General features: G+C 43.0%; 1 protein-coding gene across 1 annotated transcript; it reads right to left on the bottom strand.

Moving 5' to 3' along the window:
- Nucleotides 1-17,424: 17,424 nt before the first annotated feature.
- Nucleotides 17,425-36,542, bottom strand: LEMD2 (LEM domain containing 2). The gene is made up of 9 exons (XM_015419792.1): nt 35,495-36,542; nt 33,979-34,019; nt 31,494-31,569; nt 28,530-28,606; nt 27,830-27,909; nt 22,279-22,424; nt 21,333-21,434; nt 21,137-21,239; nt 17,425-19,770 (listed from the first exon to the last, which is right to left on the bottom strand). Exons 1-9 carry the CDS (start codon nt 36,540-36,542, stop codon nt 19,620-19,622), a joined length of 1,824 nt encoding a protein of 607 aa, XP_015275278.1. The 3' UTR covers nt 17,425-19,619.
- Nucleotides 36,543-65,179: the final 28,637 nt, after the last annotated feature.

The following is a 65,179-nucleotide window of genomic DNA, read 5'->3' on the forward strand; positions in this document are numbered from 1 at the left end:
CCACCCTGGAAAGAAGCCTGTTGCAGTCAGAAGCTGAACAGAAGCCCTAACAAGGTTCATTATTAAGACTGTGGGGTGCACAGTGCTGGAATTATTAATACCAAAGGCTCGGTTTCACCCCACATAGCTGTCACCTCATCAGAGCCTCCTTCATCCCACCAGGCTTCCTGGATATAATTATAGATTAATTTGACAGATGAACACTCCCTAACACAGCCCCCTGGGTGAAACAGTTGCATATCTGGAAGAAAGGTCAAGAGATAACTTTCATTCTCCTGCTACTTCAGAGACTGCTGCGTACTGTGGGCTACAGAATAACTGTACTCCTCGCAAGTGATAAATTAGAACTGTAAAAGTCATGCTTCCTTCTGTCAATCTCACCATAAACTGGTAAAAGAGATGATGATGAGCTTTGAGCCAGCCAGAGTATCATTAGCTCTTTGTGACATCAAATAAGCACCCTGGAATGAAGTCTGAAATGGGCTTCTGGCATTGTGACGATGGGATATAAACTCTCATTTCTTCATTGAGTATTCGCCTGCTCTTTCCACCCCATGAAAGAACAAATGCCTAGATGTTTTGCTACATGAGTGGGGACGACTGTTTCCTGATGTTTCTGCCTGATATGACGATGATGGGTAGTTTGTGACTCTCTCCAAAGGGAAACAGCCAGCTTCAAAATAACTCTTGAAGCAACAAAGCGAAAGTGGAGTTCATGCCCATTCAGTCCAGTGTCCAGGTACAAGGTTTTCTTTGATCTTGAGAGAGAGGCAGAAAGAGAGCTGACATACATGTTTATTGACAGGATGGCACAGCTCAAGGGCCAAACTGAATGAACACAATGAATAGAAGGGTACAGAATAACAAATTCTGATAGTGTCACACTTTCTTTTCACAGAATGCCATGACAAGAGTTTTGGACAAAATGAATAAAGGGTTTTTCAGTGCTATGGAGAACAAGTGGATAGCTTCAAAAAGTTTAGTAAAGAACAACTGACCACTAGTAAAACACACAGAGCAAAACTAGGGTACATTTTTTGGAGCTAGGTTGCCAGCTTTTAAAAACCGTTTCTGCTCCTGTACTGTTAACAGAGCCTGGCACAACTGAACAGGTGAAGCTCTTCCTGTCTTTTATACTCAAAAATATGTTACCCACTGAAATCAGGAGAATCCATCTACTGTTAGAGGCGCAGGAGAAGGATCAGGAGAAATGGTAAAAGTCCTACCTGGGGCAGGGACAATCTTTATGAGTTTCAACCTCTCTTTTTATGCAGCAGCAGTGGTAAGAGACTATAGCAGAGTCTCCTGTGAACTCTGGAATCTCTTTGGAATTATAAAGTTTTTTCTTGGATTATATGAAGTAATAATGATAATAAGGAAGAAAGCAAGTCTGGTATCTTTAATTCATTCATCATTTTATAATCCTCCTCCATCAGATCAAAAGAGAGAGGAGGATTATAAAATGATGAATAAATTAAAGATAGCAGCTAGACAAAAACACTGTGTCGTAATAGGTGATTTTAACTACCCACACATTGATTGGGTCAATATGTGTTCTAGTCAAGAAAAAGAGATTGAGTTTCTAGACACTCTAAATGACTGTGCTATGGAGCAGATGGTCATGGAACCTACCAGGGGAGAGGCGATCCTTGATTTGGTCCTAAGTAACACTCAAGACCTGGTGAGAGATGTAAAAGTGATTGCACCGCTTGGGAACAGTGATCATAATGTTGTTGAGTTCAACATTTGTACAAATAGGGAATTGGCCAAAAAGACTCACACAACCACTTTTAACTTTAAAAGGGGTAATTTTTCTGATATGAGGGGACATGTGGGGAGGAAACTGAAGGGAAAAGTAGAAAGGGTCAAAACCATTGGGGAAGCTTGGAAACTGTTTAAAACTACAATTCTAGAAGCTCAAATAAAATATATTCCGCAGGTTAGGAAAGGCACAAACAGGTATAAGAAAAAGCCTACATGGTTAACAAACAAAGTAATGGAAGCTGTAAAAGGTAAAAAGGATTCCTTTAAGCGGTGGAAAGCTAGTCACAGTGAGGCTGATAAAACAGAACACAGGCTATGGCAAATAAAATGCAAGTCTGTGGTCAGGCAGGCAAAAAGGGAATATGAGGAGCATATAGCAAAAAATGTAAAGACCAACAATAAAACTTTCTTCAAATACATTAGAAACAGGAAACCAGCCAGGGAGGCAGTGGGGCCCTTGGATGACCAAGGGGTAAAAGGAGTACTGAAGGATGATAGGGAAATGGCTGAGAAGCTAAATGCATTTTTTGCCTCCGTCTTCACTGTGGAAGATGAGAGGTGCTTGCCCACTCCAGAGCCGCTGAGTTCGGGAGGGGTGTTGAAAGACCTGAGTCAGATTGAGGTGACGAGAGAGGAGGTCCTAAAACTGATAAACAACTTAAAAACTGATAAATCACCAGGCCCAGATGGCATACATCCAAGAGTTCTGAAAGAACTCAATTGTGAACTTGTGGATCTCCTGACAAAAATATGTAATCTCTCCTTAAAATCAGCCTCCATTCCTGAGGACTGGAAGGTAGCTAATGTCACTCCCATCTTTAAAAAGGGTTCCAGAGGAGATCCGGGAAATTACAGGCCTGTCAGTCTGACGTCGATACCGGGTAAATTGGTGGAAACCATTATTAAGGAAAGAATTAGTAGGCACATAGATGAACAAAACCTATTGAGGCAGACTCAACATGGGTTCTGTAAGGGAAGATCTTGTCTCACTAACCTGTTAATGTTCTTTGAGGGGGTGAACAAACATGTGGACAAGGGGGACCCAATAGATATTGCTTACCTTGACTTCCAGAAAGCTTTTGATAAAGTTCCTCATCAAAGGCTCCTAAGTAAGCTTACAAGCACTTTTCCCTAGGAACATTCTTTCAGAGAATCTCTTGCAACTATGTTATGATACACTGGTGAAAATTATTGAAATTGTTGATACGTACCTGTTGAAATAACAGACCAAGAGTCGCTGCTTTCATCCACATTCGGAAGAAGAATAGTATCGAAACGATAGAACATTCCAGAGATCATCGTTAATTACACCATTTTCAACTGCCTTTGTGCATTTATATATGTAGATTTTTTGTACACATTTTTGTATAAATGTTGTGATCGTTATTTAAATATTCTCTAGCGCAGTTACCTCACAGTTTCTTCTTTTTTCGGTCTACTACTGCATCTGTGCCAAGAAAAGCTGCTTTTTTTCTTCCTGCTCAACATAATACATACATATATACATGCAAGGCTTTCTTTCTGAAAAAAGAGGTGCTGGAACTCTCAAGAAATAAAGTTTTCAATTTGTACACTGAAAACTCATTAACTTTTAAACATTTTAAAAATAATTTTGTTGAAGAGGTTTTGGAACTCCGTTTCTGCATGTTCCCCCAGAAAAAAAGCCCTACATACATACATAATCTCAGAGTATCTGACACTCTCAGCATGGTCCTTCCTAGGCTTGCCAAGTCCCCCCAGGGGGCAGGGAAACCCCCGCCCCAGAGGCCTGTTTCTCTATGGTTTCCCTTGGATGGTCCTGGCCCCGCCCCCAGCGTGCCCGGCGTACTCGCATCACTTCTGGGTGACGTGGATGCAGCGCGTGCATGTGCTACAGACGGCCGGGAGTCCCCCGCTCTGGTAAGTTTCTGACTTGGCAACCCTAGTCCTTCCCCAAGAACTGAGAATGAATACTGAGGCTTGGTTGTGAGTGTCCCATATATGGTGGCAAAATCTACTGAAAACAGCTCCTTTTTGGTATTGGCCTCCATATCTCCTAGTTCCTTTCCAAGGGAAACCTCCATGGCACTGGCCTTTTTAGATGGGCAGTTAAACCTTTAGAAGGGCAGGTTTCACATGTTTTTCATTTTTTGTTCTCCATCCTGGTAGGTAAATTATATATTATTGGCTTTTTAGTATAGGATTGTGTTTTAAACTATTATTAATGTTTTATAGATTAATTTATTGTTTGCAGTAGGAGTGGGGGTGGAACCAAATGGCCGAAAAGCAGCCAATAACTGGAAATAATAAACCAACAAATTAAACAAATATCACATTAAGCACTGGGACTGTTTGCATAGGGCCTGGGTGTAGCCCCTCAGCAAGTCTGCTGCAAACCCCCTTTCCTGTGAGGCAGTACCGATCTCAAATCCCTTGTAGCAGAGCTTCAAAAAAACAAGCAAAAGGAACGTCACACCTAGAGGCTATAAGCAGCCGAAATAAAGTAAGGACTGCTTGGCACAGTTGTGCCAAGTGCTACTCAAACACCTCATTAGATCTGGGCCTAGCTTGTTAACTACTCCTAGCCTGTAGCACAGTGGTAACCTCAGGAAACCTCTGCTTTTGGAGTGACAAGTTGGTTTATTTATAGACCTAACATGCAGTCGCATGAGGTCCTGGTTCAGCTAATGTTATTTGCAGACTTTCTATACTTGAGCTGTGGAGTGGGAAAGCACCCTGAAATTAGCTCTTTTGGGATGGCAGCACACCCTCCTCATTCTTTGTACCTATAAGTCCCTTTTGACAGAATCTGTAGCATTTACTCTGTCTGCCACAAGATAGCTGGAAATTCAGCCCCCAATGGACACGAGCAGCTGATGGGCAGGGATGTGGCTGTCTACCTAATCCATCTTCAGAAAGAACACTGTGCTGAGATATGGCAAGAAAACTGTGAATTCCACCCTTACCCCAAAGATATCTTTCAGGGCTCCATTTCCCTCCTCCTTGGCACGCACCCCAGGCTCCTCAATTAATGTAGGCCCAATGCTGAGTACTTCCACCACCCCCCCCCAATTCTCCAATTTATTTTTTTATTGTTTTCCACCTTCCATTCTTCAGGAAAATTCATATTCATTCCCATAGAAAGGCAGAGACAGATAATAGAGATTCCAGGAACTGCTTGACAAGTTCCACTAAGATTTCATATCAAGTCAGAAAACCTCAAAGTTGAAAATCTTTTCAGTGGCCTAGATAGTAATTGATGGTGCAACCCCTCCCTGGATGTACTTTGCTATTTGTACAGAATCGGCACAGAGCACAGCGTAGCTCTCGCTTCACCTTTTTGGCATCAGAACACGCCACACACCTGGAATGGTAGACCAACTTGCTTCCTGTCCACCCCTCCCCCCAGTTGGATTGTGTAATGCCTCAACATTCTTGCGGCTGTTTGCACCAGGAGGGAGCAAAGCCCCTGTTTCGAAGACAACACTTAACCTAAGATAAACTGGGTACTACTTCTAAGCTACAAAAGGGAAGATGCTGGTCAATGTTAAGGAAAAATTCCAAACAGTTTTTGCAGTTCTGTCCATATAAAGCCTACTATATTTTGAAAGGACTTTCCAGATTCCACAGCAGGTTGATTTCAGCAGATCCCATGTCATGCTGGGCCTCACTAGGCCTGGACAGAACCCTTTAACCATCATTACAATGCTATTGTTGGATGCCACTGCCTAAAAATCCTGGTACAGGCTATGGTATGTGTGGAGACTGTAAGACACCCTACTCATTACTCTGGAAGCAGGACTACAAGAAGCCCCAAACAATGATCCTCTCTGGGTTCCCACTCAGATCCAACCAAACATCCATCACATAAAAACAAATCACATGACTTTTCCAGCTGTGTTGGTCACAGGGGTAATCAGGATCCCCAGAACTTTGTCCCCCTAACCCTCCCCTGCCTGGAGGTAAAGCAGGGAGGTTCCAGATAATATTGTGCTGTCTGCAGTATGCCCTGGGAAGGCACACAGAGCAGCCTTATACTGAATCAGATCATTGGTCCATAGAGGTCAGCATCATCCACTCAGACTGGCATTGGCTCTCCAGGGTTTCAGGCAAAGGTCTTTCACATCACCTACCACCCGGTCCTTTTAACTGGAGATACCAGAGATTGAACCTGGGACCTTCTGCATGCAAAGGAGAGGCTCTTCCACTGAGCCACAGCCCCTCCCTAATAATGGCTTTCCAGATTACTCCTCCCTGCACCAAATAAGAAACATGTGCTGTGCACTGTTGCTGCACATGACAATCTACATGAAGCTTTCACCTTTTCCCCTACAGATCATACTTGGAGAAATACTGTGTACTTGACAAGGAATTATTTAGCTTTATCAGCAGTAGTGACTGTGTTTCATGAGTCTGACATAGAAGGAAAGGTTGTGGTCCATGTTGTATCTTTTACATTGCTAAGGTGTGGCAAAAGATAACCCAGTGCCAAAACGGCTCCTGACATACTGCAGACTTAGATAATGCAGGGGTAGCAGTGATCACACTTGCCTGCAGCCAATTCCTTAGGTCTATTACATAGCAGCCCAGATATCATGGAAAGCCAACCTACGGATTGGTGGAGGTGTAGCCCAAGCTGCTGCTATCCCAGGGTAATTACTGCACTCAGAGCTAGGAATGGGACTTGGTCAGAAATTTGTGTGCTTGCTTTGTTGCCAAGCCAAATGACTGTAATGCTGTATGCATTTTTTAGTGTATGCTTATTTGAAGAGATTAATTTTTTATGTAGAGTACACTGTGGTGCCAAGAGACATGTCCTCTGCAGTCATTATATCATTAAGACATGTAGCACTGAAGATTGCTGAACAAGAGTCTGTGAAACAATGTGGGGTTGTGGCTTTTGCAAAGGCTCTGGGGCAGCCGGCTGAGCAGATTACTACAGCTGAAGTGGCTGCAAAGCACCAGAGGCAATTACTCAGCCACTTGTCAGAAGCTCAGTGCCGCACTAGGAGATCAGGCCTGCTTTTGAGTCAAAGAATGCTAATAAGCACTAATTATGGGTACAAAGATATTATTACTCTTGGCCATCAGCAGTCCAGCACAGTCAGGGGGGGTTCTTGGTCCTTTGAGTGCCTCTTTTGGGATGTTCCTCAGATGGTACTTTGTGCTCTATTGGTGTGCAGCATTTAATATTTTCCCAGCGTATTCTAGCTATATGTGTCACAAAAAATATTATTCTGGCCTTTAGTCAACAGCTTTTCAGAAGGACGGATTGAAATGCATATGAGTTATACAGGTTTAACTACTTATTTCTTATTAGTTTTTTGTGACACCATGTTGTCCATACATAGGGTTGGATCCAGTGATACATGTGCAGAAACACGTTCTTGGTACAGTTCAGCTTGTATAAGCAGTTGTACAATGGCTACAGCAGCACACAGCACTTCAATATAACCTTTAATGAAATAACAACATGCAGATGGAGCAATAGAACATACAACAGATGATTCACACAATCTTATTTAATGTGGATTTGGAATTGTATCAGAAGAAATACCTTGTGCTATGTCTTGTGCATGTGGGATAAACAGTAAGGATGCCATCACTTAGCACAAGCAGACTTCTCCTAGTGCCAGAACTGGTGGAGGTGGAAAGTGCTGCCAAGTTGCAGCCAACTTATGGTGACTGACCCTGTAGGTTTTTTAAGGCAAGGGATGTTCAGAGGTGGTTTGTCACTGTTTGACTCTCTCTAGCAACTCTGGACTTCCTCGCTGGTCTCCCATCCGAGTACTAGCCAGGGCTGACCTTGCTTAGCTTCTGAGATCTAATGAGGCTGGGCTAGCCCGGGGCCATCCAGGTCAGGACTGTTACACATGCAGAGATCTTTTGGTGCTTTTGAACGAATTGCCAAAAGAAAAAAAAAGCAAGGGGCAAGGTTGGCCCTCCATTATTTTTTAGTCCCTCTCGCACCAAAAACCCTGGGCCTCCATTCATAGATCCCCTCTGGGATGTGCCACTGAATTGGAGGGCTTTACCCCAAGGGGTTGCCCACACGCCAGAAATGTTGATTTTAGTGGCAATCCAAACATACACTGGGGTGTCAGGGAAAGTCTGGACTGGGCTCATGGTGATGCTCAGTTGTGTTCTACCTGTGCACGAGAAGTGTCATTGATGTTGTGAAATTATGCAGGCTGAACTACTGCAAACCAATAAGATGCACAAAATTACACTCTACTTCCAGCAGGGCTTACTTCAAACCTTTAAATATATTTAGCTTCAGCCATTTCAATTTCCAATTCCATGAAGCCCTCAGAAATTTCATTCCCTCCTGAACTGATGGTAACATTTGTTTCTAAGGCTTTAATTTGAACAATCCTGGGACATTTGTTTATTAATAATAGCTAAGTCCCACTCAGGAAATCTTACACAAAATATGCTTTGAGGGAAGGGATGACACAAAGCTGCCCTTCTGCCTGGTTTACGTAATCCTGCTTTTCTGGGCTTCTTAAGCGGATCTTCTTGTCCCCATCTGGCCCCACATAGCTACCACATTTTGTTGAAATTCCAATTTTAGTTATATTGCAGAAGACCCACAATTTGGGCAATAAACTCTTATTTTTAAATCCCCATGAGAAAAGGTATTAACCAAAACAACAAATTGACAAATCATACAGCATTTAATGTAATTAAACCCATTATTTTCAGTGGCCTAGTGCATACTTAACTTTGGACTGTTGCCTGGATAGCAAGGCAGGATGCTAAAAAACATCTAACAGGTGCCACTTTTGAACAAGCTGGCAGCTCTAGGCATTGCCCCATCCAGTGACTGAAGGGTGACTTGTAGAAGGAAGAACATAAGGTCCCTCTGCTCACTTTCCCTGCCAGGTCTGACTGGACTGTCTGATGCAGACCAATCCCTTGGCCTTTCTACACATTCATAAGAAGTCTGTGTTTGCTACTGGGTATATACTTCATAGGAAGTCTCAGCTGATGTGATCTGGCCGTAGTTATATATAATCAGATAACATACAGAATGGATTACTGCAGTGTGCTGCCAAGAAGATCATCCATTAGTACTAAGATTGCTCACTGGTATAGCTATAAAGAGAACTTATTCTGCCAGGCTCAAAAAAAACTCCACTGGCTGCCCAATTGTTTCTGGGTACAACTCCACAGTGTCGATCATTCTCTTTGAAGGCATGAATCAGCTAGAATCAGGGGATGTATGTACTCTGGATGTACTTCTCCCCATAAATTAAAGTCTTCCGGAGAGGCCTTTATCTGTGTGCCCCCACTGTCAGATGCGAGGGGATGCATGTGGGTACATGACCTTCTCTGTGCTGGTGCCCTGACTTTGGGGCATCCACCCTACAAACAATTGCCTGGTACTTGCTTCGTTTTAGGCACACTTCTATTTTCCTGGGCTCTGAGTTGTCTCCAGTGTTCCTTCTAAGCTGAGTTGGTGTGAGTTAGCTCAGTTTTTTAGCCTCCGGCTCACACATTTTTGTCTTAGCTCAGGAAGGATGGTTCCAGAGCAAACTAATTTATGCAGTAGCCCAATCGCTCACTCACAACTTAAATGCCAGTAGCTCACAAAGTAGAATTTTTGCTCACAAGACTCCACAGCTTAGAGGAAGCATACTCTCCCCCCACATCCACATTCACAAACCTGTGTAGTAACCTATTAGGATTTTTAAAAAATCACTGCATCTATAGATTGTTGCTAGATACTCCTGGGTGTAGGCAAACTGACTAACATAACAGTGTATCTAGTTGGTCATATGCACCCAAAGAGTCCAATGAAAACTTTGTGCATTACAATGTAGGTGTGTCTTAAGTGTCATCTTGTTGCTTCCAATTTATGGCGCCCCTACGAATTAATGTCCTCCAAAATGTCCTATCATTAACAGCCATGCTCAGGTCTTGCAAACAGAGGGTCCTCGTGGCTTCCTTGATTGACTCAATCCTCTTTTCCTGCTGCCTTCAACTTTTCCTAGCATCATTGCCTCTTCCAGTGACTCTGGTCTTCTCATAGCGCAACCAAAGTATGATGGTCTCACAGTTCAGTCATTTTAGCTTCTAGGGAGAGTTCAGGCTTGATGTGATCTAGAACCCACTTATTTGTCTTTTTGGCAGCCCACAGGATCTGTAAAACTCTCCTCTGACACCACATTTCAAATGAATGTTTTATGAATGCATAACAATAGGGATGCTCAAATGCCTGCCCATTCAGCTCATGTTCTGTACACTGGTCATGAGCTGGAGGTCAATGTTTCATTAATCCATTTAGCTGATCACAAGCACTTCAAGCCTAGTTACTGAATTGCTTTTTACATATTCTAACTGCACAGTACAGTGCAATTGGTATGTTTCACTCATGCATGTTCACACAGCATGACCAGAATACTAGTTTTCCCTCTCACCCCCAAACCAGTCTTTGCTGCATGTGCCTCAGTAGCCACTTATATAAAAATGGGGAGCAAATCAGCCAGTGATTATAATTAAACAAATGCTTTAGAGAAGTCACACTTTTTAAGTCTGTGTTACCAAGACTGGTTACCACACCTACATTTGTACATAACCTTATAGAAGATGTAGTTCCCCTCCCTCTTCATTTAACTACCTGACCACTCATGACCCTGGGGGAGAACTCATTTCACCTACTGTGCATAACCTAAAGCGTCTGCAAGGCAAGGCAACTCGATCATCACAGCTAGTGTGCCGCTGCAATTCTGCTCAATAGCTGTTTTACTTTGGAGAGCAGTGAGGCAGAGCGATCAGAGGCTCAACTCATGAGTGATCATGGCTGTCAGGCACAATGTATGCCTGCCGATGTGGGTTCACCACAAACATCATAGCATCCCTAATTACTACTCAGCTTCCCTTTCACTCAGGATGGATGAGGACTTGCATTCCCGATTCTCTCACACAAAACATGGCTGTGAATGTTTCCTTGATTTTTATGGTCTCCCTTCCACAGGAAGTGTCACAGAATTATATAAAACCCACAACAGAAACTGAGAACTTCATGAAATACACACACACACCCCGGCTAGAAGAATAAGAAAAATAAACAGCATTGCACAGATCACCAGCAAATGTACCTGCACTTTATGTCTGGGCCAATGCACAGCTTTACCTACAGTCTGCTCACCACACCTCAAGCAAATGAGCCCCTCTGTGTTGGGACCATTGTGATTTACTCCAGTCTGTTTCAGAAGCACAGTCCTTCTGGTCAATATATCAGTTCTTTCCTAAAGCAAACAGGTATTTCTGGATCTGTCTGAAGAATCTGTCTTCATTTGCCCTGAGCCTACAGATAATGCAGATACAACTGTCTTCAGTCATTTAAGGAACAATTGCTTTGGAATCACCCACTGCTCCTTATGTAATAAGGAAGGCAAAAGGGCATGATAACAGACACTTCGGTGGGAAAGACTGATAGAATCAGAGAAAAATAATTGGAGTGGGTGTTGCTGACAGCAGGTCATATGACGAGCCAGAGTAATAACTTGCTGTTACTTTCACTACTTAAAAAGTCCTAACAGCAGAATCAAATTCTGTTACCTGTTTAGATTTATTAATTTCCTGTCAGGCAAAGACACACAACTGACTATATACCCTTTTTAGGGGGCTACCAAGGGAAGAGATCAGACAGGTTAGTCTCTTTCCTTTCGCAGCAGAGCCATCCTTTGCAGGTAGGGTCACCTGCCGATGGGATGCCAAGACATTGTAATCATATAGTTTGTCTTTATGGCTAGCAGCAGGCATGAGAACCCAGGTTCATACTTGGCCCTTTGCAATGGCAAAAACTTACAAGAATGATTGAGAGCTCCAAGTCATGTGTGTCTCAGAGCACAATTTATCAAATGGTAAGCAACATATGTCTGCTTCAGAGTGTTGAATGTTCAAAGTAATTCCCGTGTCATGCAGTGTTGCCTAAGCCACATGTATAAACAGGTAATAGCTTATCCACTAATATCTGCCAGCTAATGGAACTAAAAATATTAAAACCACATTCTTTGCCATGCATTGACCCACTGGGTACAGCAGGAGGGCTAGCCAGTTTGTTTTTGCATAGGCTGATTACTGATGTAAAACAGCCCCTGGAGGGCAGCAAATTTCCACAGGCTTCATAGTGGTATTTTTCTTTCAGCCCAGTTTTCATCAGAACAGGTACACTGATTGCAAAATTCTAGGTTTGTCTTACTCAGCAGTTAGAATGTTGATGAACATTCTAAGACATCACAGTAGAAGATACCCTTCTCTGTTAAGTGAGGAGCAATTTGCTAGGGTAGTTGGCAGGCTTATTGGAAGCATGTAACAAAATGATAACAGGTTTAGAATTTTGATCCTTTTATGTAGGAGGATGAATACACCATTAATGTAGGAAATTTCTGGTGCATTCAAGTCTGTATTAATTACAAGTAATGGTATGAAAGACTGCCACCTACCCAAGGATGACACTCATTCTTTCCTGGAAATTAGAGACAGATAATAGCTTTTAAGCATGCTGAAGATGCTATGATACAGCCATTGTTTCCTGTGCTTTTGTCCCACTGTCATCTCAAGTCAGGCACGTTTTACAAATTTTGGAAGTCCTACAAAAACCTAGAAAAAATGTGAACAGAGATGGCAGCGGAATAAGCATGGGCAGTGATGCTGTCAGGGTTCCCAGGCAAACAACTCAACAATGTTCCTTCAGAAGAGTTAGTACTTAGGACATAATGAACTCTTGTGTCAGGAATGGCGGGAGAAAGGCAAACACGTATAGATATACCCCCTTCAAGCGAGAACCCCTGATACAGCCAAACCAATAAGCAAGCACCTGCAGGCGTGGGCAAGCAAGCAGCAGTTACATTCCCAGGGGGAAAAGCGAACCCAGCAGAGCTTAGACCAGTTTGGTGTAATGGTTAAGTGTGTGGACTCTAATCTGGGAGAACCGGGTTTGATTCCCCACTCCTTCACTTGCACCTGCTGATGTGACCTTGGGTCAGTCACAAGCTCTGGCACAGCTGTCCTTGAAAAAGAGCAGCTTGTGTCAGAGTTCTCTTAGCCCCACCCACCTCACAGGGTGTCTGTTGTGGGGAGAGGAAGGGAAAGGAGTTTGTAAGCCGCTCTAAGACTCCAAGTGAAGGGCGGGGTATAAATCCAATCTCCTCTTCTTCTCTAGACTTCAAGGACACCAGACAGATAACAGAGCACAGCTGAGGAGGCGTGGGGGGATGGGAGGAAGGAAACCGAGCGAGCACCCTGCACATGCCAACCCATGGCAGCATTAGCTGACAGATGCTTCCTGTCATACTTCCCTCATTTACCTGAAAAAAGGGGTTTTTTCCTGTATAAATAAAACACAGAACCATAGAATTAAAAAATTTAAAAGCTGGAAGAGGCCTAAAGACCATCCAGTCCAACCCCCACACCATGCAAGGTGACTTAAAGCATCCCTGACAAATAAATGTCTAATCCCTGCTTAAATACCTCCAAGGAGGGAGAACCCACAACATTCCTGGGCAACCAGTTCTATCACTGAACTGCCTTTATTGCTAAAAAGATCACGATGGGTAGCTGTGTCTGTCTGTAGCAGCAGAAAAGAGCAAGAGTCCAGTAGCACCTTAAATACTAACAGAATATGTGGTGGGGTATGAGCTTTCGTGAGTCACTGCTCTCTTCAGCATGTGAGCAGCAACTCACAAAAGCTCATACCCTGCGACATATTTTGTTAGTGTTTAAGGTGCTACTGGGTTCTTGCTCTTTTCTACTATTGCTAAAAATGATTTTCTAATATCTTGCCGATATCTTCCCATCCATAATTTAAACTCAGTATTAAGAGTCCTATCCTCCACTACCATCTGAAACAGCATCGTACCCTCCTCTAAATGACAACCCTTCAAATACTTTAAAAAGAGTATTCATATTCCCCCTAACTCGCCTCTTCTCCTGGCTGATCATTCCCAGTTCCCCGCAGCCTTTCTTCATAAGACTTAGTTTCTAAACCCCTCATCACCCTTGTTGCTCTCCTCTGTACCCACTCTAAAGTTTCTATGTTTTTCCTATAAAAAGGCCCCCAGAACTGGACACAAAGCTCCAAATGAGGTCTGACCATGCAGTATACAGTGGTACTATCACCTCTTGGATCCTAAACACTCTACACCTGTTGATATACCTTAAAATAAAATTTGCCTTTTTTTGCTGCCACTTCACATTGGCTACTCATTCTCAATTCGCAGTCCATCAAAACCCCAAGATCGCATTCACACACGCCTACCACCCTGAGTAGACAGCATTTTTACTTCCCAGATGTAAAACCTTATTTTTAACTCTAATACACACACACACACACACGTGCATACATTTATCTGAGCTTATTGTTGGCTTTATATGCTTGTCACAGGGTTCCTTTAAGTGGGTGGCCTAGAAGAATGAATGAGTCTGGGTTGTACTGATAGAGCAGTAAGGAAAAGGTGGGTGGTGATTTATGTGCTGACATCCTTGGTGCTGATCTGAGCCACCTCATCCTTTTATCTCTGTTGTGCAGACATTTTGAGGCTGGATTTCCAGCATCACTCAAATGAGCTCTGAGGATGTCTCTTCCCTTTTTTGATCTGGAAGTATAGCTGTCACTGGATTTGACAGGAGCAAGCAGAGACAGGACAGGATGTTCTCAGCACCTGTGAGGAATGCACAAGGAAGTTTCTCTACTGCGCTGTAAAAATGGAACATCTGCTTCTTTCCTCATCACACTCTGAAATGGAAGCAAGTCTTTTATGGCCAGCAAACAGTATTAAGTCCCAGTGGTTACAGCTTTATTTTGACTGCATTGGGGTCTGCTGTGTGTGGGGTTTTAAGATGTAGGAAACAAACTCTTGTTAGAACTGCTGCTAAAGCTACTGCCACATAAAAGAACCCAGGCTGCTCCGTCATGATGCATGACTGATAGTTAATACAAGCCTATATTTGAGATTCCTTTGGATAATGGCATACCTTGCAGTGCAGTTTTCACACTATTAAAAAAAACAACTATAAGTGGGCAGAAAAGTACACATTACACTAAAGGAGAGAAGCAAACCCCAAGGGCTGAAAAAGCTATTGTTTTACCATGTAATAGCTTAGTGCTGTATAACCAAGGGATCTCTTTATAATTTGACTTCAGTTTTAAAAATAAACGCATCTACTGAACAAGTTAACAGTGCACACAAGCTCTAAAGGTCAGTTGCCTCTATGTTCATACTCTGGCTAGATTAGTAAAAGAACCTCTTGCATTATAGTTATGGTGTTATACTTGTGCTAGCAACGATCCAGAGACAGAAGCATTTTATTCCACTCCCACGTAACAGGTAAGGATGACACAGAATAGCTTTGGTACAAGATGCATAAAGGGGAAAACAAGGACTTTTCAGATACATATTGAAATGTCCTGTAACCAGGCATGAGTGGGAGGAGAAACTGTGGCCCCGGTCACAGGAGCCCCTTGTAGGCCACCTCTGCAGAGGAGGGCATTTCCAGATGTAGGGCAGCCCCCAGACGCAGGCGGGGCCTTGACGCGGCCACCTCGGTGCTTTCGAAACGCCGGCCTCGTTTAGCCGTTGCTATGGAAGCCTGGGCGCGGGGGGGTTCAGAGGCAACGTTGGGCTCCGAAACAGCTGGGTGGGGGGGTCATTTCCCTTGCAGAGATATTACAGGGCTCTGTTTCCATCTCCCTTGGTCTCCGCAGCAGCCAAGGGGGGGGGGGGGGAGGCTGCCGGGGGGTGAGGGCGGGGTTGTTTTTACGGGAAGGGGCCCGGGGGGGGGGGGCGCTTGCTGGTGCGAAGCTCTCTTTCCTCCTCCCCCACAACGACTCGTCTGCTCTTCTTTTTTCTTCATCTGAATTGCGCTAGAAGAGAACGGCACTGCTGGGAAGGGAACCTAGGGGTGGAGGGGACACACCTTTTGCCACCAGAAACACGATCAGACGCCTGCCCTTGCCCCGCGGTTACCGGAAACTAGTACCTCGGAGGTACTAGTTTTTAACTGCGCATCTTCGAAGGGAAGCCTCGGGTTCGCCACGGGAGCTCTACGCTTCCCAGATGTTGCGGTGTGATCGCGCCCGGAAAATCCGCCTATCATCCGTCTCAGTAGCGTGGCTACTGCTCCGTGTGACCGCAGCCTGTGTTACTTTAACTTTTGAGAACTGACACTGGATGAGTGCTTTTTCTAAAAATTGACTTTAACTCTCCCCTAAATGAAATAAGCAACTGCTCATGACTACCAACATTGCAAGGAGTATCTGACAAATGCCTGTGACAATGGCACAACTGTAGCACTTACAATACCAATGGACACAATGGGAATGGCCTTTTCTAAACACAATACTGATGCAGGAAGAAGGCAATATCCTTGCAACAGAAGTGTTACCGTGAAGGAAGACACCTGGATCCTATGCAACAAATGGGCCTTTGCTGTCTCATTGCCTGAAAGGTGCTCTGCTACTTGCGTTCTCTGGAACAAAACCTTAATATTACATGTGTCGCTCTTCCTGAAGGTACTAAACAAAAGTGTTCCTGGCTTACAGGCCGGGCTCTTGAGTAACAAGTTCCTTTCAGGCATATTTTACTGTCTGTTCCTTTTTATCCACCTCTTCACACTGATCTTTCCAGTAAAACTGGCATTGGTCCCTAAATAAGGTTTCCCATAAATATAGCACAACATCAGTTGTCATGCCAGTGGGAGACAAAATATTTAATATTAAAAGCCTTTAATGGAAATGCAAAATTAAAAAGATAAAGGGCAAAACTTATTTTAGATGCCCATTTGGTGCATATTTCTTCAATTTTGACAGTAAGAGGACAAGATAGCTTTATCAACCTAGGTTTTTAAGACTTATAAATAGCCTTCACAGCTAGTATCGCTCCAGAAGAAAATAGTCAATGTAACCTGAACAATTACACATAAGGCTACTCACATTAAAAGATGTAGATTGACGACACAGGCTAAAAACAATCAGGCAAGTCTCCTAATTTGTAGTCTTTACCATAGAAACAACTTGTATGCTCATATCAGCATCCCTGCAAGGACTCTAAAGTAGTATGTGAACTTACAGCATTTAACATACCCTGAAAGAACTACAGAGAAAAGGAGGAACTGAACCCTTTTGAAGTACAAAGCAGTTTTTTAACTTCCCTTTAGAAAATGTTTAAAAATCTAAAAATGAAGCACTCACTGCCAGGTAAGTTGCAACACAGGGCTAAGCAGCTGAAGGACACCACTGAACTATGAAAAACCCAGGCCACTAGTTTCACTGCTATCAAGATGTCATTATAGGGGGTAGCATAGATTATTTTGTGGTATCTGGCCTTGTTTTCTTTGATCTTGTTCAAGCAGTGCAAGTGCGGCCACGAGAACCTCAAAGGCTTTTTGTTTCCTCTTACTTTGTCAGAGATTAAGTGGAATTTTCTTGATGTATCACACAGTGCAGAAGACTGGACTTGGCAGACCTGGTTTCAAATCTGTTGCTCAACTATAATGTGGCTTTTTGAAGTGACCATCTCTCATCCCAAGTTCCCTGTATTTTTTCCTGGAAGTATTCAGTCTGAGACACCTCAAGTATTTTCAACTTTAAGAGTCAGAGTCCTGCACTTTCTGAAAATAATATATTTTATAGAAGACAGCAGTTTTTAAGAGAGTTGAAAGCAGTTTGTGAGGCCTTGAATCCCACACATTTCTTTCACTGCACAGGTTGCATTGATCTTTAACACAATATGAAAGCTTACCAGAGGAAAAGGAGGTGGGGAATAAGTTTATACATCATAACAGTGAACCTTCTTTCAAACCACTCTTACCCACAAAGGAAAAACAAAGACTATTGGATATTTTCTAGTCTGAGCAAGCGTCAAAGTCAGAATTAAAAAATAAACAGTATAACTGAATAACTGTTTCCAAAAGCTGGGGTATAGGGTTCTTTATCCTCTGGGCCTTTGATTGTGTTTTTTTTTTGGAAGCATTACTGTCTCTTGTCATATTCAGTATGGAGCTCAGCAGTGTTTCAGCATAAGCATCCATAGGATTAAGCAGCTTATGTTTGCCCTTGTCAGAGAGGGTGCCAGTTCCTAATGCTAGCCAGTCCAGTTTGTACAAACTTTTATTTTGCAAGATAAATGTACAGAGACGAGTGTAAAATAAATAGCACCAGCCCATCTACATAAAAAACCAACAAACAGTTTAAACGACTGTACAAAATAGTCATGTTTGGCATCTCCTCTTGTGTCAGATGGTAAAAAATACCCACAAATGTTTTAAAGCCCTAGGAATGCAGGCACTGTGGAAATTTTTTCAAACATCAGCAGAAATTAAGAACACATTAAACACCAGGGCTTTCCTTCACTTGATTATCCGCTTTGATCAATAAGGAGAGTATGTGTAAAATGATGGCTAATGCCATGGAGACATCTGTTAAAATCTTCTCCTCTAATATACTGCCTACTCTACAGATGGCAACATGTGGGGATAAAATTCAATTGAAAACAAGATTTTCTTCTACTTAACCAATAAGACCTCCTGGTGCTTTGTTTTTGGAGGCTGCTTTTCTTTGTACCGATTCTGGCTGATGAATCAGCAGGAGGCATAGAATGAATTGCTGCATGCCGCTGAGACAGCCTCGAAGGACACCTAGATGAAAAACTCCAACCCTTCAATTTTTAGGTATGGCCAGTAGGGGGAGCAGAAGGGCAAGCTTCAAGTTTGGGCCACTTCTGCTTGTAAATAAATGTGCTTCTTCAAAGCCAGAAGCCGCATAAAGCCTCAACCCAATTTGCCTCCAGAGGCTCTTAAGTGCATACATTACTATAAATTCATATATACCCTGCCCACAACACCCACTGGATAGAGGGCTAAGTTCACCATGGGCTGGTGCAAGCCCAGAGTAGGTACTGGAATGACATGTACTTGAATGATATTACAACAAAGGGTACATGGCATTCTGGTGCAATATTTTTTCTTAAAATAAATGAACATACACTTAACTGTTGGGGCAGTCAACATGGTATATGCACAAAAGAGGTTACAGTATTGCTAGAGTGCAGCGTTCCACTCATTGCAGTGCTGCCCAAACTCTCGATTTCTATGACATTTTTGTATTCAACACTGCAGCCACCCCAATTTGTTCTCTAGAGTAACACATATGGACTACATGACACAGATTATGGCTGTTGCTTTCGGGGGTTCTCCCACAAGCCATTTTTTCAAGTCTTTTTTTTATTATTTACTGCAGGCTTTCTACGATTTTTACAAGAATGTTTTCAGGTGTTTTCTCTGAGCTGACAGCATTCCACCACCTCCTAAGAGGAAAAAAGCACAGACTGCAAATCGCTACAAGCCCCTCCCACTTTCCCAACCTGTCTACAAAAGGCACATGGAACATACCCTCTCAGTCCCACCTATCACCCTACAAGCAAGGCAATTCTGGGCCTACCGGTAAGCGTACACATCTTACACACCTCAGTCTCCACCCATGACAGTTCTGTAATAAAGAGCAGCTTGTTCTCTTTAAAATACCTCGTACTAGTTTTAGCACTGATGATCCAAGTGGCAAGTCAGTTTCCCCACCCAAACACAGGGTAAAACTACCTATGGCATCTTCCAACTGGACAAATTTTTCCCCTAGAGGGCTGTTCTAGGGAAGCCAAATACATGCCAGAAAAGGTAGCTTTGGTGTGCATCTGTATATCCAGCTTACAGTCACTACTGACAAATGATTGCCTTGAACAGTCACTCTTCCCTCTTGTACGCATAAACAATGGTGTCAAAGGGCACACCTGAGTAGAGGCAGCACTTCCCCTACCTAGAAGGGGGCACATAACCCCTGCACAGTGTTGTAATGCTGGTTTGGCCTTTCTTCGGGGCTAGTGCTCTGAATCAGAGAGGTAAGAAGGCTGTGTCCAACGCCATACCAGCATATCCTCTCCTGCGACTCTATGTGACTCTGTCTGAATCCGTGATTCATTTGAAGCTAGGAAATCCACTGCTCGGTCCCAAATTCGCTTCATTATTTTCCTAGGACAGTAAAAAAAGAAAAAAAAGGGGGGGGGGGAGATGACACTTTGTAACTTGGCTGAATATTTGTGCATGCAACAATGCTTAAGTACCCCTTCCCTGCCAAGACAAGGGAAACAGAACAATGGAGATAATGGACCTAACCTTGTTTTGTTTAGGGGCATAAATCATGTCCTGACCTGGACGGCACAGACTAGCCCAATCCTGTCAGATCACAGAAGCTAAGCAGGATTGACCCTGGTCAGTACTTGGATGGGAGACCACCAGGAAGGCAATGGCAAACTACCTCTGTTAATCTCTTGCCTTGAAAACCCCATGAGTTGCCATAATTTGCCTGTGACTTGACAGCATTTACACACGCAAAGCACATGCTCATAATGAGGGCCTCCGCTTACATGCAGCAAAAGGAAGCCCCAGGACAGCAGTAACCTCCATGTCCCGTCTACAGATGCTGCTAGAAGCCTTGCATAGATTCCGCAGGTGCCGGAACCCTTAGAGAATGCCTCTGCAGTTGGGTAGGTGCTGGGTGGCTCTCTGCTTTGAGCTCTGATCCAAGGATGGCAAAGGCAGGTAAGATCATAGCTAACTACTCCTTTTGCCACCTGTGGTAATGTGACCACCACGATGCGTCATTTTGTACTCAACAGGCTAGACAATGAGGAAGGAAATGATGAGTGTGATTAAGGCACTGAAAATCCACCACGATGCTTCATTTTGTACTCAATAGACTAGACAATGAGGAAGAAAATGATGAGTGTGATTAAGGCACTGAAAAGCCTTGCATCCATCCCATACCAGATGATGTTTGATATGTATGCTTTACCACAACTTTAGCATCACTATCAATCTTTCCCTCTCTCCAAAGTTTGCAGCAGTTCCTCAGGTACTGCACAACTAACTTATAGAATTCAGCATGTAGAGGTAACCACTGACATGGTGGGGGAGGAAAGTGCCATCAAGTTGCAGCCGACTTATGGCCACCCCGTAGGGTTTTCAAGGCAAGAGACTATCAGAGGTGGCTTGCCCATGCCTGCCTCAGTGTAGCAACCCTGGACTTCCTTAGTGGTCTCCCATTCAAGTACTAGCAAGGACTGACGCCGCTTAGCTTGACAAGATTGGGCTAGCCTGGGATATCCAGCTCAGGGTGATCACTGGGACAGACAGTGTTAAAAAAAAAGATTAAACACATTCGGGATGGGCTGCTCTATCACTCGTTATTAACCATGGCAGTCATGTGTGCACAGGAATGTAGCTCTATAACCTACCAGACACTTGTGATGAACTACAGGAGACGGCTGCTCTTAGAGATTGACTCCACTTCTATAGGAAGAATTCATAGCCATGCTTAGAGCAAAGACAGGCTTACCTGTCCTGCGGTGGGATGAGTGTGTCTCTGATGTGCAGGATGCCTACATAGGGGTACCGTTCCAAATTCTGCTCCCACTCTTTGTAGTGATTCTGGACGGCAGCTATTCAGAGAACGGTGCAGAGTCATGAAAACATGCAGTCCTGTTAAACTAGAAGCATTTCAGTTCCATTTCAAGCAGCAGATTAAGTCTTACCTATGATTTTCTGCACCATTTTATACATGGCCCGCTCCTCCTCTTCTCTTCTCCGCCAGTAATACTTCAGGAGAATCAAAACCCCCCAAAGGAAAGCTAAACCTGCGAGGACAGCACAATGACAAAATCTTGAGAATGCAAAGAAATGGCCAGGCAAGCAAGGCCCTAAGGCCCCCTGCAGTTCCTGAGATCAATCAATCCAGAGTACCCTCTCTTTTAAAAAAATAAAAATCTCCCATTTTTAAGCAGTCATGTTATATAGAGAACTGTTTCTGTCTTGCTATCCCATAATTATGAAGCTTCCCTCTCTTGGAGACCAAATAAAGCCCCAGCACTTTTTGCAAGATATCACAGTTCTCTTTTTCACTAAACAGCTCAGGGCAAAATGCTTTATCTAGCAACGGAATGGGCTATGATTCCTCTAGAATGGGCTCTCTGAAGAGGTGAGGGGGGCACCATCCCTAGAAGGTTTTAGGGGACTTATAATTAGGTATTTACTGCAGACATGTTTTAGGGATGCGAAAGGATTTGAAGGGTTATTATTTTTTGTATGTTCTAAATATGAAGTTGTAAGCCACCCTGAGCAATAAGGAAAGGTAAGGTATAAATATTTTAAATAATAAATGATGACTGCCTCAAGATCACCAAGCAAGCTTCTTGGCTGAGAGGGATTTGAACCCTGGTCTACACAGCCAAGGCTTTCTCTATGTTTGCTTCCCAGAGGCAGATAAATGACAGTGTCTTCTTATTCCTACTTTCCTCAGTGGTATTCACCACATATATATCCTTTGAGGAGATCCTTCTATGTTGTTTGTACACAGGAGAGTTGTCACCTTATTCAAACCCTCTAGATACCCTGACAATGCATGCCAGAGCAACTCCTGAAAGAAAATAGGTATTAACAGTGCTTAAATTTGGCTGTCACAGGAAAAACCCAAAAACGTACTCCAAAAGAATATAAATAGGTTTGTAATGGCTGTGCATAGCGCTCGGTGGAAACGGCATCCTAAACTCATTCGAGGACGTGTAGACTCAAGACAAACCACCTGGTCCACAGAAGTAACTTCTTCTGAAGGATCACCACCTTGTAACCTGATAGGAAGAAACAGGAAGAGCCTTTGAACAAAAATACTCAAGAGGGTCCATGTTTCTCAGACAGCTCTTTTTTTTTAAAAAAAAACAACCAAACAGTTAAGAAAGAACTAGGTTCTCGCTACCAATGTCATGGGCATATTTGAATACTAGTACCTTACTAAGTGAAGGATAGAGCTTTGGAAAGACAGCAGGGTAGGAATTATCCATTGGCAAAGTAAAGTCCTTCTCTATAGGTTTTTGACAGCACATCTCAGTGGGCAGGAAATTAAACTTAAATGGAATCCCTCCTCCAGTTGTTGATACGTATGCATGTTGGTCTATATTTATTAAAACAAATTACTACAGTTGTCACCTGGAAACACACTATTTAAGTATATACTCTTGAATTAAAGCTTGATGCATCTGGTAAAAAAAAACCTATGGATGAAAAGCCCCATTTTATAAACTTCCCACATATGAACTTATGCAATCTGTAGAAACCCTTACGTTGCAAAATAAGATGTCCATCTATGGCAGATGGTGGCTTGGGCAGTTCTAGCTCCCCTCCCAATCATAGCAGTGGCTGTGTTTCCTTTTGACAGCTATGGATCAACAGGTTTTCAGGTGAACTTTGGTCTCCTGAGGACCCATAGAAATGAATAGTAAGGAGATCTCAGCACAACAGAGGATGGAATCAGGATATCTGAAGAAAAGCCAAGAAGAAAATAGCATATGGGAGGAAAGGGACCAGGATCTGAGGGGAGGTTATGGCACATGGCACGCATTTTTACTGTGAGATTATAGCCAGACATCCTGGAGTGTGACGTCAAATGGGCCTTAGAAAGCATTACTAACAACAAAGCTAGCGGAGGTGATGGTATCCTAGCTGAGCTATTCAAAGTCTTAAAAGATGATGCTGTTAAAGTGCTGCACTTCATATGCCAAAGCATTGGTATTCCCAGTAGTAATGTATGGGCGCGAGAGTTGGACTATAAGGAAGGCCGAACACCGAAGAATAGATTCTTTTGAATTATGGTGCTGGAAAAGACTCTTGAGAGTCCCTTGGACTGCAAGGAGATCGAATCAATCAATCCTAAAAGAAATAAACCCTAACTGTTCCCTGGAAGGCCAGATACTGAAGCTGAAGCTCAAATACTTGGGCCACCAAATGAGAAGGGAGCACTCACTGGAGAAGACCCTGATGCTGGGAAAGATTGAAGGTAAAAGAAGGGGACGGCAAAGGATGAGATGGTTAGACAGTGTTCGATGCAATGAACATGAAATTAAGCAAACTCCAGAGCACGACGGAAGACAGGAGGGCCTGGCATGATGTGGTTCATGGGGTCATGAAGAGTCGGACTCAACTGTGCTACTGAACAACAACAACAACAAGCCTGTGTTAACTGCAGAGCAGCAGAGTGCATGAATGTATTAGAGTCTGAGTATGAAATAAACAGTAAGAAGACTAAAGGTGTAAGAGACCTCAGAACTAAAAAGCTACAAACAATACACCAGGAAATATATTTTGAGAGACTTTACACAACAGCAAATTAGGAGAAATCCTATTGCAGGATTCCTAGCTGCTGGCTCTTTTCAGCAAGCACATATTAAGAAACATGGGTGATATAATTTATAACTGCTAGTTGATGCCTCTCTGGGGTTTCAACTAAAGCTAATTGTGCACAGATAGTACAAATTCACTGATCAAGAAATCACAGTAGAGTGTACCTAAGCTGCTGACATTATTTCACACCCAACTCTTTATTGGTTATTGGTTTCATTGTGCTATTCATAGTCTAACTCTGTGAAAACTAAGAACTTTCTATGCAGCAGAACTCCCAAACAAAGTGGTCTTATTTGGTTCTGCTTTTATCAGAACAGTGTCAAGTAAGTTCACACAACATTTGCTTAAAAGCTTGCAGCAGCTTTTTACCACACTACATTCCTATTGAGTTTCATATTGAGCTGCCAGAATGGGATCAATTTGCTCAAGTGTTGATGAAACTCTTAATTATGGTGAATACAAAAATGGGGAGTATATTTTGCTCTTCCATGCTATGATTTGTAATGGTGAAGAAAATCTTAATTAGAAAGCTCTGAATTCTATCCCACCAGCAATACTAACACATGCCCCTAAGGGAACAGGGTTTAGCACTGTGGAATCTTCACATGCAAAGAATGGAGAAATGGAACTCATTTTAAAACATCCACAACACAGTTTTAGATAAGAAGATTAGGGGAGAAGGGGTGTTTTGTCATTGCTCACAGCCTCAGGCCTGTCGAATGATTCCACAGCAATCACAGAGTTAACAACACTGACATATTGTTTTTGAAGCTGACTACTGAACTGAGGCACCAGCATATGCTAATTTATATGCCCAGAAAGCAAAACAATCTCCCAATCTCTTATGGACTTACCTAAAATTGTATTCCATAACTGAATAGTCAAAATCTGCAAGACTATAACTCTGTATGAAGTGTCTTGCATACAAATCCCAGTGATACAAAAAGGGCCGCACACAGTGGCAAATGTATTAGGCTTTGATTATGAAAGATTCTCACTCAGTAAAAAGATTGCAACACATGAGTGAAGTCATACCTACACTATAAATGTAAGTAGTCTTGATAAGACCTTAGCTGCTATAGTTTCCCCAAAGAACTCTGGAGGTTGTAGGTTTTTTAATGAGTGAATTGAGCCTTCCATGAAGTGGCCGAGGAATAGGGATGGCCATGAACCTCATCACAAACCTACTTATGTGACAAATAATATGCCCATCATCATGCCCTACTTACGGGACAAATAATATGCCCATCATAATGCCCATCATCATCATGCCCATGCCTATGCACAACCCTCCAGGGATTTTTTGGGAGGTTCGTGGTGGGAGGCAGGGAGGGAAGCGAGGGATCATTGAAATGGCTTGCATCTATTTTAGCCTAACAGCTAATGGGCGCACCAGCCCTGCTGATAGGCTAAAATGGATGCAAGCCATTTCAGCAATCCCTTTTGCTCCCTGCCCCCTGCTTCCAAGCATTCCCTTTAAATGGCTTTTGTAAGCCATGTGCGAGTGAAGTCCAAATGCCGAGTTCACCTGGAAGGGGTGAACTCACCACTTGGACTTCACTCTCGCGCGCCACAGCTTGCAAAGGCATTTAAAGGGAAAGTTCCCTTTAAATGGCTTTTGCGAGATCTCCCCCCCCCTTCCATTCTGCTGGCTTCAAGGAGCCGCTGCCAGCAGAAAGGAAGGAGAGAAGACCCCCCTCCCCACTGCATCAAGAACCTCACGAAACAGGTTTCTTAAACAAGGAGGTTCATGAAGGTTCATGTGACCCCATGAACCAAGATGAACCTCCATTTTCCCCATTTGTGCCTATCCCTGCCTAAGAATTTCAAACAACCACAATTCCAAGAGATTCCTGGTAAGGAGTAATAATGGTTAAATAGGTTTAAAACTCATTTAAAAGTTAAGGTCATGGTTGTGCTCTAACCCTAGCATCTCCTGGGTAGCAAGTGCTAGGAAAGACCTTTCCCTGCTGGAGACCCTAAAGAGCCCAAGTCAATTAGAATAGATAATTCTGAGCAGGATGGATCAAAGGTCTGTCTTTGTGTAAGACAGTTTCAAATGTTTATTTCAAAACTTCAGGGCTATGGTAGCTTTAAGAGCAACTTCCCTACCGACAGGACTTCTAATGTAAAGAATTTTAACGATACAGAAACAAAGATGAGTGGATGCAGCATAATCACAGCATACTAGCTGGTTTGCTGCCTAAATAACTGCAAAGAAATGCACTTCAGATTGCTATTATCCCTTGCTTTCAAATAGCACATCTGTATCTGAGAGCTTGAAAACATATGTATATGGGCACCCTGCCTGCAGAGAGTGGCTCTTGATATCTTCCACACAGTTCAAGAGAATAATCTATAAAATCAGGCTGAGACAAGCACGGAAGTCCTTATAAATATATAATAGGCACTTAAAGAGACTTTGCAATTTTTCAAAGGGCCAAAAAAACCCCCTCAAGATGATTTGTACACGGTGATGTTTACCCTCTAGATATACCGTGCAGCGATTATTGTACCAATAAACTCCAAGTACAAGAACATCAATTGAAGTGAAGAGGGAATGCACATTTTGATTTGTCCAGAACTAAAGATAGCAAGGATCCTGCCATTTATGCCGGTGAGCAAATCAGCTAACACTGTGGATGTGATATGGCGTATTTAAAGTGCTAATGTGTTTTCAGTCCTACAGACCATAAAACACTCCAATAAACACAGAAACATTCAGTGTAAGCATAAGACAGCTGGAACAAATACTCCTAGTGAAACACAATCTCTGTGACTCTCCTGAATTCATACCACATGAAACCAAAGACAGCACAACTGCGGTCATATTTCTGCAACTTGCATAAAGCACTATGGTGTTCAAGTACAAAATCACTTAAAACAAAGTGTGGTTAATATATATCTTTGATCCCTGGAACCAGTTTTACATTTCACCTGACAGTCCAGAAATGGCAATGTGTACTCCTCCTCCAAACTGGGAGACTGCCACATTCAAGACTCTCAGTATTTCAAGCAACTCCGGTATTAGCATATTCTCAGGTTTCCCCTTCTTGACCTGCCAAAGCTGTTGCTTACCTTACATGATCTAACAAGACCTCAGGCTGAGGAACAAAACCATCAATATGCATAGGATGCTAAATTACAAAAGGTTAGACAAAGTTCTGAAAAATGTCTTTATAAAATAGAGATCCCACGAATTTTCAAATAACTCATGACAGATTAAAGCACCAGGCAACTAATAACTTGGTATTTACATATGCTTAACGTTTAAAGTGCTTCATAATATCTCAGTAATTCTTTGCAACAAAGTAGTTTTATATTATCCCCATATTGCAGAAGGAAGGGGGAGCGGGCAGGGGCTGAGAAACAGTGCCTTGCCTTTAGCCATCTAATCATGGCATCAGCAAGGTTCAGTCTCTCTTAGCAATGTAACAACCAGAGGCTCTCAGTCAGGCCTGTAAAACATGATCCAGCCACACAGCCCATCACCAGGTATGATGACCTGCAAGTTGTCTGACATTCTAATGCAGTCCCAGGTAAGCAGGCAGCAAAAAATATCAGTTCCCTGGCAGGTTGCCATTCATGGCTGGTAAGCTGCACCCAGCATGGGGGCTCACATTTTGTGCAGTCATATTCTTAGACATATCAAATGCTAAGCTAAATAAAAACATTTTGCAGTTCGTGTGGAATGCCTGCAAGCTCAAGAGAAGATCCTCCACACAAACACAAAAAGCATTTTCCAAGAAGCCTCACCTCTTTCGTGAATGGGATCCTAAACAAAGTGTTTTTCTGCCACACCTGAAGGGATGGTGGGCTCACATGGGAATTACAACACTGATTATTCCTGTTCACTCACCATATACCTGAATCTTTCTGATTGTCCAGTAACCACTGCAAGGCATCCTTAAACTTCTCTGCAGAGGTGCCAGTCACATTCTGCAAGAAAAGATGCTCCAGAATATTAGCTTTGTATTCTCCTGTTCATGAACAATTTTCTTACAGATGCTACTTTCCCCCTAAGTTATTAACCACTGCACAATTAGATTCAGCAGGCTTCTAAATGTATTTAAATGAATGCAACTAGCCGGAAAACAGAAGACAACCTGGCTGCATTTTACATTTACTATATATGATGCAGGAACACACATCACTGAAAAACACCATGAGTAAAGTGCCAAGATAAAGCTAAGTACAGTACACACTTAGCAGTCTTTTTCTGTAAAGAGGTATACCTGCAGAGGAAAAGCAAAGAGTTTTATACTGATTTGTGGTGAAGAATGGAGAAATTTTACTCCAGCTGCTCTAAATGTAGGAAACCTTTGGTTTCTCGGAAGGAAAAAAGGAACTGCAAGTCTGAGCAGTCACATTATTTAGACTTCTCAAAAAAGCATAATGCACATATAAAAATGGCATATCAAGTAAAAACTGGAACCACCATCCTTTGCCCCAGAATTGCTGAAAGGGAGAAAACAAAAGAAAGACTGGTTCTAGGGCAATGAGAAGCAAATACCAAAAAACCCAAACTTGCAACAGACATGTATTGTGATTGGGCTTACCTCTATATACTCTTTTGCTTCTTCAACTTGAATGCATTTACTTTCTAGATTCTCAGTATTTCCACACTCAAATTTGCCTGGGAGGTGGGGAGAGAAACAAAGAGTGTTACTGTATGAAGAGAACTTTCCCCCCATAAAAAACTCACCAAGGAGTACAGAGCCCTGAGCCAAATTCCCCTTTAACTCAATTTTAGCAAGGACAAAATGCTTATACAGAATATACCTGACTTCTCATAAAATGTGTAGTTTCTATACATAGACTAACATGAGGATAATGAAATTTCATGTTCCTGACATAAGTGGGCACTTGAGCAGTAAGGAAGGACTGCTGCCTTTCATGCCTGTAGTAAAAGACACACTGGGAGTGTGGTTCCCAGCTATGGTTCCAGATATGCTTCCCGGCAGTTTTGGGGAGACAGTGAAAACAAGGGAGGCAAATGCTCAACAGCTAGAAGTTTATAAATTTATCTTGCACTTATGCAGCTTAAAGGGCAGCTGTAAAGTTTCCACTGAGTGCTAATGAGGCAACCCAACTTCCAGTTTAAACGTAAAAGTAACTTTCCTCTTTAGCAATGCAAGCATCTGAAATGGAAACATCAAAGACCCTTCCTGCTATGTGTATATACAGCTTTGTTGACCATGAACACCAAACACAGTAGTTAATTTAGATTTTTCAAGTATCCTCCCCCAAAGGGTGGTTATATATGGCAGTGTGCAAAAAATACTACAATAGCGGTCTTCATTTCAACAAAGCTTAAGAATCACTGAGATTTTGGAAGCAAGTCTCCTATACCTTATCACAGAGTAAAAACTTCTACCATCCTCCATCCCCCATATACAGTGCAGCAGAAAAGCCTTTTTAAACTAACTGCCAAAGACCTTCTCTGCAATGACAGCAATAAACATTAATGTTCCCAATATATAAATTTTCTAGAGTGAAAGTTATAGTGGAAATACTATACAGCACCTAGGATGATGAGTGGTGCTAAAGAAACTTTTATCTACCAAGAGTCCCCATGGGCTCTTCTATAAGCTAATTCTCATCAGAGTGAAACAGCTCAGTTTGTCAATGCAGACTGAAATGAATAGATTGGGAAACATATTTAGTATAAAAACATATTTAGGGTAAAAAATAGTAAATGAAGTCAGCACTTCTATCAATTCACCTCTACAGGCTATTCTAGCCAAAGCTCTATATACTTGTCCAGCTGTGTAAAAGAGTAGCAAAAGATCAACATAAGTTTCTGCCTTGAAAATCATGGTGCTCCACTGCCATCCTATAAAAATCTAAACACTGGATGTCTATCTGAAATTCCTGTACTTGGCTCAGTACTACATTTCAACTAATCATTTGTCAATCTGGAAGCTCCGTGATAGCGCTGATCAGCTCTTTTAAATGACAGATTTATGAAAGACATAAAGGATGCCTTGAACTTCTTATTTACTTACTTCATTTAAGCCCAACAGGGACTCCCCCAAAATATTTTACATTATTCTCCTCTCCTCTATTTTATCCTCACAATTTTGCGAAGTGGGTTAGGCTGAGAATGTGTGGCTTGTCCAAGTGGACACTAGATTCAAACCACTACACTGCGCCTGCATTTTGGTTAGGGAGTGTGTGTGTGTGGGGGGGAAAGGAGTATATATAAGAACTGAAACTGCTCATCCCAAAACCTCTTTGTGAAAACATGACCGCTTGTCACCCATTCTGAAGGACAATAATAGGATTGAAGGGGAAGAAACCACTTCAAACCACTCCCTGTCCCAAAGATCACTGGTATCGATTATTTTGGTCTAGTATGGGACACTGAGGAGAGCTTGGCTGTATGTCTGGTGGCCCAGGTCACGAATATTGCCAAACTGGCGTTTTTCTATCTATGCCAAGTGTGGCAATTGGCCCCTTTCTTGTCACGCCCTGACCTAGCCACAGTAATCCATGCAACGGTCACCTCCAGATTAGACTACTGTAACTCCCTCTACGCTGGCCTTCCCTTGCGACTGACCCGGAAACTCCAGCTGATCCAGTACGCGGTGGCACGAGTCCTGTTGGGAACACCAAGGACGACACATATACAACCTGTGCTGCACCAGCTACACTGGCTCCCAGTGGAGTACTGAGTCAGATTCAAGGTGTTGGTACTGACCTTTAAGGCCTTGAGCGGTCTGGGACCAGCATATCTTTGGGACCGTCTTCTCTGGTATGTCCCCAGGAGAGCATTACACACTGCTGAGAGCAATCTGCTGGTGATCCCTGGCTCCAAAGATATCTGGCTGTCCTTGACCAGAGCCAGGGCTTTTTTGGCCCTGGCTCTGACCTGGTGGAACTCTCTGTCAGCTTCCATCACGGTCCTGCAGGATTTAATGCAATTCCGCAGGGCCTGTAAGGCAGAGATGTTCCACCAGGCTTTTAGCTGAGGACAGCAACAGTTTCCATCATAGCTGGCACCCTTCTCTTTACTCCTATCTTGCTCACCTCGGCCTCCCCTTTAACCTGCCCATGAGACAGAAGAACAATTCAGCGCAGGTTCTTAAAGTTAAATTACAAACGCCATCTGGAGACTGAGTAATTGAGATTAACTGATTGTCCATTTTAATTTGTATTTTGTACGTTTTTAACCTGTTGTAAATCGCACAGAGCTCTGTGTACTCAGGGATGGGGCGATTCAGAAATCTAATTGATGATGATGATGATGATAATAAAGAGGCAGGAAGGCATTCTTCTTCTCAGCCACATCCTTTCAGTCCTCCCTTAGAACATGTGAAAAGGGCAACCACAAAAGCAAAAACTGGAAAAATTTCTTCTGCTAGGTCACTGTGTTAATAGAACTAGAGCTCAAGTTTAAAGAGTGAAATAGTCAATTGTCATCTCTTAAATAGGAATTAAGATTGAAAATATCATGATAGTAGAGAGACCTATTTTTACTGACTAAGAAGTTATTTCTAGAAAAGAAAACAAGAACTCACCAGCTTGTATTGCAAGGTAATTATATAACTCATATAGTGTACTCATTATTCTTTCTTCTTGTTTTGCTTGACAGAACTGAGAAAAGATAAAATAAGTCCGTATATCAGTAATTCAACCATCTTCAAGAAACTAAGAGAACAATCTGGTAAGAGTGCAGTGGATATTACCTAGTATGAGCACAACTGTATGAGATGAAGATAACCCTTCTTACCTCTATATCCCACTACAGGCTGATATGCCCCCCATTCTGGGAAACAGTCAAAAATAACTCCCATGGGTGGAAGTGCCCTCCGCAAGGGGAAAAGGAAATTAGGCTCTAAATTGGAGTCTTATCTTTTGTGACACTTTAGCTAGTAAAATTAAGAATAGTATTTATTTAGTTATATTTACATTTATACGCCCACCCTGTAAACAGGCTCTGGGCGGCTTACAGAAGATGATCTATAGGCCGATACAAATAAAACAATACAAATATTAAAATCCCTTAAAAACAATCTTAACAGTAAAGTGCTCACTACATCAGAGTAACCTTAAGACGAATGGCTTGCATCTGCATTCCTTCTGACTTCAGGTTTTAAGATCAGCCCCACGGTCCAGATGTTTGCCGGTGAGGCTCAGAGTGGGCCAGTCCAATATTCCGGATTGATGGTAACTGTGGCAGTGGCTCCTATTTGAAAGTCTGGAGGAAGAGCTCCATCTTGCAGGCCCTGCGGAACTGCGAGAGGTCCCGCAGGGCCCTGATCTCCTCCGGGAACTCGTTCCACCAGTAAGGAGCCGTCACCTAAAATGCCCTGGCCCTGGTAACAGCAAGTCTCACCTCCTTGGAGCCCGGGATAGATAGACGTTGTTGGGCCCCAGACCGTAGTGCTTTCTGGGGCACAAACGGGGAAAGGCGGTCCCTCAGGTAAGCCAGACCCTGGCCATGTAAGGCTTTAAAGGTAAGTACCATAATCTTGAAGCGAATCTGGTAAGCAACTGGCAGCCAGTGCAGCAGCCTAAGCACAGGCTGGATGTGTTCCCAACGCGGGAGGCCCATCAGCAGCCTGGCCACGGCATTCTGCACCAGCTGCAGCTTCCGGATTTGGGACAAGGGCAGCCCCATGTAGAGAGCGTTGCAGTAATCCAATCTTGAGGTGACCGTCACATGGATCACCGTAGCCAGGTTGCAGTGATCGAGGAAGGGAACCAACTGCCGAACCAGCCGAAGATGGTAAAAGGCCGATTTTGCAGTGGCGGCTACCTGGGTCTCAATTGTCAGAAGGGGATCCAGGCGCACTCCCAAGCTCCTAACCTCTGACGCTGGCACTAATAGTGGCCCATCGAAGGTTGGGAGTGGAAGCCCCAACCCCTTACCGCCATGACTCAGGCATAGGACCTCCGTCTTCGCCGGATTCAGCTTCAACCGGCTCAGCCTGAGCCAACCAGCCACAGCCTGCAACGCCCGGTCCAGATCTTCTGGTCTGGAGTCCTACCGGCCACCCAACATCAGGTAGAGCTGGGTGTCATCAGCGTATTGATGACAACCCAACCCAAACCTCCTAGCCACCTGGGCAAGGGGGCGCATATAGAGATGTTAAACAACATTGGGGAAAGCACAGCGCCCTGAGGCACCCGACACTCAAATGGGCGTCTCCTGGACCACTGTTCCCCTAGCACCACCCTTTGTCCCCGACCCTGGAGAAAAGAGACATGCCACTGTAAGGCAAGCCCCTGTATCCCCACATCGGTATCTTATAAGATTTCTCTCCTTACAAAACAGTGGGGTTTTTTTGGCACAAGTGTCGCTACTCCATTTTGTATGATAGCTAAGGAAGTAGCCAATTTTTTTTTAAGAGACTCAGTTTACGAAAAATATCACTGGGAGCAGGGTGACTACTACTTGAGGATTACATTCACCATAAAAACTTAGATATGGGGGTAAAGAGAGCAGATGAGGGAAACCACAGAATGCCCACTCCCCAAACCTTAGTCTCATATCCTCTGTATGACAGATGAACAGTCACAGTAACTCATGTTCGGATGCAGCAAACATCCCAAAATCACAAAGCTATACCAAGATTTGCTTTATTCAGCTGTGTGTTCTGAAACAAGTCACAGCTACATGCACACATCAGGAGAGATTCTATATGCACATCACAAGAGATTAAGGTCTTCTAGCTTTATTTAAGCTTGATACAGAAAAGCAGCTTTGCAGATGAGACTTTTAACACAAATCAATCTCACTTTTGTTACAACTGACTAAAGAATACTTCTGTAAAAGCAAGGATTCAGATTTGTAGCAGCTTAAAGTAACATGGTTTGAATTAAGATTCTTTTTATTCTAACAAAATGCAGTCTATTAATTCCACATGAATAAATCATTACATTCTTCCCTGGAAACATCAGAGGCTCACTTCTATGACAACAATGATAATAAATGATATATGCAGTATGCTTAAATATTAAATTTAACACCTGGGACCCCAAAGAAAAATGTGTTCTTACATCATTTGTCCTTTCTGAACAATCCATGGGTAACAGCTTCACTGTGAACGAAAAGAAAAAAGGATTAGTTATGTATAGATTACATATTCCTGACAAGACCTAAGAGATTCAAAGTTGCTTTTAAAACAATAAAGGGTTTTGTGGCACCTTAAGGACTAACAGTTCAGTATTACTTTGGCTTTCCTGATTAGAAGCCACTTTGTTTTGCTGCTAGAAACTTATATGGCTATCCTTTCAGAATTATTTTTTTAAAAATATACAGTTCTGCTATACTTGCACCTTGAACCTAAACATGGTTGTTTGGAACTTCTACAGTTCAGTGTGATTTACTTCCAGACAAGTACGCTTAGGATCACAACCAATGCATGCTTATTTGGAAATATGCCCCATATAACTGAATGGGACCTGCTTCTATTTGAGTGAGAAACGGCATCTAACTACAGATACAGTACTATAAAAAGAAAATGATTTGCATACCATGGTAGTAAATAAGGTATTATAAACTCCAGTCATGTCAAAATAAGAATATTTATTTGGCAGACAGTCTGGGATGTTGGACACATATAGGCAATTTACATTATTGAAATACCTGTCTTAAAATATAACATAGTACTTTTGACTAAAAATGCAATTTGCTGTGATACTGTAGGTGAGTTAACTTAAAAACATTACAGTGATGAAAGAGTCCAAGAGGCTTCTCTGTTGATTTCTATCATGACTAAGAACACTAGCACAATTTGACCATATGGTAGGACCTAGACTATAAGAATGTACTGCATTCTTTTCCATGGTGAAGTAAGTGCTAATCTATTTTCTTAGGAAGAATCATGGCAGAACTGTTTTCCGGAAACATGACCATATTCTACATATTCACTTTTTATAAAGGGTGGGACAAATTCCTTACATATCTTTTTGGAACAACATGGTGTATTTTCAGAGAATTTGATAAAGCCGGGGAACTCATTTGTTCCAATGAAATATAGGATAACCAATTTTTGTCTGCATAAAATTTCCAGTGACTGCAGCAGGTCATTGTAGATATTTTAGATGTTGTACTTGCTAGGCAGTCAGTATGAAAGACTGTGATTTCTATAAAATATATCCTTAGAACATGTATTGGCAATTAAATGGAATAGCTATCCTCAGGGCCTTTTTTTTTTAAAATTGCTGGAATTTTCAAGAGGGAAATGAAGTTTTTAATCTGTATACTGAAAACTTATGAACTTTTAAACATTTTAAAAAGAATTTTGGTGGCGTTCCAGAACCCTGTTCCAGTGCATTCCTCCAGAGGAAAAGCTCTAGCTATCCTAAAATGGAGATCAGACAAACTCAGAAGCCAAATTCAGTTATAAAATAAATCCAGGAATTATTTCCCCCCCCTATGCAAAACTTTCAAAAGTACAAGAGACTGAAACAACAAAATTATGAGACTATCAGGAAGGGGAAGGATGGAACTGGGGTTGAAAAGGAAAAGGGATAAAAGTATCTCAAAAAGAGGGTTAAACTCTGCACGTACAGTCTTCGGGCCCTTGAAGTCGGGCAGATCCCATCATCTTCACCCAAAGGATGCCCAGGAAAGTTACCAACAGCCCTAAGGTTGCCAGCCACAAGAACCAGGAAAGATAAAATTCCAGGCCCCTGTTCTTTCTTCCTGTGCCCTGAGTTTTGGATCTCAAGCCTACATTTTTATGTGTGCCATCCCAACGGGCACTGTGGCTTAATTCTCTTCCTGTACTCCCATGAGTCTGGGAACTTCTGGAAGACAGCCCTGCTTCTTTCTCCACTGTCCATGGGGTCCTATAGCTTAGCCCCTCTCTCCCTGATCCCAAATAGGAGCTGGGAGTTATCCCCCTTTCTGTCTCCAAATAGACCCTATTACTAAAGCCTGTATTGCTTCCTCCCTTGACTGATCCCCAAGGGGCGCTGGGGGTCGTGCCCTGCTCCCTCTCCCACCATTTGCTAGAACTGAGCCCCACGCCTCCTCCTCCTCCTCCTGTCGATGTCGCTCCATACTGGCTGCTGAAAGGGAGCCTGTCTGGGGTGTCCCTCGGATAAGGAAATGTCAACCCTCCTCCCGTCTCCAGCCGGGTCCTCTTTGGGGTTATTCCACCGCTTCCCGCCCAAGCGCTGCTAGGGACCACCCCTACTCCTGCCGCCAGCGGGCTCCTCCGGGAAGCCACCCCGCTCTCTGTCCACCAGTGGTTCCTCTGAGGCAGCACTTCGCTCGACGGCGCTGCGTCCCTGCGAGGCGACTGGAAACTCCCACCGCCCTCCTCTTCTTCCTCGCTCGCTTCATCTTCACTCTCTCTCCTAACCAGGACGCGGGGCCGAGGAGTTACTTTTGGACTGCTACTGGCGGCCGGCTTCGGCCTCGCGGAGCCGGAAGAGCCCTGAGGTTGCGCCCGGCTACCGCGGCTCCTCTGCCCAGCAGCCACCTCAGCCCGCAGGCGGGTGAGCTTCTTGGCGTAGAGCTTGCGAGTGGAATCAGTTATAGGCCCCGGCTGGTAGCCCAGAGCCAGAAGTTCCGCCCGCAATTCTGCGTCTGACAGCCCCACTGCGGCCATAGCCAAAGAGACAGAAGAAAGTGCGAGTCGGAAGTGATACCGTTCTAACTAGGAAGCACTAGCGCCATCTTGGTAGAGGCTATGAGTAGTCCCTCTTGCTGCCGCCTCGCGGAGGTTCAAATTTCCTTCGCCGCCATCTTGGGAGGGAATAATAAGAACCGTAGGATTCGCCATCTTGAGAAGGTCAAGGACACTTGTTTTCTAAAAGGAAGTCAGAATGTCTGCAGTTGCTGTTGGCTGGTGTAGATTCTCTCTAAACTGCACGTTGAAAGTGGTTTCACTGCAATTAAGAAATTTCTCGCACGTGTAGTGAATATTTTAGGGACGATAGCATCGATTTAAAAATCGACTTGCTAAGTCTTGCTTCAACAACATTTACCTATTGTTGGTGAAAACTGCCGTCTAGCGACGCCCTAGGATTTTTAAGACAAAAGACCATTAGAGGTGGTTTGCCATTGCCTGCCTCTGAATAACAGCCCTAGATTTCCTTGCTAGTCCATTGAAGTACTAACAGCGGCAGGAAAACTAGTCCATTGAAGTACTGCATAGCGGCAGGAAAACTGATCAGATCGGGCCAGCCTAGGCCACCCTCACCAGACTTCTATGTCATGTGAAAATAGTATTAAAGGAGAGCCATAGGGAAGGCTTGGCCATTTACTGAGCGATTTGACTGTGGTCCTGGGGGACCGCCTATCTGAACTCCTCCTCCCTTGTTCGGGAAAGAAAAAGGTGTTTAAGAAGAGAGGGGGGAACAGAACTTGAAGGTCTGCACTCCCGTACTTTACGTTTTATTTTTATACGACATTCGTTTTGGGATTTTTCTTTGAACTACCTGGAACATCAATAGCCCAGGGATCTGTAATATTCTAAAATGAGTTTTCATTTACAAGAAAATAATATTGGGAAACGTGCGTGGATGACAGGTGGTAATGTTGGTAGATCCAGGTGGTCCTTAGTGTTGGTGTGAAGCAGTAGAACAAATTTAGAGTCCAGTGGCACCTTTAAGACCAACAAAAGTTTATTCAATGTTGTACACTCTTTATTATTTATTTATTTATAGTCAAATGTATACCCCGCCCTCCCCGCAAAGCAGGCTCAGCGCAGCTTCCAACAACAAACACAACAATACAGAATAAAAATATAAATAATACAGAATTAAAACACAGTATTTAAAATAGTACATTACAAAGTATCAGAATACTGGCGGCAGTTAAAAATCAAACGAATAAAGTGCTTTCCAACAAAGTGCTTCGATGTTATTCCACATAAAGTGTTTAGATGGTATTCTGCTCCTTGAGCAGTAGTTTTGTGGCCTACTAAGCGGGTCACTTTAATGAAACTGCAGAATATAGGGGTTTTTTTGTGTGTCATGGAACATTGGTGTATTTACCCCTTACAGTTGTCTTAGTTCTTTTGGTTTCTTAGCTTGTAGTCCATGCCAATATGACTCACGAGTTCTAGTTCTCCACATTTCAGATATGCTGCTGATGAAATAGTCCTGTGCTGCTTTCTCAATCATATCCTTAAATTTTCTGTGTATGCTTGGGGCAGAAATAAGTGTCAGTAGGCAATTTGCCTGCAGCGCTTTCAAGGAAAGGCGTTGCTGTCATAGTTCAGCTCCAGTGCCAAGAGACAGGGCAGACCTTTATTTTTTCACGCTTTCCCTGTCACTCTGATTATCCACATTCATTTTACAAACTCACAATCTTTCTGATACTGTGTGAAATGTATTGAGTCAAATATAGTCAATGGTCAGGAAAAGTAGTTTCCCCTGACCTACAAGGCTTAAAATCCATTTAAGGTAAAAGTAAGTTAGTAAAAAACTCCAGTCAAGCACTGAAGAAGCAAGTTTTTGCAAAAGAATAATCAGTTTCTTGCACAATCAGACCCATTATGATTGGAAACACAGATGTCAAATGTAACTACATACTACCAATCATGAATAGCAGTAATAAAAACTATTACAAAACACTGAATACAAAAATATAGAATAATACAAATGTCATATGTCTATCAATATGTATGTCTTGAAATACTGAAAGCCAAAATTACATATCATTGGCTGCTGTGGGAAGGATAGCATAAGGTTTGTAATCATTTTGATAAAAGACTGCTACAAAGCAGGATTTTGGTTCTTTTTTTTTTAGACATTCTTTACATCTCATTGTAGATCAAGACAAAAGAGTGCAAGTCTGGTAGCTTGATATTTTTAATATCCCTTGATATTAATCAAATCACTGAAGACAGTGCACTGATCTTGGGCAATGGTTTTCTAATTTATTCCAATATTTCTAAATATTTCACCCGATATACCTAAAAGTGACATGCAGTTATGAAACTCACCTTCACCAACATGGACTATTTTCTATAGCCATTGTTTTGAAGGGATTTGTCATGTTTTAGACTTTATATATATTAGTTGGGTAAGGAGCAAAAGTGTTCAAGCTAATATCCTGGCAGCACCATCTTGAACAGAGTTACACCCTTCTAAGACCATTGGCTTCAATGGATTTAGAAGGGTATAACTCTGCTTAGGATTGTGCCTTCTGTAAGTTGTAGACCTCTGTGTTGGTGAGGCCTCCATTACAGAAAGGGAAAAGACAGCTGATTTTGAAACAGTATAGTTACTTTAAAAATTAATATGAAAAATACCTATCCTAGAATTGAGCACAAGCCACCATTAGTAAGGTCTATAAAATAAATATATGAGTCTAGTTCTTGGTTCTGATGTATTGATAGCATTGAGACAATGATATTGAAATATTCCTCCAAATATTAAATATTATTGTCAGAGCATAGAGTTGTTATTTTTTCTGTTCATTTATTAATTTTCTGTTCATTGTTATTGAAATAAACTTCCATCAAGACCTTAAAATTTGTAACCCTACCAGTTTTGCAAAGACCCTGTGTGCAAAGACATGTGCAAAGACAAAATAATAAGCCAAGGTTATAAGGTCAACAGTTGTAAAGCAATAAATATGACAAAATAGCAGATAAATGTGTAAAGGTATCTTTTCTAATTCTCTCCTCTCAGACATGGAGGTCACTTAACAGCACGTTCTCTTTTTTGAGGTGGATGCAACAAAACATTTCAATGTTCCTTGCATTACATTCAGTATTCTAATATCTGCTGTTTTGACATATTTATTGCTTTACAACTGTTGGCCTTATAACCTTAGCTTTTTATTTAGCTTTGTCTTTGCACATCTTCATCATGTTACATGTTAATTTGCTGTTCAACCCCTGACTATAAGTTTGCACACAAAAGCTCATACCTTGAATAAAACTTTGTTGGTCTTAAAGGTGCCACTGGACTCTATAATGTACTGGGTTCAGATGCGTAGCAAGTGATCAGCTCATATTTATTAGTGAAATTCAGCTCAACTAAAAGACAAACTAGCCAGGTTCGAACCCTGCTTTTATCCGTGCCGCACACAACACACACTCCACTCCCGTGATTGGCTATTTACAGTGTGAGAGTCCATCATAGGTCAACCTTAGGATCCGGGCAAACCTATTGGTCTGCACTAGGATCTGAGTCGGCTATTGTTTTAAATCCTGAAGGTGCGCTAGACTGCATGGCTTCCTTAGCGCGTACGTGTCCCGACATGTCCGTATCAATACTTAACACCCCTCCCCCCATAGTTTGGAACTCTTAGCTGACATAGTCTTGGAGGTAGGTTGGCCTGCGCCATTCTCTGGTTGAACGGTGGAGTTCAGTTGGAGGTGCGGCGGACTCTGACGGATTGGCCAGAGTGAGCTCACCCTCTGAGTCCAGGGGGGTTGGCGGGCATCGGTGTTTCCTTCTGTGGTGGCTGACGTTGGTGACCCAACTGATCTCTCAATTGGCTGCTCTTGTTGGGCACTGCTCGTTGGTGTGGGCCTCGCGTGCTCCGTTTCTTCGGGGCTTGGCAGGTCATCATCGCTGTCCTCCGGCATGGCTGTTGCGGGCTCCGCAGGAAGAAGGCAGCCACAGAGCTGGCCGATGTGCCGGCGAAGCCTCTGTCCATCTTCTGTGGACACCTCGTAGGATACTGGCCCGGTCACTCTGACCACTCTGGCTGGGATCCACTCGGGCCCCCTCACGAAGTTGCGGGCATACATTGGGTCACCAGGGAAGAATCCTCGGGGGCCCCTTTGGCTCTCTTGGCCCAAACTGTGCTCCGGGGCCCGGTCGGGGTGCAGCCTGTCCAGGCGGGTAGCTAGCCCATTAGGAGTTCTGTGGGGCTGTGGCCTGTGGTGGTGTGTGGGGTTATCCGGTTGTTGAAAAGGAAGGCTGCCAGCCTGTGGTCCCACTCACCCTGTACGATTCTGTGGAGGGCCTCCTTGGTTGTCCTTACCATTCTCTCGGCCTGGCCGTTGGTCGCAGGGTGAAAGGGAGGTGAGTGGATGTGTCAAATAGCATAGTACTTTACGAATTCTTGGAATTCTGCCGACGTGAAGGCTGTCCTGTTGTTTGTCACGAGTGCGTTGGGGATCCCATGTGTGCTGAAGATTCGCCACTGTAATGTACTCTGTGCTGCCTAGAATGCATTAAGATGGTTGTGAATCATCTCATAAGGAAGCAATGTTAAGCTTCGTCTTGAACAAGGATTGAAGTTCAAGACTACTGCGTCCAATCAGATTCAAATGTGTATAAGCGGGAAAGACTCTGTTTGGTCCTTATTGTCTCAACCTGATAGGTTGTTTAACTGTATAGTAGGCGTGGCTATATTAGCCGGGAATGTTTAAATACCGAGAAGCTGCAATGGGAAGCTGTTCGGGCTATCAGAGAAGTTGTACCGTGTCAGAGAAGTTGATCGTCGAGCTGAAATAAACCTGAGTTTTGCTGAATCACTCTCTGGCTATTTTGTTAAGCACGGACTTAACAATTGGCGACGAAGGTGGGATTCTAGAGCGGGTAGGCAGCCCCACTGGTCCCAACCCCACGACGGACAACAGCGAGCCGCAGCTCGCCGTGGCAGAGCAGCAACAGGCACCACCTGAGCAAGTGGCAGCGATTGCAGCTATGGCCAATAGCCCGAAGTTCGAGGCCTTCGAACCAGCAACCGAGGACTGGAACGCCTACCTGTTGAGGTTCGGGTTCCACCTCGAGGCAAATGACATAACCACCGAGGAGAAGAAGCGGGCCACCTTGCTGAGCTCTTGTGGTAAGAGCGCTTTTGACATCTCCCGGTCCCTGGTCGCACCAGCGGACATTACGACAGTGCCCTTCAAAGAGCTGACAGAAATCTGAATTTACCTTGTTCCTTGTCCCAAGGAAGGAACAAGCATTGCTTTAGCAATGTGCCTATGTGACTTCAGTGTGACCTGGAAGTGACGTAGACACGTTGGGGGTGTCGATTTTTGGGCAAAAACTCTATAGCAGAAGCTAATTCTACCATAGAGTTTTTGCCCCCAAACCCAAATGTCATCCTAATTCCGGGTTATGTTGGGAACACAGCTGAATCGGATGAAACTCCCTGTTCCTGGTAAGCCCACCCCCTATTCCCCACTGGTCGTCAGGAGGGAACTGGCAAACCTATAAAATACCAGTAGCAGGGCCACAGGCGGGTGGTAGAACATGGGGCCAGGCATGGCTCAGGGGTGACAACAGAATGGATAACAAAATGCAAGTGGGAGAACTGTTTTTTCCCTGGAGACATGGTCTAAAGTGTGGACAGCTAGATCCCATCTTATTGGAAGAAGATCTGGTTGGGGGTTGCAGTGCAGTTTCTCTATGCTTGCTACTAAAGGAAATATGCCACTTGCCCCATAAAAACACATCCAGTTATCCTTACTCAAAAATAAATTTACTAATACTCATGTTATAAGGTAGCCAACTTCCCGGTGGGGCCTGGAGATCTCCTGGGATTACAACTGGTCTCCATACCGCTAATCAGTTCCCCTGGAGAAATTGGCTGCTTTGGATGCCAGACTCTGGCATTATATCTCACCAAGGTCATTCCTTTCCCAGGCTTGACCTCCAAGAATTTCTCAACCCAGAGCTGGCAGCCCTAACTCATCCCATGTATAGGGTCCAAATGGGGCCATAGCTAAGTGGTAGAACATATGTTTTGCATGCAGAAGGTTTGAGGTTTATCCCTAATATCTCCACTTCAAAGGATCTGGGTAGTAAGTACTGGGAAAGACTTTTTTTCTGCCTGAGCCCATGAGGTGCTCCAGCAAGTCCAAGTTAGACGGACAAATCTGTCCAAACATAAGGCAGTTTGGTGTAGTGGTTCAGTGCACGGACTTTAATCTGGGAGAACCAGGTTTGATTCCCACTCCTCCAATTGCACCTGCTGGATGACCTTGGGCAAGCCATAGTTCTGGCACAGCTGTTCTTGAAAAAGAGCAGTTTCTGTCAAGAGCTCTCTCAGCCCCACCTACCTCACAGGGTGTTTGTTGTGGGGAGGGGAAGGGTGGGGTATAAATCCAATCTCTTCTTCTTCTAAGTGTGCGGACTCTAATCTAGGAGAACCGGGGTTTGATTCTCCACTCCTCCACTTGCACCTGGCTGGATGACCTTGGGCAAGCCGTAGCTCTGATAAGAGCTGTACTTGAAAAAGAGCAGTTTCTGTCAGAGCTCTCTCAGCCCCACCTACCTCACAGGGTGTCTGTTGTGGGAAGGGGAAGGGAAAGGAGTTTGTAAGCCGCTCTGAGACTCCCTTGGGTAGTGAAGGGCAGGGTATAAATCCAATCTCCTCCTCCTCCTGCTCCTCCTCTTCTTCTTGTATATATACTAATTATCTCTAGCACTAACAGGCAATGAAGACAGGCAGGTAGGATGTTTCCTCAGAAGCATCACCTCAAATGGATAAAACAGCATCTACAGAAAATGTGCAGCATATGGGTCAAAACTTTGGCCTCCATAAAAAATGTATCCATGTGAGATCCGAAAGAGGTAATGTTTTACAGTTTATATTTTAAACACATTTTATTTCTGCCAATGTTTTAAAAGGCTCTTTTACTCCCATGGACAACAAGTCCAGCTAACTTCAGTTGGCAAGAAGTTGGCAAGAGGCTGATGCTGCACCCTTTTTATATGCTATCAATATTCACATAAATATCACTTTTGGATAGGAGGGGGAGAAGGCCAACTCAGGATCATCAGGTTTTGTTGCATGTTTCTGCTCTGGGTTATAATCTGAGAGATGACTGTTGGAAGAACACAGCAGGTTTTAGATATTATTCTTTAATTCTACAATTTAAAGGACCTCTGGCAAAAAATATTTGGGGAGTCTTAGCTCAAAGTCCATGAGCTATTGGATCATAAAATTCATAGAGAAAAAAGAGTTCCCAGATAACAGAAAGAAAATTATTTTTGAGCACATTTATCCAGTTCAAATTCGCTGTCAGACATCGTATACTGAATGCCAAATACCAGCATGATCAAATATCAACTATTCAGCAGGGTTCAGCCTCAAAATCTGCAGTGGAAGAATTTGAGGATTTAAGGAGGAAGATATATTTCAGCATGACTATCAGAGCATTTACTGAGAGGGAAACAGATATGCTGTTTAACCACATTGTCAGTTACAAATCTCCTGAGCATCTCTAGATGGGATTTTGAGCCAAACGTCTTCTTGATCCCCCCTCCCGCTTTAATTTCCTGCCAAAAAAATTGATCATTTACCTCTGAAGTTAAAAGGAACAGGAATAGGCTGGGAGTTACAGGGAGAAAGGAAGGCTGATGTTCATAATTAAAGAAGCAAAAAAAGGACTGTGATTTGAAAATTAAATTTAGCACATCAGAGATGTAGAGTAATTGCTTTTCCCGCTGCTCTATATAAAAAATAAATGAAAACAGCTGAAATATTGCTGCTTAATATTTGAATTTAATTAAAGATAATGCAGAAATAGTGACTAATGCTCCTGCATAATGCCTATAATATAAACGATGTTTAAATGCACCTAGGGGTCTCATTGAGTTCTTATGCTCTTTGTGTGCTCTTTTGTGTGTGGGGTCTCTGAATATCAATAGTCTCCTGAATCACCATCAGGGCAATGAGCATAAGAAGTAGTAATTCCTACAAAAGTGTAAGTTCTAACTAAGGAAAGCTGAAGCTAATTCTTGTTCTGCCACCCCTAGTTTTTTGTTTTTTCCCTTGACTGTGTCAGGAATGGTGTACTCACCCAGGTTTTACTCAGCAGATTGTGTGCACCTGGCCAGATGGAGCAATTCTTTACTGTGTAGTGTTGGGTTTTTTTGTTTTTTTTTTTACTTCCCCCTGGCTTCTTTCTTTGAGGCTTTAATAGATGGTGTACTTCTTGTTCCCTTTACCTGGTATAACATCCAGGGGTCTTTTGGGGCTGGAGCGCACTGGAGCGCCGCTCCCGGAGCTGGCAAAATGGCGGTGGCATCAAGCCCTGCCCCCAGCCCCCCACGCTACAGTCTGTTGCCGCCTTCCCAGGGCCCACGCTGGAGCACTGCGGCCCCAGGGAGGCCGGAGGAGGCACATTGCCACCTTCCAGGGCCTGTGCCGGAGCGCTGCGGCCCCGGGGAGTCCCGTCGCCACATTCCCGGGGGCCGCACCGGAGCGCTGTGGTCCCGGGAAGGCCGGAGGAGGCCTGTTGCTGCCTCCTGGGTCCCGTGCCGGAGCACTGCAGCCCCAGGGAGGCTGGAGGAGGCCTGTCGCTGCCTTCCCAGGGCCGTGCTGGAGTGCTGCGGCCTGGTGGAAGGTCAGAAGAGCCCCCTGCTGCCTCCCGAGGTAAGTGAGGGATCCGCAGGGGGTGGCAGAGGCTTGATTGGGGGAGTGGGGGATGGGAGAGCCTCCCCCTCCCTCCATCTCATTGCCCTCTTTCTTTCCCTCCTTTCCTTCCCCTTTCCTTTTCTTTTCCTCGTTTTCTTTCTCTTTTCCTTCTTGTCATATGTCATAATATCATGTGTATGTATGTGTGTGTGAGAGAGTGTATGTGTATCTTATATATATAATTCCCTTACATATTCCTTCCTCTCTTTTCCTTCTTCTTTCCTTCTCTCTCATTCCCTCCTTCCCTCCTTCTTCCCTTCTCGCTCTTTCTTTCTTTCCCTCCTTTCGTTCCCTTCTTTCATTCTCTCCTTTTCTTCTTTCCCTCCTTCTTCCCTTGTCTCTCTTTCTTTCCCTCCAGGTCTCATCTGAAATTGGTAAACCTAGTGAGGACAGTGGCTTATATCTTCCCCCTCATGCATTTTCCTTACCTGATGTTCCTGCTATTGTTTGCCCCACTGAGGAACCCTACCTTACTCACTCACAATTCACATGGAGCTTCCAATGGGACAAATAGCAAATCCAGGGCTGTTTCAGGTTCTGACGATGCTGCAGGAGACTCTTCATGTTTCCCTTGTAGCATTAGATTTAATTTATCTATTTCCGCTACTTCCATCAGCTTTTTTATCACTTCTTCTCGTTTTGGGGTAATCTCTTGTTTTCAATACTTTGCCCATAAAATCCTTGCTGCCGTTATTATATATAATATAACATATTTGTCATTATACTTTATTCCTTCTGGAAGTAAGTGCCAGAAATATTTTTACTTAACTTACTTCCAGACCTGGTGGAGATGACCAATTGTAATAGTGGGAGATTTCCAGATGCCAACTGGAGGTTGGCAAACCTAACATTGTCCCAGACCAAGATGTGTTCCCAGCAGGCCACATATGTCTGATTGCATGGATCCAGGGATAGCCCAAGGAAAATTGTAACACGTGGTTTGGCCCTCTGAGAAGCACAAGAAGATGGATACTGCTGGGAATTAAGAAAATGTTTGCTTATGACAGTGTCTTCTCCATCTTGTCACCTCTCGTGTTATGTATTGAGCCTGAACTGTACTTGCAACAGGACTTAGCTTGGGGATGCATAACAGTAGCTTGATAGGATCCTAGAATGGACCAGTAGGGTGACAGGGATCCTAGAGTAACCCAATTGGGAAACAATGTAGAGTAAATAGCCTGTAGTTGGGAGTGGGGCGTGTTTTGAGTGTAACCTTTTCCAGGCATAAATACCCGGCTTCAGCCAGGGGTTTCTCAGTCTTCTTTATCTTGCTGGATCACTAATAAACTATGAGCTGATAACTGGAACACGTCTGAACCCAGTATATTTCATCTCTAGAAGTGTTGTGTGTGCTTCTCCCATCCGTTAGAATCAAAGCTTTGGCAGCATGATATTATTAATTGTTCATGCTCAGTAAAAATCATCAAGTCACCTTACAAACTTAGCACTCAACATGCACAAAACAAAAACCTTCCATTTTAAAGCACAACGTCTGTTTCAGAGGCTTGCCAGTGAGGGCACAGTGCCCTTTTCACATACTCCTCTGTCCTTATCCATTTTTAACGTCCTCTGTCCATTCTTCCAAGTTATGTAAATTGTAATGATTACAAGTGCTGCTCGAGGGGAATGGAATGGTGTGTGGTGTGTATGTATTATTTAGTGTTCTCTAGCACCCCCTTTGAATCATCAGAGCAACTCAGAGCATTCAATGACAGGGTATTGCTAGACTGCTCATACATAAAAGCCTTGTGTGGTTGGTCCCATCAACAGATAATTCCTCCTCCTCTCATTTATGCAGTTTATATTCCCTTTTAAGATGACTGGGAGACCTTTGAAGTATGAGAAATTTCATCTGGATTCTGCTGGGTTCAGTCGTAAGGGGGGGAAACACAGACCCTTTATAGGGTTGTGTCAGCTGATCAGAAGATACGTTTTTGTGCAATTTCCACCAGTGATTGTGCCTTTGATTTTAATGAATGCGTTAAATGCCAGGAAAATGTTGGTTGTGCTGCTTCTGTCTCCTGGTGCCCTCCTTTCAAAGCACTTTGCTCTCATCACTTACTCTAATTTAGGGCATCAGATCAAGCCACGCTTGACTTTCTTTTTTTATTAAATGAAGCAGCTGCAAACTACACTGCAATTTCTTAATTCATTTAGCAGCCACAAATGAACCCATGAATGAAGCTTCTGGTCTGAGGAGGAAGCCTGCGGGTGCTATGCCAAATCTGTATGTTATTTAACTGGAAAACACAAATGACATTTAATAATATGGAGCAATATCTAACATATTGGACTGCAAGAAGATCTAATCAGTCAATCCTAAAAAAAATCAACCCTGACTGTTCCCTGGAAGGCCAGATAATGAAACTGAAGCTCAAATACTTTGGCCACCAAATGAGAAGGGAGCACTCACAGGAGAAGACCCTGATGCTGGGAAAGATTGAAGGTCAAAGAAGACAGGGACGGCAAAGGATGAGATGGTTAGACAGTGTCATAAATGCAACGAACATGAAATTGAGCCAACTTCAGAGGACAGCGGAAGACAGAAAGGCCTGGCGTGATCTGGTCCATGGGGTCGCAAAGAGTCGGACTCGATTGTGCGACTGAACAACAACAAATCTAACATAAACATAGAATTAGAGTGTCTCCTTTTGCATTCATGACACAAGTAAGCTTAAGCCGTTCCAGTAAGGCCCATAGTATTCAATGGGGCTTTCTCCCAGAAAAGTGTTTTTAGGATTGTAGCCTGAGATCCTCAACTCAGATGGCTTGGATTAATTTGGGTTAAGCAGTCAGAACTTTGATCAACAAAATAATCTAGTAATGCTTCTCTGACTGTTTTTCAAGGTACATCCAGACATGCAGTCTTGTCATCCTGTATTTCATTTTGCTGATCCAGTACTAACCATTTCCCATAGCAGCATAAATTGTGTCCTGTAATGTATGTTTATCATTGTTGTTTTATTCATATTGTTCTTATTGTGTTTTTATAATCATTTATTTATATTGTAAGCTTAGGGTTGCCAGCTCTTAGTTGGAAAATACCTGGAGACTTTGGGGGTGGATCCGGGAGAGGGCGAGGTTTGGGGAGGGGAGGGGCCTCATCATGGTACAATGCCATGGAGTCCACCCTTCAAAGCAGCCATTTTCTCCAGGGGAGCTGATCTCTGTCAGCTGGAGATCAGTTGTAAAAGCGGGAGCTCTCCAGGCCCCACCTGGAGGCTGGCAACCTCCCTTCCACAAGAGAGAAAGGCGGCTAATAAATGCTTTAAATAACTGTGTCAAGTGATCTTGAGTGAGGAGGTGACCCTCTTTAATAGTGGACAGCTTTTTTAAAAAAAGCATCGTGAGGATACTGGCTTTATAGATATTGGTGTTTAGAAGATGTACTAAGCAGCTAGAACACATAAGAGGCTGGAGAGAAGCAGCAATGCAGACATTTTTAAGGCTAGCAAGGAGTGGAAATCTTGATTTGTCTGATTGTCTCTGAGTCTGTGACTGATCACATGGTGTGTCCTGTTTTAGTGGTGTTTCCCTCACTTCAGCTGGGGGGGGGGGAATTGTGATTTATTTCTTTAGAGGCTTGTTTGCAGCTACCCATGAATTCCTTGCGTTAATAGAGGCTGCTGTCCTAGAAACTGGATAAGCTGCTGCTGGTAGGGAACAAAATGTGATTGGTGCTGATGTGGGTTCCTTGAACACTGACAATCGGAAAAAGAAGGGGAAAGAGCAGGGACGATGTTTCTGAACAGCAAGCTGGGCTGTTCTACATACAGATGGGGGCTGCAGCTTGCTTTCTGTTCTGGCTCGTTACAGAGAAATGCATCAGAGTCAGGCAAATGCCAGGGCTTAATGGGAAAGGAAGAGTAATTGTGTGTTTATATACAGAAATGGCAAAAGGGTGATGGGTGCTTAAAGGGAAAATCAGACTAGGCTAGTCCTAGGAAGAACGAAATTATTGCAAAAATGATCCCTTTTACGCAGCAGTTTCATATTTCTATTGGTAGGCAACTCTGCCATCAAAGCAAGGGTCCTTGTTTTGTTTTAGAATACCTGCATTTTTAGCAGTGCAGTCCTAAGCAGAGCTATACCCTTTTAGGTCCAATGGGCTTAGTAGGGTATAACTCTGTTTAGGATTTCATTGCAGGTGGATTATTTTACACATGTTTTCATCTTTCACTTCTATAATACTGTATAATCGACAGACTGGTTTATATAACAGGTTCGGCCAAGATACAGAGACCTGCCTAAGATCGTATAATGAATATAAGAACATAAAAGGTGCCCTACTGGATCAGACTCTTGTGTCCATCTGATTCAGCATGCTTTTTTTCAAACAGTGGCCAACTAGGTTTCCCTGAGGCCAAATCATGGCCAAATCATACCCAAATAGGTATTTCAACCAGGGTTACACCACAGTCCTCACAAATAAATTTACCAAGCTTGCAATAAACATTTTCGTTTGAGTCAAGCACTCATACTCTTGCTCAGATAATTTGATTACAATTTAAAGTGAGCAGGATTTTGAGTATATTTGTGTCAGTGCAACTGGCAGTGTCCATTATCTGAACTGGTTTTTGTGTGTGAATACTTGCATTTTGTGGACACCCTACTGAACATTCACAAGTGTTCAAAGAACATTTATGTGGTTTGACAGGGATGCTCACCAAGAATTGAGCAATTTGGGGGGTGTTGATCCATTACTAATACAGACTCTCCCACCTCACCCACTGTATGTCATCCTCACTGTGCTTGACTTGATGGGCCCAAGACCAATGCTCCCTCTAAGCTGTGGTTTGACGGGGATGCTCACCAAAAATTGAGCAATTTGGGGGGTGTTGATCCATTACTAATACAGACTCTCCCACCTCACCAACTGTATGTCCTCCTCATTATGCTTGACTTGATGGGCCCAAGACCAATGCTCCCTCTAAGCTGTGGAGTCTTGTGAGTAAATTAGTAAATTAGTTTGCTCTGGAGCTATCCTTCCTGAGCGAAGACGAAAATCTGTGAGCCGGAGGCTAAAAAACTGTGAGCTAGCTCACACTAACTCAGCTTAGAGGGAACATTGCCCAAGACCTACCAGAGTGGGATTTGGGTATTGTCTTGACTCATGCACTATCAATATTAGCTGTATGGTTTACATGGGTATATAGTGATAATGAGGCCAATGGGTGTGTGTTGTGTGCTCCTCTTGTGCTAGTCAGAACATTAAAAATGCACCTATACAGCCATTTAGCATTTATGAGTATTTCCACTGTAGGAAATATTGTAAGAAATAGTCTAGGTGAACGGTACAGGGATGGTAATCTTGCTGCAGGGCTATAATAAATTGGGCATGTTTTCTTCTTGTAATAGCAGGATACAGTCCTGTAAATAGTCTCTGAAGCAGATACGGGTAGCTAGTCATACATATGATGATTACGGTTTTGACTTTTGATGTTTCGTCTGGGAAGTGCTCAGTCCTTCCAGAAACATTTTTCAAACAAAGCATAGTGACAACAAATCATAAAGTGGCACAGACATGAGAAGATGGGGACTTGGGTCACTGACAGTACAATCCTAAGCAGAGCTGTACCTTTCTAAGCCCATTGACTTCAATGGAACCAGAATGTTCTAACTTTGCTTAGGATGATAACTCTGATTCACTAATCAAGTGTGAAACAGTGGGCAGTGCTCTGTAGATGATGCCATAACCTTTGTATCATTTATCGTTACAATTGAAGCACAGGCAAGGGATTGTGTTATGAACATTAGGAAAATGTGATTTCACTGCAAGAGCAGCGCATCCTCAAGGGAGAATATTTGGATCCTTCACTGTGCATTTAGTGCACAAAAAACTGATCACATAGGTAAGCACTACGAAATTATGCATTTGATTTGAAAGAGCACAGAACATGTTGAAATTCTTCACATTGGTTCCAGCTTCACCAAAGGCATTCTACCCTTCTGGATATATAATCTCTACATGGATTCAGTATGGAGAATGAAAAAAGTGAATGCCATGGAATATTTCCATTGATATAAAAAAATGTGCTCACCATTGGTGACCACAGGTATCAATTAAATACAAGGAGATTTTTTTTGTTAGAAGAGCCCTGGGGACTGGTAGTCATGCCAAAGTGCAAAGCAGTTAGAGCTGCATGAATGTTGTTTTGGAAGCAATACTCTAGCTCTCTCAATGATTCAGAGTGACAGAAGAATTCACATTAACTTAGAAGTGCGAAATTGGATTGGAATTGAATCTGTGTCACACATCTCATTTGTCTTGGAGGGTTGTTTTTTTCTCTTCTCCTTTCAAACCTTGCTACTGTGAAGCATTTGTGCCACCTTGAGAGTGGCAGTTCTTCATCAAGTGTCAGCTATTTAAGTGGTTAGCAATTAATGTAAAACTGAAACCTATTTCAGGATTTCACCCCCCAGCAAAATTTATTTACAAGCCTGAACATGGCACCAATTTGTGTGTAATATATTGTGCAAGTCCTACATCATGCGACAGCAAGAAGTTACACTAAAACAGGAAGGAATGAAATGGACACAGGAAAGAGTAGCAGACTAGGAACTTATGATGATGATGTAATACTATTATTATGGTGGTTTGTATTTTCATAGTGGGCCATTCTGTTTCTATAGATGTGTGTAGCTGTGAAAATGCAGAGGTTTGCACCAGTGTGGCCTCCAATGTGAGGCAGTTGGGGCAGGCTTGTCCCGTTATCTCATATGTCACTTGCCACCCCATTTTTGTAACTGATGACTGCAATATGTGTGATTTATAGGACTAAGATGATAGCGACTGTTTCCATAGAGAGGTTGTTAGCTGCCTTGGCTTCCAAACTGGAAGACCTTGAGGGGAGGGGAGCTTTTTTTACAAAGGTGTGGATTAGTCATACTGTTTCCAGGCTTTCCCCATCTCCAGATTTTCCCCAAATCTACTGTACTTCAGTCTTTTTAGAAAGAATGGAATCCAAGCACATGAGCTCACCACCGTACATTTTCCTGCCCTGTAAAAGCCCTGTCCGCATCAACACTATTCCCCCCCCCCCCATCACCTTGCATGGCAACATTTTTTCCTGTATTTTTTTCAGCATTGGAGGGCTTTTAAAACAAAACAATAATTGCTATAGTGCTAGAGCAGTAGAACAATCTACTGCAACTATATTTCCATTTCAAATGTCAATTGAACCATTATAGTCCTATAGTGTCTACATGAAGAAAAGAACAACAAATAAAAGGATGGCACATTGCTCTGTTGTGATGACCATGCCTCCAAAAGCCAATCTGGAGCTGTTGCAGAGCAGATGTGAAAGGGAAGGAAGATGGGGAAAATGCACAGAAAACTCCCACATGCGGAAACTCTCTGGCCAATATACATGCTTTTGCATTCACACCAGTGATAAAAGGAACAGAGAGAATCCTTGCATGTGGAAGCAGCTATAGTCTTTAGAATGATGCTTGAGTAATCTTTGCAGTACTTATTCTATCAATACATGTTTCAACTCCACCTATTTCTATGCTGTGCAACAGCTTTGTATGCCACAGTTGTGCTAAGCCATAACTTATTATGGTGATTGTTACTGATGCAGTAGTGCTGGCCCATATGGCAGCACTGGCAAATGACCTGGTTCAGTGTGTGCTGTCACACAAGTGAATAGTATTTTCTTAGCCTTTATATATTTCATACTGAATTTCTTCAGAGTCTTTCATATACAGTAACTCAGTAATTTGTGCAATAATAATAGTCTGATAAGCTATTATTGCCCTGATCTGGATAAGCCAGGAGAGCCCAATTTCATCAGATCTTGGAATCTGAGCAGGGTTGGCCGTGGTCACTACTTGGATGGGAGACCACCAAGAAAGTCCAGGATTGCTGTGTAGAGGCAAGCAATGGAAAACCACATCTTAACATCACTTGCCTTGAAAATACTGCGGGGTCACCATAAGTCATCTGTGACTTGATGGCTTTGTCCACCACCAATCTATTATCATGATGTTTGTATTACAGGCGTGGAAAAGAAGCTGACAGAATAGGAATTTGCCTGAAAGCACTAGGAATTTGTTGGCTGGGATGAGATTTTGCCACCATGCCACACCAGCTCTTTAACTATGTAACAGAAGGCACTGGTCTCATACATTCATTCCTTGGTGCTCATAGAGTTCTTGGGCTCCATTGTCTGAAGGGGGATGGAGGTTTTTTCTGGGACTCTCTTTTCATCTTTCTTAAATTGCTTATGATCTAGTCATGACTCCATGTAAAAGACTCAGCAGTACGTAGAGATTCAAGATGAGATTAGATTAAACCATACTGGAGTTGTGTCAGTGGGGACAATGGGCATGAATGGTCAAGCAGAACATTATGGATTTCTGCAAAACATTTTATCTGAATCAATGGACTCAATATTTGGCAATGTATTATGGGAGTTTGGAAAAATATGCAGTCAGCCTTCATAATTATCTATGATCAAATAACTTCTAAGGGCCCACCTGCTGGATATATGCCACTAGTATCTGCAGACCGTGGCAACTGTACACATGTGCATACATTTGAACATTTTAGCTATAGTTAGGTTTCTATCCAAAGTTGCTGCTGCTGGGGTTTAATGAATCATCATCTTAACAATAATATTTCGTTAGGCCCTAAGAATGGGAAAAAGGGCAGTGTCTAAAATACTTTGTGTTTGTAAAGAATTCTGTGGATGAAAGTTAATGTTCTGTACAGCTGCCCAATGATTTATGGTGACATCTTTCTGTCATTATAAATCCTCTCAAATGAACTTTGAACAAACAAGTGATATATTTCAGTTTCATGCTTTATTAAGTAACATAAGCATTTTTTTTCCTGAAGTGCCTTATAGACAGATGTTCCACTAAGTGAATTTTCAGGAAGTGTCTCACTTTTTTCTTCTGATTCTGGGAACATCAATTAGCTATAAAGAGAAAAAACAATAAAAATGTACGCTTGGGAATCAGTGTTATGCAGTCTTAAAATTTTGATTGTCTAGTCTCCCTCACAGAGCCTCCCCCCCAGCCCCCCCCCCCGGTTTAAATAATAAAAAGGTTTTTGATTATCACAGTAATTCTGTATAAGATCTCACATCAAACAACAAATCTATGTTATTACCCTACACTAAGTCCAATCTCATTTATGCCTTCAGAGGGTACATTATAATCCTGCAGTTTACCCACTTGTGTAAAACGGACTATAATTCTATTTCATTAGGCCCTTGCCAGTTCTAATTATGATATAGTAAGTGAGATATATTAATTACATTTTCAGAAGAGCTTGGCACATATCTCTAAATATCTGGCTCTTGTGGTGGATACAGAGGTAATCTGAACATTATGCCCCAAACCCAAAAGGTTTTATTCATTCAGCACTACTCTGGGATTAGTCTGTTGATTGCTCACACATGCTTTCATATTGCTTGAAAACCAGTGGTCTTGCTCCTGTCAGTGAAGGATTCATTCTCAAGCTTATGCACATACACAGTCTGCTTCATTTCAAGGGGAAAAAATAAGTAATTGTAAAGAGTTACCAGCAGCAATATCTGTGCACAAGCCTAAAAAGTATTATTGGCCCAAGCCTGAGATCAGTTTTTAAAAATGGTAGGGGTAACTCATGTGAAGAAGTAAAGCAGTTTGATGTAGAAGGCCTCAATTCACTGTGCCTTGTTGTTGTTTTGAATACAAAATGGAGGAGGCGAGAATGATGTAGGGAGGGTTGCCAGGTCCTTTTCTTCTACCAGTAGGGGGAGTGGGGTGGGATCTTCCCAGGAGTGGGAGGGTGGGATGACGTTGTGTGGTGATGCTCTGGTATTTTGGGGGAAACTCTATGGTCAACATAGAGTTTTGCCCCAAATACCACAGTGTCGCTGTGTGATGTCCCTGGTGTGATAAGTCATGCCTGGCCGTGGCTGTTGGGGGTGGGGCTTTCCCCTGCCAGCCAGCCAGCTGGCTGGCGGTGGGCTGGAGTCCATGAAATTGGGGGATCCCCTGCTCCCATCTGGGGGCTGGCAACCCTAGAATAATGCAAGGCACTTTGAGTCCCCATTGGGGAGGAAGGTAGGGAATAAATGAAGTAAGTAAACAAACAAATTTGAAGATATGGGCTAGTCATACAAGCCATCAACAGCCTTCCTTTTATGAAGTTTACACTGGTGCCCACTGCAGACCCCCCTCATATTATTCCTCAGCAACCTGATCCCCCAGCAGTAGGCTTACCAACCTCCAGGTGGTTTCTGGAATTCACCTGGAATTACAATCTATCTCTGAAGCACAGAGATTAGTTCCCAGGAGAAAATGGTAGCTTTGGAGGGTGGACTCTATGGTATCACATACCAGATGAGCACCCTCCCCTCCCCAAACTCCACCCTCCCCAAATCTCCAGGAAGCAGCATTTTGTGGAGATCAGTGGGCTATGGTTAGAGGAGGGAGGCAGGAAAGTTCTTCCACTAATAGAAAATTTAATCTGGATCCAACACAATATAATTCTTCCCTCTGGAAAGATATGGAGACAGTATGTTCTGCACATCTTCTCACAGTTCTGTAAATGTGTTTGTCCATGTCGTTGTGTGCTGTGAACCAGTCCTGTCAATTTGAGTCTCTCCTGTTTTGGTAACCCTGCCAATTTCCCTTCTTCCTTTACACCAAAAAAATAAAAATGAAACTGCCATGGGCCAGCCAGCCTGCACCTCCACCACCGTAGAGAATTGGAGGAGTTTGGCCCTGCACCGGTGGAATACCCAGGGGTCATTTCGTAGAAAAAGAGCTAGGGGAACTCACTAGCATAAGTCATTAGCATATGCCACACCCCCTGACATCACCGGAAGTGTGTCATAAGGCCACACCCCCTGACATCACTGGAAATGTGTCATAAGGCCACACGGAAGCCCCGTGAAGGCCCTCCCTGGCCCCAGGCAGGCAGGGGTGGGGAGAGGCAGGGAGGAAGCAACTTACCCTCCCTCTTCTCCTGCCTCCTCCTGGCTGAATGAGGGCCGGAAGCGGGGCGGCTGGAAGCGGGGGGCGGGGCCTCGTCATGTGCCCCGCCCTCGGTACCTCACCCGGGGGAACTGCGTTCCCCCGCGTTCACCCCCCGAAATGACCTCTGGGAATACCCACCTGAGTAGCTAGGCCAAGCAACAGACCCAATGGGGGAAGCATCGGGAAATGAGAATGCTTCCCAGCTGTGGCCAGGCTATTCATTCTGGCAGGAGTTGAAAGAAAGGATACAGAGGCCAGAGCCTCAGTCCTCACCAGGCTCTGCTGATCTAACAGCGTAGAAGAATGAAGGAGCGGTTTAGAGAGAAAATGGAGTGCTCGCCTAATTGCACAACAGTGGTCAATGTTGATTCCTGGAGCAGAGTCTTTGCAGGATTAAGACTGACAGGCTGATAGAAAGCAGCAAGAACCTACACCTGGAGGATGAGGAATCCACTGGGAAGAAGCGATCACTGGGCTTTGGGAATGAGTCAGCAAAAGGTGGCAGTTAAAAGGAACATGCTGAGCAAGGCTTGGAAGCAACTTTGCTTGCATTTTTTGCTTGCCAACCCCCCTCTGTGAGCTGACTTGCTTATCTCTAACCTTCCCTCCCTTGCACCCGGTCCTGCTTAACCTGTCCTTACTTTTACAGCTAGAGACCCAGACCCTGTATCCTCCCATGGTTTCCAAGCCTTGGACCTTTTCCTGACCTTTGGACTGAACCTTCTGCTCTCTGACTCTTGACTGATTTGTAGGTTGTGCCCTTGTATTCTGTTTTACTTGTTACTGTTGTATTTGTGCATCCTGGAAACCCCAGGTTGAGTAAAAGTACCAGGCTTTGCCCTGGATGCAACAGAAACAATCAAAATACGCTCTCTAATCTAAAAACAAACAAACAAATAGGAATGGAAATGCTCAGCAACATGACTATCCCACCTGAAGCAAAGTTGTCTCCCCTGCATTCGGGCAGCCCCTCCCCCAATTTAAACTGGAATATTAAATATGATGTAATGATTGTTGATGAGGGAGTGGATTTGGTGGGGAAATGTGGCAAGGGTGTGCTTATTGTGCTACTGATAGAAGCCATCCCTGGAATCTCAGCACCAACTTCCAAGAGGGCATCCAAGGAAAGGGAGAGGCAGAATTTGGGTTCCTATAGTACCATTCTGAGCGTCTGGCAACATCTCTGTTAGGAGTTCCTCCAGGACATCTTGGTATTTTTCCAGCTGTCTGGAGTTCAGATGTATTCCTATTTCTACAGGAGCAATCAGCTGTGAAGGAAAGCAGGGTTAACAAGCGAGGAAAACCAACATTTTAACCACAGTCCACATCATGCACACTGGAGGGGAAGGATTTGTTAGCATTGGATCATTTATTATTGCTAAAAGGGATTTCTTGATCCAGTATTTTAGCATTTAAGATGATAAGGCCTCCAGAGCAGGGTTAAATTGCTAATTGGAAGGGTGCTTGCAAAAGTCAATGGGAGTCATTTCTGATCTTATAAGTCTGGACAATTCATCAGATTTCAGAAAGCTTGAGGCTGCAATCTGGTACACGATACACATGCATACAGGGATTGAAATCAGTAGAATTATGTTTGGAACTGTGATTGATTCAAATGTCTAGAATTAAGAAATGGTGAGCTTTCTCCAAAATATCTACTCCCACGGCTGCACAAGAAATCCTAAAAATAGGACTGCACAATGCAAACAGAAAGTGCCCAATATTTATTCATTACTTAGTTTCTTGACTTTTGAATGTTTCTGAAAAGTAGTTTGGCAAGATAGGATCGAAGCAGGAGATGATGAGGTTGTGATTGTGAGATGGATGGGGACTTTCTAAGGAAATCATGATTCTAGAGCAGTTTTTGAGCTGCTGGCCAAGGTTAATGTGTACAAATGCATAGGCATCTAGAGTTCATCATGTACTGTAGCTTGCTGATAGTGAATAAGGGACAACATCTATAGTTAAGAACAACATTACTGGCAGCAAGAACAATGATGAGTGAAGAAGGGTGTAGTGGATATAAATTCGGGCTTAGACTCTGAAATATCTGTATTACACTTTCCACTTCACAGAAGTGTCATGTGCATTAGTCCTGAAGGTAGTAATGGAAGCTTCCTGCTACAGTAGTAAACATTAAATATGTTCGCATATGAGAGACAATAAAGTGTGAAATGAGAGAAAGATGTAGATCTGAAGCAAGTAGCAAGTTGGGGAAAAAACAAGATTTTCTATGAAATGTGAACTGTTTTCATTCAACACAGGTCAGCCAGTTCAACATGTGGAGAGTGGATGACTGAAGTCCCTCTAGTGTGCTGAATGCCATCTATGTACAACACATCAGAGCAAAACTCCTATTGACGTGGGTACCCATTTGAAATGAATACGGTACAGGAGTTTAGAAACCGTTCTGATCAATAGTTTCCCGGCGTTTAGTATAGCTTTAAGTTAACAAATATTTTTTTTCTCTTATTAACGTAGCCTAACATTGAACTATTCAACACGAGGGGCATGAATTTGAATGAGAAAAAAATGGTCATATTTGACTAGTGATTATTATAAGCTGAATTTCATTCAGCTCTAGTAAATGTCAGTGTAGGTAAGGGTTCTGCAGTGTGGTACCCGTGGGTGCCATGGTGCCCACTAGTACTTCCCCCTGGCACCTGCCAAGCTTTTCAGAAAGTGGGCAGGGCCTTTGTAAGGCAGGGCTTTTTACTGGTTGCTGTAATTCAAATGAAAGGGGTTTCCATGGATGCAATAGCAGCAGCTGCCACTGAAGGCTCAGGACGACTAGTAAACACCCAGGCTTGTGGTTCCATTCCCCCTTGAGAGTTGCCTTCTTTTTATTCCCCCTTCTTTTTCTTCTTCCCCCAACAGGGTTCTCCTTAATTTCTTTTTACTCCTCACTGCAATTCTTTTGCAAAGTGAGGAGAGAAGCATCATGCTTGGCTCCACCTTCTGCAGCAGCCATTTTGAGGTGACACTTAACACCCCCTCTCCAAATTCCAAAAGTCCCTGTAGTCTCAAAAAGGTTGGGGCCCCCTGATGTAGGTGATATTATAGTTAAATTAATCAAATATTGAGGTTATTTCTTACATAAGAAAGTACAAACTGAGCCCAAACAGAATTAAAATAAGAACGGCCGCCGCCTTATCAACAATGTAGGTGCAAGTCAGTTTGGTGCTTTGACTTGTTCTCTGATGACTATTTCTTGTTGACACAATCTGGCATGCAATTTACCTTGATGACTTGCCCTTCGTCTTCTGAAAGCTTGGCAAAATCTCTTGTGTCTGATCGTTTCTGCCAGTTCAGGGATTCCTTTTGCCCTTGGTTCCTAACTGGTTTCTAAAGTCAAACAAGTGACAATCAAGAATGTCACCATTAGACTGTTCATGAACAGGAGTATCAGAATAGTTACGTTGACATTTCAAATGTAGATATAATTGGTCACATATTCCCTTCAACAAATCTTATTAAAATCTCCCTTGACAGCCAGAACCTATTCACAATGACTGTTTTCACTAGGACACACTCCTATATCCCTAAGATGGCAGTTAGATTTGTTCAGATTTATTTCATTTTCCAGCTAGGCACAAACGTATGTTTTTGGAAATGGATTTCTCTGTGTTTGGATGTTTGTTAAGTGTTCTTTTGTTTCATATACTCCAATCCCTTTAATCCACATGGTATCTAGTGCTCCAGAAAGTAGTCGTTCTTTTTTTTTTTGCCACATCCTTCATTCTCTTATATTCATTCTGGATTGATCTGAGCTCTTTAGGAACTGCATGATAGTGATTACTTCTTATCATGAAGTTTCAGCAATGGGATGAGTCATTCCAATGTGATGTATTCTTTACATGAAATATCTAGACTATCTGGCAACATGGATCCCAATGTAGATGTGCAGCTTAGATCACTCCAAAAGATGCAGGAATAGACATTCCTCGTTGCCAGTACAATTTTTTTTAAATCAGGGGGGTTTCTCAAGAATTTGTATGCAATGACCTCATAGACCTTTTGCTCTAGAACTAGATATTGGACAGATGGCACATAAATCTAATTTGTTATTCATATTTGTATAATAGTTGGGGATTAAGGAAGAGAAGATGGGACTGGTCACCATCTACAACTATTCACTCCTTTCAAAATGGAAAAAACAACAACTATGTGTTGAGATTTTCCTTATTATATGGGGTCGCAAAGAGTCGGACTCGACTGTGCGACTGAACAACAACAACAAACATAGATTCCAAATTTTGTCTTCATGGCTTGTGTGTGTGTATATATATATATATGTACACATACACTAAAGGTCTGATGACCATGTTTAAGACCATGACATGGGTGTTTTCCCTCACTTTCACCATGCATGTCCATCAGGAATTCTTTGTTGTTCTGCATTTTCCCACATTTTCATTGTGCATTTCTGTCGGGTTTTATTTTTCATTCTGCATTGATTCCTCCAGCACTCAATTTGCTTTCTGGTTGCTGTTTTCCCAGGTTTTCTGAGAGTGGTTTTGTGCCGATTTTCCCCTTGCTTTGCTTTCTGAGCTGAAGGTAATTCAAAACCATACAGTTTCCTTTGGATTTTCCTCCCCCTCCTTTGCTGCCCCTTGAAGTTCACTCCCCTGCCCACATGGAGGTTGTTCCGCCCACTCTGCCTCTTCTGCCATTCAATGGTGTACAAGCTCTACTTTCCCCCTTGTTGTTTTACATTTAATTTTTTTTTAACAAATGGCATGTCTAGCGAAATGAGATTATTGCTGGACTCAGATCGCTGGAAAAAAATGACAGGGGAAAAACAAGCTTCTCTGAGAAGCCTCTTTGCAAACTTTGAAAAGTGTGTGTGTGTGGGGGGGGAGGAAAGACCATCTCCTGTTTCCTGTAGATGTGCTTTATTATGCCAGAAGTGTTTTTAAAAAGGACAGAGTTCAAGGAAATTATACAAAGTATATAAACCCCCTTGCCCTCCAATGTGTTCTGGATCCTGCAAGATGCTGACATCTACAGGAAACAGCAGCTGGTCTTTCCCTCCCCCCTCCCTCCATTCCCACTTTCAGAGCTTGTGAAGAGAGCTGGCAGAGAAGCATGCTTTTCACCTGTCATTTCCCCCCCAGCGATCTGAGTCTTTGGCATCTTGAAGGATTCAGAACACACTGGAGAACAAGGGGCTGTATTTATATTGTATAATTTCCTCAAACTCCATCCCTTTTAAGAACACTTCTGGTGTAATGGAGCACATCTACAGGAAACAGCAGCCAGTCTTTCCCTCCCACACTGTTTCTGAGGGTTCATTGATCTGCAGAAGCTTAATTTCAGAGGGCACAGAAGACTACAGTGGGAGATGGGGGGGGGCTGACTTCCTCTAGTGCAACTCTACTTGCACTACTTACAATCTAAGCCACAGCTACAGCAGCAAGAGGAGAGACTGTAGTGGAATGATGATTTTCCTCCATCCTTTCCAATCCTGTCACTGTACCATATTTCACAAGAGTCTAACCTGCATCCATTCGAAGTCTCCAATAGTGTGGAAGGACAGGAAACCTTCACTCTGTTTATCCAGCAAGGCTAACATGTACAGAAGCAGAATTGTTGCTGTCACCTTTCTGGGAACCATCCTGGAGTGGAGTGTGGCAGAAAATTAAAAGCAGAAGAGAAGCAGAGAAGTTACATATCATTGTCTTTGGAGTTGCTACATTCTATTTGATTCAGGCATGTATGGTTTTTTCCACCATGACAACCACTACCAGAGTTTGGGCTTAGTAGCAGTTATGGCAAATTTAGTAGTTGGCAGTCATGGCACCTAAACCTGCACTAGGCACAAAGAGCTTTTTGACAACCCTGAGCTACAGCACAGGTTTTTTTTTTAGGGAATCCCTATCCTGTAAGTATTCTGGCAACAGGATACACTTCAGCCTCCTGATTCTTGACAGTTCAAATGTATTCAGGACAAGTTCACACTGGTTTCCTACCTTTTTGCACTTCTGTTATAGTGGGGGAATGACTACGGAGTAGGATATATCCTGGGTGCTGTGTTATTTTTGTTGAAGACTGGCTTTAATGGGGTAATTAAAATTATTCTCAAGTAGGGAGGAAGATTAGACAGAACAGTATATCGGCTATGCTGTGCCAAACACCAAATTATGACTCAAACAATATTTCCAGATGGAGGAGAATCAAATACAACTAGATCGCAACATTTAGCTGAATAACCAACTGGATGAATCAAATAAATTTACCCCAGTTAATCAAGCAATAGTTTTTAAAGTATTAATTATTTTTAATTTACGTATTTGCAAATCCATGGGTGGCAGGTATCCCTAGGAGACATTCTTCCTTCTCTCAAACACAGAAAGGAATGTGTATTCTGATATGGAACATGCTGCAACATATGCAAAAGCCATCTTAAAACAAAAGAAATATTTTTTCTCCAGAATCATTTTACCACATGCAAATTTATAGAGATTTAATAATTTGATTAAACATACAAGTGATCAAGATTTTTTTTAAAAATGAATAACAGCCCTAGATACAATGGGCAAATTTTTGCAACATTTGTTGTGATTATAAATCAATTTGAAAACAGTGGGACTTCAGTCTTAATTAATGGATTAATATAATCACGATTCACTGGATTGCACCCAGTGTTCTCTTAGTCAGGAAGCAGACGCCATGCATGTAGGAGCTCTTCTCATGTGCAAGTCTTAATTAATGGATAGTATAATCACAACTACGATTCACTGGATTGCACCTAGTGTTCTCTTAGTCAGGAAGCAGATGCCATGCATGTAGGAGCTCTTCTCATGTGCTTCCCCCTTGACCTTGATGTTGGGACCTTTAAAGTATATGGGGTTGCAAGGAGTTGGTTGTGACTCAGTGGCACACTTTTATACACAGGCAAGCCTTGGACTGATATAGAGGGAAAGAAGAGGAGATGGTCAGTTGCAATACCTAGGTAAGTTCCACTGATTGATAATTTGCTTGAATCTACCTGAGAGTGTTCTCAAAAGAGAAGGGATAATTGGGGGGGGGGGGACAAAGCTGGTGAGGGAAATGTAAGGACAAGTGGTTAGAAAGAGCAGTAAAGGGAGAGTGGTAGGGCATAATGACATGGAGGAGAGGGAAGCCAGCAGTTGTGGAGCTGCCTGGTAGGCATCAGAGAGGGGCATGAGGCTAAGGGACATGTAGGAGAGAGAAGGAAAGGTGGAACACTGGGGAAAAGGCTTGTGGAGAAGAATTTGGGCAGTGGACTTGGCAGGGACTATTCTTGGGCACAGAGAGAGAGAGAGAGAGAGAGAGAGAGAGAGAGATGGGGAAAGGTGGTATAGAGGACAGAGATCAGGGAGGAGCATAAGAAGTTATAAATTGCCTGTTCCTGAAGACTGAGTGTTGTCTAAATCACGTGGTAGTGTTACCAGCTAGAGCCATCTGGCCCAAGCAGGAAGGATTTTAGAAAAAAACTTTTTTCTATACAATACATAATAGTCATTGCAAATAGTGTGCAGTTTGGTCTATACATATCAGTGTATGAATGCTGACTACCTGAATAACCTATAAGTACTTATTCATCATCAGCCACCACACTGTATATTGAGCACCACTTATATAGTATCACTTGTATATCACCACTTTTCTTTTTTTATAGAACTTTTTTCTTGACCTAAACAGGGGATCAGTTTTCTGTTGCAGCCTTTCAAGCCAATGATACAAATGCTTTGATTGAGCTGAAAATCTGTCTGTAACCTTCTGACACCCAGTTGGATCCTTTCTTCTGACCTTTAGAAAACATGCTTCTCTGAGCTGAGAATTCTTTCCTCTAAAAGACTGTGGAAGAGGCTGTAGCTTAGTGGTAGAGAACATGCCCTCTATACAGAAGGGACCAGATTCCACTACTGGTTTCCCCACTTAAAAGATCTGAGGTAGCATGTACTAGGAGAACTTTCTCTATCTGAAACAGTCAGGGAGGGGTCATGGCTCAGGGAAGGGGCTGTGGCTCAGTGGTAGGGCATTTGCATTACATGAAGAAAGTCTCAGATCCAACCTCCAGCAGTTAATAGGATCATGTAGTAGGAAATGTGAAAGATCTCTAACCAAAACTCTCTAACCAAAAACTGCTCGCCAGGGTCCTGCCTATCTAAGGGACCGCCTCCTCCCGTATGTTCCCTCAAGGGCACTGAGATCGGGGATGCTCCATCGTCTGGTAGTTCCAGGCCCCCGAGTGGTGAGGTTGGCCCACACGAGATCTAGGGCGTTTTCGGTGGCGGCTCCTTCCTGGTGGATATTGCAGTCACACACTGTCTCGACATTTTCAGTGAGTTATATACTACAACTCCAAGATCTCTCTCTTGATCAGTCTCTGCCAGTTCAGACCCCATCAACGTGTATTTATATTTAGGATTTTTGGCTCCAATGTGCATCACCTTGCACTTGGCCACATTGAACCCCATTTGCCATGTTGACGCCCACTCGCCTATCTTTGACAGATCCCTTTGGAGTGCCTCACAATCCTCACTGGTTTTCACCACCCTGAACAACTTCGTATCATCCACAAATTTAGCCACTTCACTGCTTACTCCCAACTCCAAATCATTGATGAACGCTCAGTGGTAGGGCATTTGCAATACATGAAGAAAGTCTCAGATCCAACCTCCAGCAGTTAATAGGATCATGTAGTAGGAAATGTGAAAGATCTCTAACCAAAACTGTAGAAAGCCACTGCTACTCATAAGAGACAATACGTGTCCATAAACTGCAAATATTACTCATGAACACCCAATACTTTCTTACTAAGGATGACTAAAAACTCTACTAACCCTACTGGGGGATTCCTGATAACTTCTGAGAAATGCTTGGTTTGAAACCAGCCCTTCTCAGCAGAAGCTCACATCTTGAACTGGAACAATGACTGAAATGCTTTGGCTGTAT

This window comes from Gekko japonicus, unplaced genomic scaffold, assembly GCF_001447785.1.
Source record: "Gekko japonicus isolate JY-2015 unplaced genomic scaffold, Gekko_japonicus_V1.1 scaffold255, whole genome shotgun sequence".
In the NCBI taxonomy this organism is placed as follows: domain Eukaryota; kingdom Metazoa; phylum Chordata; class Lepidosauria; order Squamata; family Gekkonidae; genus Gekko; species Gekko japonicus.

What these genes read in the sequence shown, in the direction of transcription:
- LEMD2 (XM_015419792.1), bottom strand. Translation starts at nt 36,542, where the DNA reads ATGGCCGCAGTGGGGCTGTCAGACGCAGAATTGCGGGCGGAACTTCTG. An exon ending in AAGCAAAAGAGTATATAGAG is followed by an intron (nt 27,910 to 28,529) that starts GTAAGCCCAATC and finishes CTTTTCTTGCAG; the next exon opens with AATGTGACTGGCACCTCTGC. An exon ending in CAGAAAGATTCAGGTATATG is followed by an intron (nt 22,425 to 27,829) that starts GTGAGTGAACAG and finishes TCTTCCTATCAG; the next exon opens with GTTACAAGGTGGTGATCCTT.